Source organism: Lycium barbarum, chromosome 1 (genome assembly GCF_019175385.1).
Source record: "Lycium barbarum isolate Lr01 chromosome 1, ASM1917538v2, whole genome shotgun sequence".
Lineage (NCBI taxonomy): Eukaryota > Viridiplantae > Streptophyta > Magnoliopsida > Solanales > Solanaceae > Lycium > Lycium barbarum.
Window position 1 is genome coordinate 8,914,319 of NC_083337.1, and position 63,140 is coordinate 8,977,458.

At 35.8% G+C, this 63,140-nt stretch overlaps 3 protein-coding genes and 1 non-coding gene across 5 annotated transcripts; 3 read left to right on the top strand and 1 right to left on the bottom strand.

Moving 5' to 3' along the window:
• Window positions 1–6,547: 6,547 nt before the first annotated feature.
• Window positions 6,548–6,653, top strand: LOC132619185 (small nucleolar RNA R71). The gene has a single exon (XR_009574603.1). It is a non-coding gene; the product is annotated as a small nucleolar RNA R71 (small nucleolar RNA).
• Window positions 6,654–18,952: 12,299 nt separating this feature from the next.
• On the top strand, window positions 18,953–20,053 carry LOC132626916 (glutaredoxin-C9). Its single transcript, XM_060341983.1, has 2 exons — window positions 18,953–19,138; window positions 19,571–20,053. The coding sequence occupies exons 1-2, from the start codon at window positions 19,018–19,020 to the stop codon at window positions 19,960–19,962; spliced, it is 513 nt and encodes a 170-aa protein (XP_060197966.1). The 5' UTR covers window positions 18,953–19,017; the 3' UTR covers window positions 19,963–20,053.
• Window positions 20,054–35,793: 15,740 nt separating this feature from the next.
• On the top strand, window positions 35,794–49,400 carry LOC132631229 (uncharacterized). The gene is made up of 14 exons (XM_060346832.1): window positions 35,794–36,140; window positions 39,416–39,577; window positions 39,849–39,914; window positions 40,062–40,205; window positions 40,295–40,408; window positions 40,636–40,737; window positions 41,422–41,607; window positions 42,849–42,938; window positions 43,004–43,138; window positions 45,981–46,103; window positions 46,180–46,265; window positions 46,341–46,953; window positions 47,118–47,195; window positions 47,930–49,400. The coding sequence occupies exons 1-14, from the start codon at window positions 35,874–35,876 to the stop codon at window positions 48,971–48,973; spliced, it is 3,210 nt and encodes a 1,069-aa protein (XP_060202815.1). The 5' UTR covers window positions 35,794–35,873; the 3' UTR covers window positions 48,974–49,400.
• A 3,142-nt stretch (window positions 49,401–52,542) lies between these two features.
• Window positions 52,543–58,117, bottom strand: LOC132631235 (NAC domain-containing protein 73-like). 2 transcript variants are annotated; one of them, XM_060346845.1, is made up of 4 exons: window positions 57,962–58,117; window positions 57,529–57,763; window positions 56,477–56,666; window positions 52,543–53,427 (listed from the first exon to the last, which is right to left on the bottom strand). In XM_060346845.1, exons 2-4 carry the CDS (start codon window positions 57,685–57,687, stop codon window positions 52,889–52,891), a joined length of 888 nt encoding a protein of 295 aa, XP_060202828.1. In that variant the 5' UTR covers window positions 57,688–57,763; window positions 57,962–58,117; the 3' UTR covers window positions 52,543–52,888. The 2 variants fall into 2 exon arrangements, with proteins under 2 accessions (XP_060202828.1, XP_060202822.1); XM_060346839.1 differs by having other exon boundaries at window positions 57,529–57,773.
• Between the last annotated feature and the right edge of the window lie 5,023 nt (window positions 58,118–63,140).

Sequence of the window (63,140 nt, forward strand, 5' to 3'; positions counted from 1 at the left end):
TGGGACCACCACCCCGCTTGACTGGGTTCTTTGGAGGCATACCTGAGAAAAGAACACACTTTATTGTTAAGACAACCATACAAACATAACAGAATCAGACAAAAGTACAAGACATGTGATAATGTTAAAGTTGCCAGTGGTCCGTCGATGTGCTATAAGAGTTGTCGAACAGATCGACGGAGCGTCGAAGTTCCCGTCGAATTGATCGACGAGCCGTCGATCTCTTGTTAGCCACTGGAAATTTCAACTAAAAGACGGTGGGAAAGACGCCCCGTCGATCTCATTATCGATCTCTTGTTAGCCACTGGAAATTTCAACTGAAAGACGGTGGAAAAGACGCCCCGTCGATCGATTCGACGGGCCGTCGAATCCACCGTTGATGTTGTTTTGGTTAAGAACTTTAAGAAGGCTCATTCGACGTTGAGTAGGACGGTCTGTCGATTGAATCGACGGGCGGTCGAACTGAGCGTCGAATGTTTTCGCATGCTAAAACTACAGATCGCATACACTTCTTTGGCTGAGGTGCCAATCGTCACGTATTTTGGGGTTACTAAGACTTCACCCCATGTTAGCTTGGGTTAGACTAGGGAAAACACTTGGCTGGAAAAACAACTTGAAGGTCGTAATGCCCTCCAAGCCATCGTGACACACAATGCCATACTTTGTCATTTCAGCGAACAGTTGGTGGGCTAAACAACAACAACCTCATGAATGAGGTGTGTTTGTCGTAATGCCCTCCGACTCGGCTAAAGATCAATGACCCAATCAACCACAAACAAACCAACAAACCACCCCCAGCAAAAAATATGAGCATCCCAGGCGAAATAATAAAATAATGCAAAAATAATCAAAACAAGCAAAAATAATCAAAACAATCCATGGAATGCAAAAACAATCAACACAAGGGAGCACACAATCCACTAATTCACATACCTTAAAATGGAAAGAATATGATTTCAGCCCTTAAGGAAGAAAAAACACCCGAAGAATCACACACACAGAGGGACAGAGTAGTAGGGCAGGAAGGAAGTGACGGGTGTGGGGTGGTGAAGGAAGGGGGAAGTGGGTGGGGTAACGGTTATGAAAAAAGAGAAGAGGTGGAGAGAGAGAGAGATGTTATATAAAAAAAATGAGAATCGGTGCAAAGACGTGGGTTATATAAACCCACGTTTTTGAACCGTCGCGGTAAAAGGATGGAGCGTCGATTGATTCGACGCTCCGTCGAGTTCCCCTTTTTTTTTTATAAATGAAAAAGAGAGAAGAATACCCGTCGATCTGACCGTCGATCAGTTCGACGGAGCGTCAAACCTGTCGTCAATTTGCCATTATTTCCAGTGACCAATCTTTCATGCGATCCACTCGACGGTGCATTCGACGTCTCGTCGATCAGATCGACGTTTCGTCGAATGTGTCGTGTAACTGCTTTCTTGGAAATTTCTGGGTTCAACACTTAGGTTCCTCAACACATCAACAAACATTAAAAAAACACAATAACAAAATTCAACGGAATAAAAATATATTTCGAAAATGCACATGGGTTGCCTCCCAAGAAGTGTACAATTTAACATCGCGACACAACGTAATACCACTTTTGATGCTAAGATCCGGTGCCATGTTTTAACCGGTGAGCTTCAACAATCTTGTCTCCATCAACCATCCAATGGTAGTGCTTTACCCGATGGCCATTCTCCCTGAAAGTACGCGTCCCATCGTCGGATTTTAAATCCATTGACCCATTGGGTGACACACTCACCAAAGTAAAAGGGTCGGACCACTTGGATTTCAACTTGCCCGGAAAGAGCTTTAACCTTGAATTGAACAGCAACACCGAATCAACCGGTTGAAAATCTCGCTTCAGAAGTTTGACATCATGATAGTGCTTCATCCTTTCTTTGTACAAACTCGCACTCTCATAGGCATGATATAGAAACTCATCCATTTCATTCATTTGAAACAACCGCAGCTTGGTTGCTTCGTCCCAATTTATGTTCAATCTTTTTAATGCCCACAAAGCTTTGTGTTCAAGTTCAACAGGTAGATGACAAGTTTTACCGAACAACAATCGATAAGGAAAAGTACCAATGGGTGTCTTGAACGCTGTTCTATAAGCCCAAAGAGCATCATCAAGCTTAGATGACCAATCAGTTCTGTTTGCATTAACCGTCTTGGATAAAATGCTCTTTATCTCCCGATTGGAGACTTCAACTTGCCCACTAATTTGGGGGTGGTAAGGAGTTGCCACCCTGTGCTGCACTCCATATTTCTCCAAGAGATTAGCGAATTGCTTGTTGCAAAAGTGAGTGATACCATTACTAATGATTGCCCTTGGAGTGCCAAACCTTGTGAATATGTTTCTTTTGAGAAATTTGGTGACACTCTTGCCATCATTGTTGGGAAATGCTACAGCTTCAACCTACATGGACGCATAGTCAACCGCAACAAGGATGTATCGCATACCACGAGAACTCACAAATGGCCCCATAAAGTCAATGCCCCACACATCCAATAACTCAACCTCCATGACAAAATTCATTAGCATTTCGTGCTTCCTCTCAATTGACCCTTGGCGTTGACATTGGTCACAAGATTTCACCATCAAATTTGCATCATGATAAAGGGTGGCCCAATAATAGCCACATTCAAGCACTTTAGCTGTTGTACGGTTCCCACTGTGATGACCCCCCACGGGAGAGTCATGGCAAGCTTTCAAGATTTCCATGGCCTCGGATTCAGCCACACATCGCCGAATGATGTTGTCGGCACAAGTTCAGAATAAATAGGGCTCATCCCAATAGTATTGACGACTATATCTCAAGAATTTCTTCTTTTGATAAGCTTTGATGTCGTCGAGGATAATACCCGTCACTAAGAAGTTGGCGATGTCTGTATACCAAGGGGCAACCTCACAAGATACAGCCAAGAGTATCTCATCGGGGAAAACATCATTTAACTCAAGATTTCCAGTCGGTCTCCCAGCTTCCTCAAGTCTAGATAGATGATCCGCAACTTGGTTTTCACAACCGTTTCGATCTTTGACCTCAATGTCAAACTCTTGCAACAACAATACCCAACGAATCAACCGCGGCTTTGCATCTTTCTTTGTTATCAAATATCTCAAGGTCGCATGATCCGTATGAACAACCACTTTGGATCCAAGTAGATAGGCTCGAAACTTCTCAAATGCGTAGACAATGGCCAGAAGCTCTTGCTCGATGACGGTATAATTCATTTGAGCTCTATTGAGGGTCTTGCTAGCATAATAAATTGGGTGCATGATTTTGTTGTGCCTTTGCCCAAGCACCGCACCAATAGCGAATCCGCTTGCATCACACATGAGCTCAAATGGCATTGACCAATCGGGAGATACAATAATTGGAGTAGAGGTGAGAATTTCCTTCAACTCATTAAATGACTTAAGGAACTTCTCATCAAATGCAAACTTAGCTTCTTTTTCAAGAAGCTTGCACATCGGGTTGGCGATCTTGGAGAAATCTTTGATGAACCGCTGATAGAACCCGGCATGTCCCAAGAAGCTACGAACCCCTTTGACAGAGATTGGTGGAGGGATCTTGGCTATAACATCAACTTTTTCTCGGTCTACCTCAATACCCTTCTCGAAAATCCTATGGCCAAGGACAATCCCTTCTTTCACCATGAAATGACATTTCTCCCAATTAAGTACAAGGTTGGTTTCTTCACACTGCTTCAATACCTTACCGAGATTGGCAATACATTCGTCAAAAGAGTCACCAACAACAGAAAAATCATCCATGAAAACTTCCAAGAAATCTTTCACTATATCCTAGAAAATAGACATCATACACCGTTGGAAAGTAGCCAGGGCATTGCACAAGCCAAAAGGCATGCGGCTGAAAGCAAAGTGCCATAAGGACAAGTGAAGGTGGTTTTCTCCTGGTTCTCTAATGCAATGTTAATTTGGTTATACCCCGAGTACCTATCCAAAAAGCAATAATAAGCTCTTCCGGCTAGCCGATCAAGCATTTGATCAATAAAAAGCATAGGGAAGTGGTCTTTACAAGTCGCGGTGTTTAGCTTTTGATAGTCCATACACACTCTCCATCTGGTGACTGTCCTTGTAGGAATCAACTCATTCTTGGAATTAGGGATTACAGTGATCCCCCTTCCTTTGGCACACATTGCACCGGACAAACCCATGGACTATTTGAAATTGGGTATACAACACCCGCATCCAACCATTTGATTACCTCTTTCTTGACCACTTCTTGCATAGGAGGGTTTAGCCTCCTTTGATGCTCTACACTTGATGAACTATCCTCCTCAAATTCGATTCTATGTTCACAAATACCAGAGGGAATTCCCCTAATATCCGCAATAGTCCACCCAATAGATCTTCGATAAGCCCGCAACACTTCAAGCACCTTTTGAGTTTGTTCCTCATTTAACAAATATGAGAGAATAACCGGTAAAGTATTATCTGGGCCAAGAAAAGCATACTTCAAATGAGAGGGAAGTAGCTTGAGCTTAAGTTTTGGAGGTTCAATAATCGAAGGCTTAGCCGGAGGAGTGGTTCTTTTATCAAGATCAAGAGATAATTTCTTCGGTTCATAAGAGTACGAACCCCGGCCAATGAGAGAATTAACTGTTTCAATATACCCCTTCATGTCATCTGCCTCGAAGTTCACCAAAATAGCCGAAAGTGTTTCGTCAAAGTTCTCCTCCTCTAACTTATGATTCACCGCTTCGTTTACCACATCGAAAGAATCAATGACCCAAATGCTCTCATAAGCACTAGGAAATTTTAACCCGTTGCTAGCTTGGAAAGTTACCTCTTCATCATTGACCCAAAATTTTATTTCATTCTTTTCTGAGTCCATTAGAGCTTTCCCGATGGCAAGAAATGGCCTTCCCAATATAATTGAGACTTCTTTGCCAAACGCATAATCAAGGATGACAAAATCTGCCGGTAATAAGAATTTTTCCACTTTAACAAGGATGTCATCAACAACCCCTGCCGGTCTTTTGATGGTTCTATCGGCCATTTGGAGACTCATGCTCGTTGGTCTAGGTGTTCCCAAACCGGCTTGCTTATATATGGCTAGTGGCATCAAATTAATACTAGCTCCATTGTCACATAAAGCACGAGCAAAATCATGATGACCGATCGTGCAAGGAATAGTGAAAGCCCCGGGATCTCCTTTCTTCTCAACATTTGATGACGAAATAATAGCGCTCACACGGTGGGGGACTCCTACCGTATCATGCTTGATTGGTATTTTCTTCGTCAACAAATCTTTCAAGTATTTAGCAAATCTCGGCATTTCTTGGAATGCATCAAGAAATGGGATATTCATTGACAACCCTTTCAATTGGTCGTAGAAGCGTTGGCACTTGGCATCCTCCGTTCTTTTCATTAATCTTTGTGGGAACGGGGGACGAGATTTATATGTTTGAGTCAAGGGTTTAATTGCCCCCGTGACCTTGCTCTTTTGGGTGCTACCATCGGTAGTTTTTTTAACACTTGGCTCCTCGTCACCCTTTACACCATTAGGGTGTGCTTCCTTCTCTTTCTCAACAATAGTAGGCACTTCAATTGGTTCCTCTATTTCTTCTTCAACTTCTTCTTCAATAACCTCATCAACAATCGGCTTAACAATGATAGGTTCAACCACTCTCTGATTTACCGCATCAAGGATATTTTCACTTCTAGTAGAAATAGCTTTACATGAGGCAATGTGATCACCTCCACTACCCCTTGGGTTCGAAATTGTGTCGCTAGGAAGGCCCCATCTTTGTGGTGGATGTTGCTCACGAGAAAGATCTCGCATTTGTGACTCAAGTTTATGAATCGAAACGGTGTGAGAGCCTACGACTTCGGTCAAATTTTCGATCTTCTTGTCACTCTTATGCTGGTTGTCCAATATCTTTTCAAGCATAGATTCCATTCGAGAGGTCCCTTGATCATTGGAAGGACCTTCTCGCCAATTTTGAGAGTTAGAAGTACGACCCTTTGGTGGAACATAGGCATTGGAGTTTCGATTACCATAATTATTGTTGTTGTAATCCCTCATGTCCGACCCACCATATTCATTTCAGCCATATTGATTGTTTTGTTATTGGGGTCTCCATTGCTTTTGATAACCCCCTGAGAGTGATCGATATAATTAGCATCTTCACGTTGTGGCTGCCCCTCTACATAAGCTTCTTCTGAGACTTGGTACATTCCGGGAGCATGAGATGACATTTCTTCGACAACATTCACACTTTTAGCTTCTCTTTCTCCGAAAGCCTCTTTGACAAAAAATCCATGGTGGTTTGCAATTGAGCAAAAGCATGATCTCGCTTATGATTTTCTTTGGCCACCGCTGCAGCAGAGGGACTACCATATGACAGGATTTCACTATCGCTTGAGTGCCAAGCTTGATTGTGGGTGGTGAACTTATCGAGCAACCTGGTGATGCTGACAAATGATTTGTCCATGAAGCATCCTCCAGCTGCAGTGTTGACATCAATTTCATTCATTGTATCTAACCCCTTGTAGAACTTCTCGGTGAGAATAGCATCCGGAAACCCATGAGTTGGATATTCAGCTAGATAGTATTTGAAACGCTCCCATGCCGAATATAATTGTTCCCCCGGAAGTTGTTTGAACTCAAAGATCTTATCTCGAAGCTCAGCATTTTTGCTTGGTGGGAACCACTTCTTCAAAAATGTATTGGCTAACTCGCTGTAGGTATGAATAGAATTGCTGGGGAGCTTTTCATACCATTCCCTTGCTTGGCCAGTCAAGGAATATTTAAAGACCCGTAACCGAAGTGCATCAGCAGAAACAACACCTTGGGATTGTTGAGCACACACATGCAAGAAGTTCTTCAAATGCCGGAGTGGACAATCCTCCGAAGAATTTCGGAAATAACCTTGAAGTTTCAGTAGCTGATAGATAGAACTATCAATTTTGAAAATAGCATTTCCAGTTCTAGGAGGAATCACAGCAGAAGCATAATCAGCTTCAGTGATGAATTCCGCAAATAGATTCTCTTCCTCATCCTCTTCTGGTGCAGGTGGGTTCACTTGGAGTCCACCTTGATTTCCTTGATTCCGATTCTGTCTTCCTGCCATGCTCACCTGGTTCACCACAACAGCAAACAAGGTGTGATAGAATAGAAAAAGTTTTATAGAAAAGTATACAACAATCAGTAATTTCTAAACCGTATTCCCTGGCAACGACGCTAAAATTTGATACGCTCAAATTACACCTATTAATGGCGTAAAGCAGACGTTGTCAAATATAGTAACGCAAACAAGGTTGGGGTCGAATCCCACAGGGAATATGGAGAGAAAATGGTATTAATTGTATGCGATACTAGTCTTTAAAGGCTTTAATCCTATTCCGAATATTTTGAAAAGAGATTTGGTTTGTATTTGCTATTTTGAAGTGTTTGGAATTTGTTTGGATTGGGAGAACCAAAGTTGTGTCCCCGCTATGATTAGATGCTATGCTATGGGTGTCAATATGATATATTTCTAATGGGTCGAGATTATGTATGCACTTAATCTCTAATACACTTTCTAATATTTTCCAATAGTTAGAAAGTATTGCTTTTCATGATTTTCCCAAATACAGAAAAGTTGTAAATAAGGTTGATTAAATATGTCAAGTAGAACTCATCTTATCCCTAAGCGAGTTTATTAAACGAGGGTTAGTGCCCCGAGTCCTTGTTATATTATTTCAAATCACACCCTAGTTCATCTTTCCATGGGCAAGTGTTTGCAACCACTTAAAGAACAATGAATACGAGAAATAATAAAACATATCACGACCCATTATATATATATATATATACAATGTTAGATACCCATTACATAGCACCCATCATTTGGGTCCACAACTTTGATTAAAGAAACTACTCACACATTAAGGTCTCAAAAGTAGTAAGCAATAAATGAGACATAAAACTTACAAAGTGTAATAAAGATGATGGAAAATGGAATCTTGTTGTCTTCACTAAGCTCCAAAAGGGGAGTATTCAATGCTCACCCACCAATGGAACTTTTCACGTGATTACAATAAAATCTGGCTGCTAAAAAAACCTAAAATGTTCTTTAAATTGGCTCCAAAAACGCACAGCAGCAACTGACAAAATTGCCCCCGATAGCAAGATCGACGGACCGTCGATCGTTCGGCGATCCGTCGATTTCTCCGTCCTATTTACCTTCAGCAATGTGTTCCATTCGACGGTACCGTCGACCAGTTTGACGCTCCGTCGAGTATTCCGTCTTTCTCTCCTCTAGTTGAGAAACCCTGCTTGACAACACAAACGACGAATCGTCGATCAGTTCGACGCTTCGTTGATGCCTCCGTCCTTTGTCGTATTCAACTTTGTCATCACAGAAAAATCGAACCTATCGACGCTTCAAAGGACGGTTCGTCGGCTGATTGACGGAACGTCGATTCTTCATTTCTGGCCAATTTTTCTTTTGTTCTTTGCTTTTTGCTTTTGGGCCATTATTTTCCTAAAACACAACAAAACATATTAACGAGAACGAGACTTACTTGAAAACAACCAAAATTCAAAGTAAAAAGGCGCCGAATGTGCCACAAATCTGCGACACATCAGGGGAGATTTCTTTGTCGGTCAATATTGACGGCACCATTCAGCAGACGGTGTTCTATGTCATCGAAGGAGATATGAAGTATAATGCTTTGCTTGGTAGATCATGAATACATAGCATGAGGGCCGTGCCATCGACATTACATCAGCTGCTGAAATTCTTGACATCGGAGGGGATAAAAACCGTCTGAGGTGAACAGCCCGCTGCAAGAGAGATGTTCACGATCGAGGAGGCGCCACTCTTTCCTAAAAAATCGGATCTAAACGATGATGAATCAGTCAGTGGCAAGGACACTCAATAACAACTAAAGGGCACGGGTTCGACAGCGGAGCCGAAGGGGTCGGACCCGGGGGATAAAAAGGATGATTTCGGTACACCCAGATCGTTCGTCTTACCAGATGACTCGGATGCAACCAAATCTACCGTAGAGGAGCTGGAGCAAGTTATCTTATTCGAGTATCTACCGGATAGAAAGGTATACCTGGACACGGGGTAACCTCGGAGCTCAAGAACAAGTTATTAAATTTCTTCAAGCTAATACCGACTGTTTCACATGGTCCAATATAGATATAATAGGTGTTCCACCGGAAGTAAAGACTCACAAGCTCAGCCTTGACGGGAGATTTCCCCGGGTGAAGCAGAAGAGGAGGCCCGTGGCAGAGCCAAAACATACCTTCATAAAGGATGAGGTAACAAAGCTTTCAAAAATAGGCTCTATCCGGGAGGTAAAATACCCGGACTGGCTAGCTCAGGTAGTGGTGGTACCGAAAAAAGGTAATAAATTTAGAATGTGCGTTGATTATAAGGACTTAAATAAAGCATGCCCGAAGGATTCATTTCCGATGCCTCACATTAATAGAATGATCGATGTGACGGCCTGGCATACGATGTTGAGTTTTCTCGATGCTTACTCCGGGTACAACCAAATCTGGATGCACCCAGAGGATAAATAGAAAACATCATTTATTACCCGGTATGGGACTTACTGTTACAATGTCACGCCTTTCGGGTTAAAAAATGCCGGTGCAACTTGCCAACACCTAGTTAATGGGATGTTCGAAGAACAGATAGGGAAAACAATGGAAGTTTATATTGATGACATGGTAGTCAAGTCCCTGCAAACAGAGGACCATTTAAAACTTTTGCAGGAAACCTTCCATGTGCTCCGTAAATACAACATGAAGCTTAACCCAGAGAAATGTGCCCTCGGTGTCCGATCTGGTAAGTTTTTGGGTTTCATGATGTCGAACCGGGGGATTGAAATTAATCCGAACAAGATCAAAGCCATCGAGGATATTGAGGTAGTGAATAATGTCAAAGGAGTGCAGAGGCTCACAGGAAGGATAGCAGCGCTGAACTGTGTCAATTCGAGGTCTTCAGATAAAAGTCACCGTTTCTTCTCCTTATTAAGGAAGAAGAATGACTTCATTTGGACACTGAAATTCCAAAGAGCCTTGCAGGAATTGAAAAGGTACTTGTCCAGCCCGCCTCTACTGCACACACCGAAGGCGGATGAGCAGTTATTTCTCTACCTTGCCGTATCTGAGGTAGCGGTAAGTGGTGTTTTGGTCCGAAAAGAATCAGGTACGCAATTTCCTATATATTACGTGAGTAGGACTTTAGGGGATACGGAAACCCGTTATCCCCACCTTGAAAAGTTGGCTTTGGCATTGGTAAGTGTTTCAAGGAAGCTCACATCTTACTTTCAATGTCATCCGATATGTGTAGTGACTACTTATCCTTTAAAGAACATCATGCATAAACCGGAATTGTCGGGTAGACTGACCGAATGGGCCGTAGAGATTAGCAGATATGATATCAAATATAAACCCCGGACGACCATTAAGTCTCAAATTTTGGCTGATTTTGTGGCAGATTTTACCCCGGCTATAATCCCCGAGGTTGAGAAAGAGCTTCTGCTAACCTCAGGAAAGGCTTCGGGTATTTGGTCTTTACACACGGACGGGGCCTCGAACCTCAAAGGTTCCGGGCTAGGAGTCATCCTTAAACCCCCCGCCGGGGATGCCATTAGACAGTCGATTAGAACTATTAAATTGACTAACAATGAAACCGAGTATGAGGCTATGATTGCAGGTTTGGAATTAGCACGGAGTATGGGGACCGAAATAATCGAAGCAAAATGCGACTCTCTCTTGGTCGTTGACCAAGTAAATGGCGTCTTCGAGGTTAAGGATGAACGAATGCAAAGGTATCTGGAGAAAACCCAAGTGATACTACACCGGTTTAAAGAATGGACCTTTCAGCATGTACCCAGGGAGCACAACAACGAAGTTGACGCGTTGGCCAATTTGGGATCTTCGGTCGAAGAGGAGGAAATCAACCCCGGAACCATAGTGCAATTGATGAATTCGGCGATAGAAAACAGGCATGCTGAAATAAACACGATGGGTCTAACTTGGGACTGGCGCAACAAATACATCGACTACTTGCAAGATGGAAAGCTCCCGAGTGACCCAAAAGAGTCACGGTCACTAAGGATAAAAGCAGCACGGTTCTGTTTAATAGACGGTCAATTGTATCGACGGTCTTTCTTCGGACCCCTGACTAAGTGTTTGGGTCCCGGAGAAACCGATTATGTGATGAGAAAGGTCCACGAGGGTGATAAGTTGGCATTTTACCAATTTATCTCTTCTTTAATCTTATATTTTTGCTATGTTTGCGTGAGAAAATAGTGCATTTAATATCATTTACATCTATTTTACAGGTTTATGTGATTTAGAAGTGATCGGAAAAAACCAAGTGAAAATAAAGTCAAAAAGAGGTCAAATTGGACAAAACTGCACAGTTTTGCAAACCTGTCAAAAGTGGACAGTTTTGCAAAAACGGGACAGATTTGCAAAAAACGGGCAGAACTGCAAAAACGAAAATCTGGGGCATATTTTGTCATTTTTTGGACTTGGAAAAGTTGGGAAACATAAAAGGAAGACTAGGGGGCAAAATATTTTCATCTTTTGGCAGTTTTCACAAGTTTGGAGGCTAGGGTTTCATCACCAACACCTTGGAAGAGAAGATTTGGAGACACCAATGAGAAATTCTTTACCCATTTCTTCTACTCTTGCTATGTATTGAATATTTATGTGTGTAGTATTTCATTTCAATACTTGAATCTCGTTTATGGAAATATTCTTGATTAAAGTTTGGATTGAATCTCTTGTTTTGCTTATGTGTTGAATGATTTTATTCCTAACGAAGTGAGTTATTGTTTCTTTAATTAATCTCATTTTGAATGATTCTTAAGGGAGTAGCTAACCCTAAGACTTGCCCATTTATTTCGGTTTAAACTTGGAAGAGGCAAAGTCGGGATTGGGAAAGATTAATTAACAAGAATTTGGGGCGTTAACCCTCATCTAATGGAAATCGACCTAGGGATAGGCGACACCACTTGTAGCCATATTCGGGTGTTCTTAATGCTCCTAATTGCTTTAGGGATATTCAATTAGATAGTCTAGTTAGTCTTCGGAAGAAGCTAATTTAGAGTCATTATCCGAGGCTAAGTAATATAAACTCACCATTATTTGTAAATCATGAAGTACATTGGATCGTTACTTGAGCGTAGTTTCCTTTGTATCCATGCTTGTGGCCATTGATCATTTTACTTGCTTTCTAGGTTAGTTTACATTTTTGCATTAGTTATAATTCTCTCAAAAACCCAAAATATTATCCATCGTTTGGCTTTAGCTATTATTGGTGAAAATTCCTACTTTTCCTAATCGCCTACATATTGTTCTCTGTGGGATTCGACCCCGACTTATAGTTGGGTAAATTATATTTGCATACGACCGTGCCCATTCTAATTAATAGGGTGGATTTGGACGTTATCAGAGGGTACCTGCGATAATCACTGCGGTGCAGACGCCTTAGTTCGAAAAATTATCAGAGCCGATTATTACTGGAACCGGATGGAGGAGAACTCGAAGAATTTTGTTTGAAAATGTGATGGGTGTCAAAGGCATGCCCTGATGATCCATCAACCCAGGGAGTCGCTGCACTCGGTGATATCACATTGGCCTTTCATGAAGTGGGGAATGGATATTGTTGGTCCTCTGCCATGGGCACCAGGTAAGGCCCGTTTTATTTTGTTTATGACTGACTATTTCTCCAAATGGATTGAAGCGTAGGCCTTCAAAAAGATTAGAGAAAAAAAGGTTATTGACTTCATATGGGATCACATTATTTGTCGTTTTGGCATCCCGGCCGAGACAACTTGTGATAGCGGTCCTCAGTTCATTGGCAGCAAGGTCAATAGTTTCCTCGAAGTGTTGAAGATCAAGAAAATTGTATCAACTCCGTATCAGCCAAGTGCAAACGGACAGGCAAAATCCACAAATAAAACAATTATTCAAAATCTAAGGAAAAGACTTGAAACATCGAAGCATCACTGGAGGGAAGTTCTACCGGAAGTATTGTGGGCTTACAGAACCACATCAAAATCAAGCACAGGAGAAACGCCTTTCTCGTTGGTCTACGAGGCCGAAGCCCTCATCCCCGTAGAAGTTGGTGAACCGAGCCTCCAATTCAGATACACCACTGGTGGGTCAAACGAGGAGGTCATGACCATAAAACTCGACCTCACGGATGAACTTCGCGAAAACGCGTTGGTCCGCATTGCAGCCCAGAAATAGAGAATGGAAAGGTACTACAACCTGAGGGCCAATTTTCGACATTTCCGAGTTAGGGACTATGTGCTTCGGAAAGTTACTTTGAACACCAAGAATCCTAACGACGAAAAGTTGGGCCCGAACTGGGAAGGGCCGTACAAGATAACAGGAATAACGGGTAAAGGGTCGTACCAGCTGGAGTCCACGGACGGACAACGGTTGCACAATAATTAGAATGTGGCTCATTTGAAGAGATACTACTGCTAAGGTATGGACACCTACCCTTGTGATTATTTTTTGTTAATCTTGCTTTTTCGCAGGAAGTCGAGTACCGGATGAAATTAGGTCTGAAAACACGTGTTGCACTCTTTTACTTAGTACGGTTTTGTCCCGAAGTGGGTTTTCCGACAAGGTTTTTAATGAGGCAACAAGTACAACGTGTTACTTGATAAAAACAAGGATAAGTGTCCGGGAACTCGGGGGTATATCCTACGAGTGGGGACTTGATAGTGCTTAGCCGATCATGCAGCTCGAATAAACACTAGGGGACTACACTATACCCACATCGAGGCTTACCCCGGTTAATAGAAAACGAAGCAGCTCAACAAACAAAGTGAACGCTGTTAGGTGCTATCACGGAGAATTCCTCGAAAATTTTGTATTTCTCACCTTCGTCCAAAATCGGACCTTCTGTATTATGTTTCGATGTAAGGACCAAACGATCAGAACGAATCGTGTCCACTTAGTATTTGCTACGACAAAAATAGAAGGAAACGGATGAAGTCTTCATATCATGTACGTGCAAATACTTGCAATATAAAGATTATTGAAAATTTAGATTATTGAAAATTCATTTCGGATATGTCTTCTTGTTAAACACCCTACACCGGTGATTACCGCCGAGATTCAGCATCATTTTATCTAAATACACTACACCAGGGATATAGTCGAAATACGACAAAGGCAACAAGGTCGCATTGAACCAAGCCAAAATCTTTTAACACCCTCAAATGGGGACTACTATATCAAAATTTGATAAGGCAGAGAGTCAGGTGTCCGAGCCTAATCTATGATAAGTAGGCGATTGAAAAACATCGGCCCTAAAATGCCTAACGTGATTTGGAGACGTCTGAATTCACAAAGCATAAATAAGTCCCACGGGCAAACCACTCTATCAAATCCCCGAATAAAAGGTACCGGATGAAGAATAAAGCCAATATTTAGGCACAGTCCGGAAAAAATAACTCCGAGTCTTTGATTGTCCTTTAACGGGATTAGCGACTAGGGCAAAAGTCAGAACAAGCATTCCGATAAAAGAATAAAGAGAATCAAAAGAAAAAAATGCACATTCCATATATGAAGGGTATTTACATCCGAAACTTCTACAAAGTTAAAAGAAACAAAAACAAGCCAAGTAGGCAAAAGCAAAATAAAGGCTAGTGCAGGCCCTGGTCTACCCGGTGCAACTGGAGCCGGAGTGCTCGGATACCGTTCTCTCATAATCCTAAGACTCGGTGTCGAGGGATTTCTTAGCTTCCTCCTCGATTTTTCTGGCTTCGAGTATCAGAGCTGGGAGGTCCCCAAATCCTTGTTGAGCTTGTTCAAGGGTAGCCCTCCGGGACTTTCACCATTCATATACAACAACAATCGTGGTATGAGCCCCCGCAGCCTCTACATTCTTAAGAAACTCCTCCAAGTCGGCCTCAGCTTTGGCCAATTTGGCCACTAATTCCAGCCTCTCTTCATCGAGAATTCTTTGAACTTAAGTTGCCAAATCAAGCTCGGCCTTCAGAATGTCATTGGCCTCGGCTGTCTCCTCAAATTTAGTTTTGATCTCATCGCATATCCGGGCCCTATCCTCGACTTTCTGTTCAAAAACCCTCAACTTCTCCTTGTACTCGGCATTCTCGAATTCGAGCAGCCTATGCCTCTCGACCAACTTCACGGTATCAGTCTTGATCGAATCAAGCTCACTTCGGAGTTGGGAGATAGTAGCCTAGAGTTCACCGAGCCTCGAAGAAAGACGGGCATTTTCTTGGCTGAGGCCGACCTTATCCGCTTTCAGGAGCCGGTTATTTTCAACTATTCCGGCCAACTCAACCTTCAAACTATGATTTTCGGCCTTCGCCGCTTCGAGCTCGGGCTGAAGGTTAGAGAGGGCAGCTGCTCGGGTCAATTGATCCTCTTTTACTTGCAAAAAGTGCCGGAACTTCTCCGTTTCCCGACCCTGGGCATCCAGCTGGCCCTTAAGGTCGTCAACCTCTTGCTGAGCACGGATAAAGGCCTCATTGACGAGCACCACACTCTGTAAAGAAACGAAGAGTTAAACTTGGATAAAACTAGAGCTATGGGTCACATTGAATTATGGAATGATCGGATGATAAGCTTACCCGGTTACCCGCGTGCATGCCCTCGTTAATGAGGCTCTACCAGGGGACTCCGACCATCTTTCTCTTATCTGAGTTCGAAATGAGGGGCCTCAGATAGCTTGCTATCCCCCACAGGACGGGACAAGAAGCTGCAATCCTCAGGGTCGGTAAACGTCGCCGACCTGGTCCTCCTCGGTTTCACGCTTGGGGCCGGGAAGACCGGCACTAGGCTATCCCTTGAATCAGTTTCGATGGCCCGCCTAGCTGCCCTCGTGACCCGAGGGATGGGGAGATGTCCGAAAACGGCTGCTTCCCCAGTTGCAGGTGGTGTGCCAGAGAACATGCCATCGAGGTTATCTGACCTCGACGCCAGAGAGGTTGGAGCAACCCCCGCGGTCTCGGTAGAAGCAGGTGTCTCGGATGTAGATGCTAGATCACCATCGGGCAGTGAGCTGGTATCCATTGGAGCCTCGGTATCAGGGACCGACTCTGCTCTTGGTTCGGCTTCAACAGTTGAAGTTAGCCCGGATCTTTTAGTCCTTTGCAGGGGGTCTCTTCAGATGAAGCGTCACCTGAAATGTCAACATATTCAATTGACCTTAGAGGAGTCGGATAAAGAATTTCTTCCCCACCTATATGCAGTGCCGGAGCGAAAGGTCCTTCCTTGGTTGTAGGAAAGGGAGGAATGGTGGTATCCTCCTCTGGAACAGAGGCAACAGGTGGGGCCACACCGACCCTTCGAATAATAAAATCGGGCTCTGATTCATCCTTCAGAGTCCGAACCACGCTCCTTGCCCTTTTCTTTAGTTTCTGCCCTTTGTCCGAGGGCTTTCTCCGCTTCTTATTAGCAGCAGCAATAAGCCGAGATGTTCCTGCTGAATAAAATTCAAGAACCGGTGCAGTAGTCTCGGCTATTGGTTCCGGTCTCGGATCCACCGAGCTCCTGGATAAACCTGAATACCGAAGGGGTTATAAAAAGGAAGAAGAATAAAATACAATATATACCAAATCAAGAAGAGTATTACCATGGTTTTGGGCGACCCATCGGCCACGCGACAGGTCCCCCATGTCCGTTTTTCATGAGTGTGTTGACCGATGATGGCTCCAGCCCATTCATTCATGTTCCGGACGGCCAGAGAAATCCATGTCACAGCTGATAGAAAGAGAGAAGGGGATAAGTGTAAACATACAGGAAGCCTTCTCCATGATCAGTGATAGATTCATCGGGCCCGGGGGCGAACACTTGCACCGGACGATTATCCCATCCGCAATCGACCCGGAATTGATCAAGATTATCCTCGGTAATAGACGAAGGATATCGTCTTACATCAAAACCTCTATCCACAATCGGAGAGGGCTTCTCGACCTCAAATTCTTTGTTGTAGTTAGGTTTGGACGGCACCATGTCCAAAGCGGTAGGCTCAACGAGGGTTTTTCCCTTGGGTTGTAAGGTTGGCTTGGATCTTTGAGAAAAAACCGAGGGAACATCCTGGGAGGTAGTTTCGGTGTTGGCAGACATTTGAAAGATTGAAAAAGAAGATTGGTGACTTCGAAGTAAGAGACAAAACAGATGGAGGAAACAATAAAAAATTAAAATTAAAAAGGCAGTTGGAAATTTCAAAACGATGAAGTGAAAGAAGAAGCAAAGGAGCACTTTCAATCAAAGAATGCCAAATGAATAAGTTGGCAAAGATGGTTTTCTTACGATCGATACAATCAAGGAGTTAAGGGATGAAAACGATCAATATAAGTAAGAAAATATGAGATGAAAAAGATCAGAGAAATGAAGAAGTGAAAATGGTGAAATGAAGGGGTGAAGGGCCTTATATAGGCGTGATAACTGTAGCGGTTACAGAGGTTGGCCAACCGAGAGGTGCCATGTGTCCCACCATTAATGAGACATGATATGAGGCGATGTGGGTTACGGCGGTTCCCAAGATCGTCCATTCGGGGCTAGACACGTGGCCGATGTCAGAGGGACGTGACATAACTGTTCCAGCCAAAATTAAAAGATAAGAACGAGCTTATGCAACCACCGATTTTGTGACTTATCCACTTCCCGTTACTCCGGTAAGACTACGGTCCGGAAAGTGTGGGGACTATTTGTATACGATAAAAACCGGATATATGCAAGACCGGTGACACCGGGGCCGAGGGTAAAGATCAAATGAGCACGAGTATGATCAGTCTTTTCTTCAGATCGGGGGATTGCACCAGATGTGGCTGATCCGAGAAAAAAGAAGTAAATCTGTTGGTCCGGTGTCTCTGGACCAAACTCTGCGTTGCCGTTAGCTCGGTTTCGCCAAGTCAAGTTCTCGTGGCCGTTAGTCAGGTTTCTCCGTGTCCGAATTGAAGGTGGCCGTTAATCCGGTTTACCAGCTGCGAAACCACCACGTGTCAAGACCGTTCTGTCATTTTGTATTGACAACCGTACGGGTGTCAGACCGTACGGTCGTATCTTATCCTTTTAGGGTTTCTTTATTCCAAAAGGGTTTTGTGTAATATGAAAGGCCCATGAGGCAAAACTATTAATAGAGGACATTTCCCTACTTTTAGAGGTGAGCTTTTTGAGATCTAGAACATTGTAATAGAAAATATATATATTGAAGCTCTCTCTCACTCTCTCTCTTTTGGTCCGGATCAGTGGCGTTTTATTTGTGCTTATTCATACAACATAGTTTGCTTAATCATAAATATCTACATCTTTATTCAAGTCATTAACGCATATATTCACATACACATGCTATTGCACACAGATACATACGTAACCCACATCAAACCCAAAATAGATTAAAATTCATCCACATATCCTATACCTCACTTATAAATTCAATTGACTACCTAAATTCGGGGTAAACAAATATACTACCTCTCTTCAAAATGTTTGTTTGGTTTTGATTTGACACGAAGTTTAAGAAAATAAAGACGACTTTTGAATCTTATGATCTTAAATTAAAAATATGTAAAATGTATCAAAATGCCCTTTAATCTTATGATCTCAAACATGACATGTGAAAAATGGAAATTAAAAAGTTACTAAAGAGGAAAGTGACTTTTTTTAAAAAAATGTAAAAACAAAAATAAGACAAACATTTTGAAACGGAGAGAGTAATAGTAAGATTCTTTAAGATCTTGTGGAAACTTCCTTTTAGTTTTTTCCACATACTTGAACGGAAGCAAAATGAAGAGGCCACCACAAACCACTTGGCTTGGAATTTGACCAATAAACTACTCTACAGTCTCTACTTTAACGTATTAAAACGTACCAAACAGTGAACCTGACGTTTATTCTCACGTCACATCCGTTGACGTTAGGGTACTACACCACTTTCATCATCACCTTCAATTATATATGCACCAATTTCCTCTCCATTTTACTTCCCTTTCTTCCCCTCACCCCACACCCCCGCCCCCATCTCTCACACATTCAACCCACTATGCAACGAACTTTACCATATAGAAATTGGCTTTCATCCACCACCACTACCACCGCCATGACCGGAGGTAGTTCCTCGGCCACCTCTAGCGGTGGTTCAACCACCTTCGAGTCACGTTCAGGTTAGTAGAAGCAGATTCAAAATTTAAATTTAATGAGTTTAACTGAATTGGGAATTCTTTTATTTTTCAGTATGATCTGTATCATCTTCTTTAAGCGCTGCAAAATATGCACCTATATATTAACTCTCTCTTTATAGCTTGCTTATGTTAGAACTACTGCAACACTTTTGAAAATTTTGATTTAAAATTTAATATCTATTAAATTTTAGTTAACATATGCCTCTGCGTTCCACCTCTAGCGGTGGTTCTACTATCTTTGAGTCATATTCAGGTGATTGCTGAAAATGGATTCAGAATTTAAATTTGATGAGTTTAATTTTTAGATTGTAAATTACTGAAGTTATTGTACTTTCAAAATTATAAGTTCAGAATTTAATATTTAATAAAATTTGAATAGTTTTTCATATATATTTCTACATTCCGTCTCTGCAGGTGAGAGCAATGAAACCAACTCCGTTGGTAACACGGGATCACAAAACAAGAACTCCGTCATCACTATGAGGGTAGCGAAATCAGTCTCGGAGAACGCGATAATCGTCATAGCAACACGTGGATGCTGCATGTGCCATGTCGTGAAGAATTTGCTATTAGGGTTAGGTGTTAACCCTACAATTTTCGAAGTAAACAAGGAAGATGAAGATGATGTGATAACAGAGTTGTCGAAAATTATTGGCGGCGATGGTGGTGGTGGTGGCAGAAGAACGGAGTTGCCGGTGGTTTTTGTAGGTGGAAATTTGTTCGGAGGACTAGAAAGAGTGATGTCCACGCATATTTCTGGTGAATTAGTGCCAATACTTAAACAAGCTGGAGCTTTATGGCTTTAATTAATTTTTTACCTAGTCAATTATTGTGTGCGTCTTTTAGTACATCTTAGGTAAAAATCTGATATTTGATAGAAAATCTGGAATTTTCTTACATTATTCGTCTTCGTATTCCTCAAATTCTATTATACTTAACCAAGTTAAAAGTATAGCGCTGTACTTTTAACTTGGTTAAGAATAAAATAGGACATTTTAAAATTGAAAAGAATCTATCTAACAGATTATGATAGCAAGCTCTTCCTCTCTAAGAGCTTAGTACAAACTAAGAAATTAGAATGATTGTTTGTCATTGATTTTTGAGATTTGTATCGACCAATAGATCTCCGAATTGACAAGATTGTTTGTCATTAATTTTCGGGAATCATATCGATCAATAGATGTTCGAATTAGTCAATTCGCTAAGTTGATCTACTCAATTTATTGAGGTAAACCGTAAACCCCACCCTTGCTACCACTTTCATTAGAAAAAAGGAATAAAAAGGAGAAATTGATTCTATTTTCTTCTCGTTTAAAATTGAAAATGAAAATTGAACACACTTATTGTCTCTGGACAAACGAGTCTATATAGAGAACCTTTAATGGTTTCACTATTTTGTTCATATGAAATTTATTTTATTTAGTTTCTTTGATTTGATGCAAAATCCATGAGATTATTAAAGGAAACATATAATAAAAGAAATCAGGAAAATGAATAAAACAATTCATGATGATGAAATAAGGCATCATTTATCAGTTAATTAAAGACAATTATCTGGAAAAAGTTTGTTGTATTTGATGAGAATAAGATTGCTAATTTTTAGTCGTCGGGAGGGAAGGTATACAACATCATAGCATTCATTTTTCCAAAGTTAGGCATTTGGATAAAATCATCTAAGACCTCCATTTACCATATGTTGACTTTATTGTCTATTATAGTCAACATTGATGTAATCTTGATCATGACATAACTTCGTCTTCTTTTTGTATGTCTAGAAATTCTTGACTTCGACGGATGGTTGCTTGAAGTTAATTACAATAGGAGTCTTTCCCTATGGTTTGTGTTTATAGTTTGACAAGTAGTCTGAAATAAATTTAAATGAGAAATACGATTTGTCGTGAATATGGGACTGGATCAGTATTGACAAGGCAGCCTAACACCTGATTAAGTGATTACATTTGAGATTCAGATTGATAATAGCAATTGTGAAAGTAAAATAGGCTTATACGATTATTATTGAAGATTGTCTCCATCACTTTTCTCTGTGTTCTTTTCACTCCTTTTTGAGTCTATTCCTTCTATCATCTACTACCAATTCCCTTATTATCTTTTCTAGTAGTTTGTTTGAGTTTTCAATCAAAGGAATTAGTTCCATGTTTTAGTATACTAAGCGTTCACAACACTATCAGTGAGGATTTATATAATCAATGTTACCTTGTTGTGGGGTGAAATTGCGAATAGGCAAATTAGATTCTTATCACCGAAAAAAAAAAAATTGGTCCATTATCCGCTAAGATTCAGAAAACTTATCTTTTTCAGCGTAAAAAACATTACATTTTTTTATAATTATTTTCAATTTTCAGTTGCAATTTATAACTACTTACATACTTTGAAAATCTTACCAATGTCATCAAACACATTACTTACCATGAAAGTAAAATTTTAATGGTGTAAATTAATAGTATTGAACATCTCACGAACCATGGAAGTCAAATTCTAATGGTAATCTATACATAATATAACGCTAGACATAGACAAGGTGATGTGACACCTCTTTATGGCCTAGAATTGCATTTATCGGTTTTGTGATTTTTTATTTTTTTTTGCCCTTTTCTCCTAATTTTCTGTTCAACAATTTTTCTTAAAAATATATAAATGGCTAAATACATATTTAATTAATGAAGAAGACGTTTTAAAGGTGACAAATGAAAGAATTTAGTCCTCTAGGTTTCTTCCCATAAATTGTAACAATATATTTCATGAAATAATTTGCAATAATGATCTCATCAATTACTTAAGTAACTGAAGTGACATTTAGAAAATGCAAGATGATAAGATTTTAGTCCTCTGATCTCCATTCTCTTCCCCGAAATTGTAATGGCAGAAAGCTATTATTTATATCATGATATACTTTTCAAAACATATCTCATCATATCCAATGACTTGATGAAGCAATTGCTTTAGGGGGATAAGGCGTTATCAACCCAAGATCATGCTTATGGCAGTGGAAAAAGACAAGGTGGGATCTAAGGAATTTCATTCTACTTGCTATGCATTTGGGCTATCACTATCATTTCCATGTGCTTGCCAATTGCCACTCATATCTATAGATTCTTTTAGCTATCTGATTTTGTTGTTTAAGCTTCACTATTTGCATTGTTATTCTAGACTCTATTGAAAAGATTGTCTACAATTTAATTCACCAACGGGTAGCTCTCTATTGTAGACAAAAGAGTACGTATTTCGTGAAGGTTGTATATAGACAATTGAGGGGACGGAAGTATTAGGGCTATGTTAATAGCATGCAAATATTTAATAGTTTTTGATGCCGCTCAACCAAATACGTGTTATGAACTGACGAAAATCTATCTATAATATAAAGTTAGGCATTAAGGAAGTGATGTGACACTTATCTTTGGCTAAGGATCCTATTTATTTTTATCTTTTTTCATTGTTTTGGCTTTTTGCTTTTTTGGTTTATTATTCTCTAAATATTTTTGTTAAAACTTTCTCCTTTCCCAATAATAGAGGTGATTTATGTGTATTAAATTTTATTAGTAATAGCGAATAAGTTTTCCTCACGTCTAAGATCAGTAGGTCACCAACTCTTCTTTTATCCTTCTCTTTTAATGTGATTAATTTATATTAAATTTATTAGTAAAAGCAAATAACACTCCCTCTCTCTCACGTCTTTATCAACAAAAGCAAAGATCACTAATGATTCTTTTCATTAATTAAAAAAAAATGAAACCTCAAAATTCATTATTAAAGGGAAACAATTTGCATACTGAAATGCTACAACTATTACTGAAATTCATAACGAAACGATAAATCATAATGATTTAATAACGTGGGTTTTCAGTTACTAAACTCTTTAAAAAGAATCAAACTTACTTTGTGCATTCTCACATCCATATAAAGGTTTTCACACTATCATCAACTGATTAACAAGACACGGTTTGAATTTTTTTTGCCAGAAAAATGATTGATAATGGAATAAAAAGAAAGTTTTGCAAGGCTCGACGAAAAAAACATGAAATAAAGAAGGTTACAAAGGCGTTAGGCGATGGTGGAGAGGAGTTTGGATGACTGAGGTGACGAAGAGCCGTTAGTTTGATTCTATTGAGGTTTTCATAATCGAAGAAAAAACTACTCAAGGAAGAATGGAAAATGCAAAATGTAAATTGAGAATCGAAATCAGATGAGTAACAAATAATGAAAAAGTGAAACCTGAATCATGATCGAAGTGGAGGATCTGAAGAAATTTTCGAAAATGAATAGTATGTATTGAGGGCCGGACAAAGTTTTTCCTCCCTTATCAAAGTTTGTTACTTTTTTTACAAAGAAGTGATTCACTTTTTTATAATATTCAAAATCATAACAATAATTTTAAAATTTATAAGCCGGCTGATATTTCATGCTAACTTGGGTGTGCTTAATCTGCTCATACAAATATTATATGTACAAAATTACTTAATTCCCAAAAAAAACGTTTTGTGTAGCTTATAACTTTTACTTTCAAATAACTATAAAAAGACAAAAAAAAAAAAGTAACTAAAGAAAACCAAAAAAACAAGGAAAAGGCGTACCACGTCGCTAAAACACATGATTAAAGAGGGAAAAATAGAAAGGAAAAAAATGAAAAATATTTTGAAGAAAAGAGGAACGCATGGCCAGATAAATCTGTTTCGTGGTTTCTTTTCTTTGTATATCACATTTCTTCTTTGTTATTTTTTTCAAAATATAGTAAACATCATAAAATACTTAAAAAAGTAAAATGCAAATATGCATATATAATTTTTATAGATACATATAAAAAGATGTAGTTTATCTTTTCTATTTACAAACTCTTTTCTATATCAAGATTTTTCTTATAACCGCACGAAGCGCGGACAAGTTTACGAGTTAATAAATCCATTCAGGATTCCTCTTTCATATATCACCAAAGGTTAAAGTGGTAAATACCACATGTTTAAACAAATATCCCGAGTTCGAGTTTTGGAATAGAGTCGCCTTTAGTAAGAAATGTTTACCTCCAACTTATACTTCTTGATGCAAATCCGAATTAGTTGGAGTCAAAACGAATATCGAACGCCACATGAAAACCTCAAAAAGAAAAAAAGAACAAATCCTCTTTTGTAAAAATATCGCCATTCCCTCCGTTTGATATAAGACAGGTTACTAAAATCTTGCCTTAGTCGACTATATATGAAAAACTAAAAAAATTGGATGCACTTTTTTGTGATTATCTAGAGCCACTACCTTTATATCTTGTTTGATTTTTGAATTTCAATATTTAAGGATAAAGTTTAGGTGATTAACCAAAACCGTCTTCTTTGGATTCTAATAATCTTTACTTTCACAAAAAATAGAAGTTAACATTTTGCTTCAGCCACTTTTCAAGTTTCATAATTTCTCCAAACTAATATAAATAAATTCTCAAGACAATTCCCGGACAAGAATCTACTACTCATGAATTTAGAATGCCTCATTATTTAAAAGTACTCCCTCAGTTCCAATTTAAGTATCTTAGTTTAACAACACAGAGTTTCAGAAATAAAAGAAACTTTTGAATTTTGTGATCTTAAATTAAAAATATGTGTAGTAGTTTAAATCTTGTAGTCTTAAACTTGTCATGTAGAATGTTGGAATTGAAAAATTTATTAAATATAGAAAGAGACAATTGAAAAACTTACTAAATATAGAAAAAAAACACTTTTTTTTAGATAGAAAAAATAAAATAAAAAAATAAGATACTTATATTGAAACGGACAGAGTGCTTTAAGTGGTTGAGTGTCAAAGTTAAACTATATATGAAGTGCCAAAAATACTTGTCATTACACTATTATTTGAACGGACACTATAATATCCAAATCAACGATAGTACAAAACCTTGTGATAATAACAAGGTGTACAATTCGCCGCATCACCGGCTTATATAGCGCCTATTGAGACAACCTCGTACAAAGAGGGTTATTTTACACCGTTATCAATGACAAACTTAATCAATATTAGTATATGTATAAATAAATATATATATATTTATGACAATTAGTTTTGTTGTTTGTTATAGGTTGATATGGTTAGATATATGATACTCTTTCTAATTTTAATTAATAGATAGATGATTTTTACTCCATCATTATGCTAATACAACCCAAAGAACAAGAAAAGAGAGAGAAGAAAAACCTATGCTAGCTATTAACAAAGCACATATATAATACCCTTGGTATTTTTCGATTACATAGTCAAATATTATGTTCCACATCATCTTTTCGGTGTTTCACATTTACTGGTCCGACTAATTCGAATTCATGCTAAGTAGATTCACTAAAGATGAATGGGAAGTAAAGCACTTCCTACCAAGAAATTCTTCGTCCCCAGAGCTCCAATCCCTGAGCTCTTATTACAGGTTAAGTGTTTAGGAATCACAATCATCACACCACACCCCTTTGTAATTTCGTAATATCCATTTGATCCTGATCTCCTAGAGCATTTCGACATATAATGATCTTCTCTCCTTTTTTTATTTTTATTTGTGAGGATTTAGCCATTTAAATGCGGAATTAGAATTTTTAGTTTATGGGTTCTGAATTTTAAAATCAGTTTATTATGTTCTGAATAAATTCTTTATACATAATAAATGAATCTTTTAACACAAATACAAGGTTGAGCTGAGCCAGAGTTACTGGTTCTGCTAAACCGTAAGAAAGAGCTGTCATTGTGGTCTTAAAATTTGACTAAGAAAGCGTGTTTAGGGATAATGTGAATTAATTCATGCTTAGTGGTCATAATTTAGTACGCGTGTCAACAAATATTTGAATAAACTTAGATAACCCACTAATTAAAATCATCATCACCACCTAGAGTAGGCTAATGGCTACTAAAATCCAGCTACTTGGTATGAGTAGGGGGTGGGGTTTTAGTGCTTTTGAAAAGAAAGTCAATGAAATTAATTTGAGAAAAAATAATCAATGTTTAATGTCATTGTTAGTATTTAAATTGATTCGTTCAATTTTGACAAGGAAGCAGGCTTTAATTTTTATTTTATGAGCTCACTGTGAAGGAACAGTGGTCATGCTCTCAAGTCAACTATAACTGTACGTCTTTACCAAATTTATAAAATTACAACTATGATTGTGATGATTAAGATGATAATATAGTTATGTTAATTTATTAATGGAAAGATCTAACTAAGAGTAATTAAGTCCTTATTAAGAAGATTCTTTAAGTCGTTATTGACCATTATGAATTGAGAATACTCGTTAATGGACAAATCACAAATGTATCTACCAACCGACCCCACAGCTTCACATAACATTTTATTACTTTTTTAAGTTTCCTAAATGAATGGACCGTGATATAATTCAACAGTTCCAGAAGAAAATAATTCGTATGACGGAATTAGGTTTCATGGAAAATATCTTCCTCTTGTAGTAAGAATTTTCCTAGAAAATGATACTATGTATTTCATCCGTGATTGAAAATTATTTATGTAAAACTATATACTATTAAAAATTAATAATAATATTAACAAATTGAATAATATTTTGATGAATTGTTCGAGTATTAGAGATTAATAATAATATATAAATATTATTTGGAGTAAATGATACGAAGTTAACAAGTTAGTTTCAAGCGAAATAGTTTTGACCCGTATTGATTTTTTCATTTGAAAGATATTTTTTGATAACCGAACACCGCATAGAAATCTCACACACACACATCTCATATACGTGTTTTATTTCTAAACATCTCTATTTCTTTCAGAATTTTTACACTGTATAGCCGGTCACCAAAATAATAGCCGACAATATATATTTTGTATACTAATGATAATATACATATAATATACGTTATTAGTGTTATTTTGTATATTGGCTAGCGTATGTAATTATCTTTTATCGAGTGACCCAATATGTTAAAAGTCATTTTTTTGCTCTTGAGAAATGTTTTCTTAAAAAAGGCTTCCATCATATCAAAGGCACCTCGAAAATATATTTTAATTTTATTTATTTTTTTGGCTGAAAGCAGTTGTTCCAGAAACATTGTCAAAATCTTAATTTTTGCTGAATAACCGTTTCTAAGAAGTTATATTTCGTCTTCAATATAATGTCTTGACCTCATACAAATGTTGGACCTTTTCTCCTTGTGTCAAAAAGTTTCAACAACACACACATCTCCATATACATATTTTATTTTAAAAATATAATTTACCTATATAAACAGTGTACTTTTTTCTGATTAATAAGCATGGCCCCCAACAAGAACAGGAAATCATCGTCTATGTCTACTTAAAATTCAAATAGGAAAAACCCTGTAAGATCTCTAGTGTTTAATTTACAAATCTCTCGTATTTTTATTAATATCTTTCTAAAAAGCCATATAACCAAAATAGTGTATTCATACTGAATTACAAAATCGAACTCTTCTCGCCTCCAGCTCCCAAAGATATTTTTGGTGCAAATGGGCTGATAGCTAAAGAAAAGCGGACGGACCAACTTTGAAATGTTGGGCTTTGTTTCCTTATTCTTTGGTTGTTGGGTGTTAGCAAGAGATTAAATTTTATTCAATTTTTTGCGCGGAGTGCCCTTCTTTTGGGCTGGTCTTTATATTTTGCCTCTCATTTATGCTTTCTTTAATTTTTGCCCCTGCCGCCTGTTTAATGAAAGTTTTTTGATGAAATTACCCTTACCCCATTAAAACTCTTTATTTCGTCATTTGCCCTTTTCTTTTCTTTTTTTGCTTCTTCTTTCCTCCTCTGTTTTGTGTCTGTCTCATTTGTTCTAAAACTTAGGTACGAATTTGGATCTTTTGCTCGTTTCAATATTTGTTTTTATGTTAAATTGTTGTTTGTTGAATTAATATCTTTGTCTTCGTCGTTTTTTATATTTAATTGATCCTTTTTTATTTAAAATTATAGTGTTTTGTTATAGTGTCTGTATGATTTTTTGAACTTTAGTTTCGTTCCCCATATATATATTTTGGTTTTTTGAATGTCGTAATATGTTTTAGTTGATTTTGATATGCGTTTTGGTTTTCTCTTTGTTGAATCTTTGAAGTTTTGCCTGTGAACAGCTGTTTTATGTTGTTGTTGTTGTTTTTGTTTAATAATCTGATTTTTGTGAAGAATGTGTTTGTCTGAGGAAACATATGTCGGGTCCGGCAGAGTTCTTGGTTTTTCAAAACTGAAGTTATGCCGGTTCCAGCATAAAGTTATGCTTGTTCCGGCATAACTTCATGAATTAAGTTAATTTATGTGTGTCTTGGTTTTTTGGTGTTGTCTTGTTAATAATTTTGGTTTTTATGCAATCTTATGTGTTTTTGGTGTTGTTTTGTTAATAATGTTTTGTTTTGGTTATGAAAAATGAAAGTTTGCCTCTCACGGCATACTTTGTAATTTTGTAAACTGAAGTTTTTCCCCTTCCGACAGACTTTTCTAGTTCTTAACACTTGCATAAATTTTTGTTTTGCTCATGAAAATGAAAGTTTGCCTCTAACAGCATACTTTGTTCTTTTTTAAAGTGAACTTCTGTCTCCTCCGGCAGACTTGTCTAATTCTTAACACTTGTGTACTTTTTTATTTTGCTTATGAAAATGAAAGTTGCCTATAACAGCATACTTTGTTCTTTTGTAAAGTGAACTTCTGCCCCCTCCGGCACACTTGTCTAATTCTTAGCACTTGTGTACTTTTTTTATTTTGCTTATGAAAATGAAAGTTGCCTCTAACAGCATACTTTGTTCTTTTGTAAAGTAAACTTCTGCCTCCTCCAGCATACTTTTCTAGTTCTTAACACTTGTATACTTGATGTTTTGCTTATGAAAATAAAAGTTTGTCTCTAACGGCATACTTTGTTCTTTTGTAAAGTGAACTTCTGCCTCCTCCGGCAGACTTGTCTAATTCTTAACACTTGTGTACTTTTTTATTTTGCTTATGAAAATGAAAGTTGCTTCTAACAGCATACTTTGTTCTTTTGTAAAGTGAACTTCTGCCTCCTCCGGCATACTTTTCTAGTTCTTAACACTTGCGTAAATTTTTGTTTTGCTCATGAAAATGAAAGTTTGCCTCTAACAGCATACTTTGTTCTTTTGTAAAGTGAACTTCTGCCTCCTCCGGCAGACTTGTCTAATTCTTAACACTTGTGTACTTTTTTATTTTGCTTATGAAAATGAAAGTTGCCTCTAACATCATAATTTGTTCTTTTGTAAAGTAAACTTCTGCCTCCTCTAGCATACTTTTCTAGTTCTTAACACTTGTATACTTGATGTTTTGCTTATGAAAATGAAAGTTTGACTCTAACGGCATACTTTGTTCTTTTGCAAGGTGAACTTCTGCCTCCTCCGGCATACTTGTTTAGAACTTTGCCTGATTATTTTTTGTCAACTGAAGTTACTATAATTGCAAGTCTAAGTCATTGAGCATTGTATACTAATCAAATGGAACGTATAAACTAATAAAATCAGAACAAAGCAATAAATTTGATCAATTCTATGTTGTTGAGTAAAATTATGATTCGCAATGTTGAATCTCAACTGAATATCAGTTGTTTAGTTCATAGAAGATGATTTGTTGTTATTTTCAAATATTAACAAATCTAAACTTAATAAAGCATCAAATTGAGTTGAATTACGTTCAATTGAAACGCTATATATTATGTATTTACCTTTTCCGATGTTGTAGCAGCAAAATCAATGGAGATTTCTCCGGTGAAATGTTGGAACGATGGAATGATTGAAAGGTTTGTTGTTGGAATGATGGATAGGTTTAATTGGATGTTTGGAGTTAGTTACAGACTTTCAGGTTTTTATATGTTATGGGTAGGCATAGTAACGTCTTTTTCTTATTATCTTTTAGCTTAGAAGGGCAAATATTAAAGACCACGCATTACAGGGGCAAAAATTAAAGACCAGCGCATTTGAAGGGCATTCGCGCCAATTGCCCAATTTTATTTGGGATGGGCAATTTGCACAATCGTCCTTATTCGGGGGCGGTCTTTAATTTTTGTCCCTCAAATTGTTGGTCTTTTATTTTTTTTCCCTTAGCCTAAAAAGCTATGAGTTTTGGGTTTGAGCCTCATGCTCAGTCAAAAATTTAAAAATAAAAAATAAAAAATCGCAAGACAGAGTTTAGATTTCGCAAAGTAGAATTTGCCTGCAAAACTTTACTTTAAGGCACGCAAAACTCTACCTAAGACAGAGTTTGCTACCTTATAACGCAGAGTTTGCCTTTAGGTAGCAAACTCTACATCAAGGCAGAGTCTGCCTTCGGGTAGCAAACTCTACCTCAAGGCAGAGTCTGCACTCTGCATACCTTATAAAGCAGAGTTTTCCTTCAAGCATAAGACAAAAAATTAAAAACTCTACCTTGCGAATTTTCTTTTAAATTTTGACTGAGCGAAGATTCGAACCCAGAAGCCATGTGATTTTAGGCGAAGGACAAAATTAAAGCCCAACAATTTGAGGGGGAAATTTTAAAAACTTGTGCCTTTGAAGGCAATCCGCGCAAAATGATTCGGGATGTACGATGCCAGCGTCATTCTTCCAAGTGAAATGAAGGCCTAGCCCATTTAATGGAGTTTCTTAGGGCGTTTCATTAAAGAGAAAATTACATTCTAGGTCAAGTTTTAAAAGTTAGGCACACAAATAGCACAACTTTTAAAGTTCTTAAAAAATAACAGATTTTTTTTATGACATATTTAAAAAAAATATTATTTGAAAAGGAATCCCCATAAATTAGGGATTCAATTATATTTTCTTATTCTTTATTATCATTTATCTCCCTTCGACGGATAAATCACTCTATTACACACCCCTCATCTTCTCATCCATTTGTTTTTTGTTGCTGCGGGTTTCCGAAGATTTGTGCAAGGTTCATTAGGTTAGAAAAAAATCGATTACATTATGCTAAAGAAAAGACTCATTATTTAAAAAAAAAAACAACATTTATTAAAAAATACATTTCAAAACAATATATTCTGATATGAGGTGTAACTGCATAGATAAGTATTACAAGCACAAAATTATACTAGCTATATAAAATTACTATTATATATAAGAGCAAATGTGGGGACTTTTGTAGTCCTCACAATAATTTCCAAATATTTTTAAAACTTTTTAATTAATTACTTTTAGGTCCTAATCTTATTTATTTAAGTCAATTTTTTTTGTTTTTTGTTTTTAAGGTCTACTTTTCAAAAGCTATCGAACCTCGGGGACTTTTGTAATCCTCACAATAATTTCCAAATTTTTTTAAAACTTTTTTTATTAATTACTTTTAGGTCCTAATCTTATTTATTTAAGTCAATTTTTTATTTTTTGTTTTTAAGGTCTACTTTTCAAAAGCTATCGAACCTCCTACCTCATTTTTCATATTCTTTGGTTTTCTGGTTGGTGCTCGATATTTGCATTTGAGCCCAATTAATCCAGATAATTCGCACTGTATCGCGCCTATTCCGGGGGAGCGCTTCCTTCAAAGATTTTTTCCATATCCATGTTCGAACCCCTAATCGCTAATTAAGAGAGGAGCAGCTCCATCTGCTACACAAGTTAAATTATGTATTTATCTTAAAAGTTCATTAACTATGTATAGATTATTTATTTAGAACTAAATAACTTCAGAAAATTAGGATACATAAGTTATCAATGTCAAATTCTGGCTCCACATTTGATTTGAAGTAAATAATTTCATCAAAATGGAAGTTAAAATATTAAAAGAGTGAAATGAAAATTTTGCTTTCATATAACTACCCACTTGTGGGACTACAATGGGTATATGGTTGTTGTTGTTGTTGTTGTTGTACGCTTGTACTAACACAAATTATATTTCTTTAGTTAAAATATCTACTTTTATATCTTGAGTTTGGGCCCGGGCTTAGCACGGGCCTCACATAACTAGTTTATTATACAAGGTATAATAACACTATACGAGGTATATGAAATGTATACAAGGTTTATTAAAATGTATACAAAGTATAACAAAATTATACGAGGTATATAAAATATTTTATACAAAGTATAATAAAATGTATTATATAAATTTATTTATGATATAAAAGCAGTTAGAGAAGAATTTGCACATTCATGATATATATTTGTTATAAATTTATTTCTTATATAAATTTAGCTTCAAAATAGTACTTATGTGATTTATAAATTGGTAACGTTGACAGGTATGGAATCATCTACCTATAAAATACCTGATTTAGGCGACTTATCTTTAATTAACTTCCAAAATTTTAGGCATATCCTTAAATATAGGCAAAATTTTTGGGAAGGACAGGGAGGATTACTACATATTCCAATCCGTTTGGTGGATATTCTCCTATAAAAAGTTTTATTATAATAAGTACTTTAGATGACATAATTGTAAATCACTTAATGCTGCTATGTACATGTAATAATTCTTTAATAACTGCTTAGTTATGTTCTTTTCCCTTGATTAAAAGACAAGTTATACAATTTTTACAATAAAGCTATGCACAGTTTGGATATATCCGAGAATCCAAATCGATCTACGCTATTCGGATGGTCGAATTTTGAATTTCGGATGTTTGGTTTGAATATGTGTTATGTTTTTTAAAATTCGGATAAACGAATCGGATGTGGGTTGGTACAATTTTAAACTAATCCGATTCGAAATTCGAAATATATGGACGCATATAAAAGGTTACACTTTCATTTTAGGTTATTAGACATTTGTTTGGGATTTCAATTTATTTTATTGATGATTTTGTTTAATAAACTTTATTATACATTTAATAAAAATGAATCAATTAGAATCTTAATTATATAATATTTAGTTAAATATATTTAATTTTCAATTATTAATGAATGGAAATATTTTTTATCGTAAGGATTTAGTAGTTCAGTTGGATGACTACCTGAACTTTCACCTTATTGGTGAGGGTTAGAATCCCAACGTTGTATTCCCTCCCCCATTTCCCCTTACCCTACTCCCATGTAATGTAATAGAAACAATTGAAAGAAAATATATTATCTTCTTCTTGTGTATCTTCAGATTTATCAGATTATTGATCGTAGAACCATGACTTGTGTGCTGTCTTAAATTTGTTTATTACTTCATATTTGAGGCAAAATACTCAAATAAGCTAAGTATAATATATTTACAATGTAACCCTTTATAACTTAATTCAATTAATTAAAAATGAAATATTTTTAGTAAAATATCATAAGAATTTAAATCACAATTTAATTTAATATATATAAAGTATAAACTGATGGAAAAAAGTACAACTTTCCTTTAAATTTAAATTTTAAACAAAATTTTCTTTACAATTTCAACTCAAATCAAATTTGCCCAAACCGGAAAAGACGTCTCTTGACGCCTTATAACGGAGCATATAGGTTGCCTTATGGTGCTTCATGATTGAAGTGCTCTTAGATCTAGTGTTTTTGCAAGATCTATCAGAATTGCTTTGCAAATGATTTTTTTTATTTTTTATTTTTAATTTAGAAAAAAGAGCGACTCAATATAAACTAATGGAATTTGTATGTGTCTTTCCTGGTTTTAGGAAAGACATTTATCTTTTCCTAATTTTTTGTCTTATTCCTATTTAATTTATTTATCTTATTTTAAAGTCTAAACTAAAATTGTCTGCAGTACTCGATTTCAAAAGACAAAAATATATAAAACTATATACATTAAAAAATTTAAAAACTTGTGTTGAACTTTCTTAGTACTGAAACTTGTGTAGAATTCTTTTATATACCTTGAACGTGTGAGTTTAGGAGGTGTTAAGCAAGTCATAATGCTCTCTCTCATTTTTATTTCTTCTTGAATTAATTTGTGTATATATACATGAAAATTTGTCTCTTCTATATCGAAAATATATTATAAAAAATTTATTTAAGGGCCTGTTTGGAAAGTCACTCAGCTAATTGTAATTGGGTGTAATTACACAGTTTGATCCATTTGTTTGACCAAGTAATTACACAGTTAGATGAGAATTGGGTGTAATTACATTCTCTAGGGGGGGGGGGGGGGTTGAGAATTGAGTGTAATTACACCCTGTGATTGCATGGTTCCTTTTTAATTTGTTTCTTTTTTGTTTATTTTAATTTATTTTATTTTTAATTTTTTTTAAATGTATTTTTTTATATTATATATTTTTCTTTTCCTTTCTTCTCATTCCCAACCTTTACTTCTTGTGGTTCCATGTAATTGCTCGTATTTTTATTTTATTTATTTAGCATAACCGTGTTATTATTCTAATTTTTAAAACTACACCTCTTAATATTGAAAAGAATGAGTCATTAACAAACTTGATATATAACGAGTGACGTTATTAAAGTAGAATTTCGTTGTGAATGAGGTTATAGACTTATATTTTTCTTTTCTTTTGAATTAGTTACTTAAGTTACGTTGAAACTTACTTATGCAATGTTGGAATTTGACATAAGAGTATTATGTTAAACTTTTTCTTTTGGATTTTGAATTTAGGTTATATTTTGAATTTTAAGTTATTTGCTTTAGTAATATTGACTTGTCATTTCACATTGCATGCTGTTTATTTTTCACTTACAGTTGATAGATTTTTTGTTCAAACATTTGAATAATGTTATGGCATTGTATTTATAAATATTATTTTTCTGTCAAACATCTAATTCATGACGTTCTCATAGAAAAAGTCTTCTTTTAAGTTTTATAATTAATTAAAATTAAACATTATTAATTTGAAAAATATATATCAATTATTCTTTACAATATTAGTTACAAATATATGATTATTAATTAATATATTTTCAAGAAACAATGTGTTGTTAAATAGCTAATTTAATATCATTTATAAAGGTAAATATTTTTTAAATATTAATTTTAATTTTTTTTATAATTAAATTTTATTTTAAAATTAAACTAACCGTGTAATTACACTTGTGCAACCAAACATCACGCTTGTAATTACGTTATGACAAATAAACAGGTCGCTGTAATTAAATTAATGTGTAATTACTACCCTAGTAATTACACCGATTCCAATTACCAGGTGGCTTTCCAAACAAGCCCTAAACAATCAATGTGTTCTGCTACCACGGGAAGTGTGGTACATTATTTTACTAGTCCCTCGGGCACATAATAAGTGTCACCTTAGTCATATTTTTTTTTCCATAATAAGTGTCACCTTAGGATACCAACGTATATATTGACTTATTTTTTCCATCTTTGCCCTTAGATAAAAAATGACAAGTTTCTTTATTCAAGGCCAAAAGTTGGATTCACAATGTCAAATTTTGGATTCACGTGAAAATGAAAGTTTTGGCCTAGATAAGATTAATAAGAGGCAAAAGAAGTAGTAGTACTCTAAATGATCAATTTGGATTCCCAATATCAAAAAATGAACTACTTCTGCATGCTCTAATCATCAAGAGGATTTTTTTTTTTTACATAAGGGTAATCTAGTAAACTTTATACTTCATCATTAATTTCTTAATATGCGTATTTTTAGTTAAAGTGATACTTATTGTGGGACGGAGAGAGTATAAACTGATTGATCAAAAGTGCATTTATTCCTTGATTTTTCCTTTAAATTCTTTATTTTGTCCAAACTGAAAAAGACGTCTCTTGACTGTCCTCACTCCTCACGCTCAAACACCCTATATAAAGTGAAGAAATCATTACTCTTACAGATTCTTTTCCCTCTTTTTCAAATCAAAACACTCTCTCTCTCTCTCTCTTTCTCCTCTCCTAAAAAGTCACACTATGAGGAGGCTGTTCGGCAGAGGTTCCGTCGGAGACTCACCGCAACAACCATCTCCGTCACCATCGCCGCCACAGTCTTCTCTTCCTTCCTCCGTCAACATTGCCGCCGGTCCGGCAAGACCGATCCGTTTCGTGTATTGTGATGAGAAAGGAAAGTTCCAGATCGATCCTGAAGCACTTGCCATACTTCAACTCGTTAAAGAGCCTGTTGGAATTGTCTCCGTTTGTGGCCGTGCTCGTCAGGGAAAGAGTTATATACTCAACCAGGTACTAAATTTCAGTAAAGTTAGAGATAAATTGAAGCGTTTTTTCAGTTAATTATGTTAGTTAGGGTTTGTAGTTTAGTGTTATTGTTCAATTCTGTATGAGAGTGAGTGTATTGCTAGAACTATAGACTTAACCAGGTAAATTTCAGTAAAGTTAAAAGAGACTTTTTAAGTTCTTAGTTTAATTACGTTACTTAGGGTTTGTAATTTTAGTGTTATTGTCCGTCTGTTTGAGAGTAACGAATCATTTGGTAGGGTGTATAAGAATAATACTGAGTAAGGATCCGTTATGCTGGCATTATTTTTTATTAGACTGTTTGGTTTATTGTGATAAATTTCAGTGAAGTGAAGTTAGAGATAAATTAAAGTTTTTTTTTTTTTTTTTTTGTCTTTTTTTGGTTAATTACACTACTTGGGGTTTGTAGTTCAGTGTTATTGTTTGATTTTGTATGAGAGTGAGCGTAGTGACTGTATTGCTAGGGTTAACAAACACGAAATTAAGCAATTAATTGAATTCAAACGAAAAATGATTAAGTATTGTCTCCATTTGTGGTTGCGCGGGAGACAATACTTCTCCTTCACCGTCACCGCTCCGTCGTCCGTCAACATTGCTGCCGGTCCGGCAAGACCGATCCGTTTCGTGTATTGCGGTGAGAAAGGAAAGTTCCAGATTGATCCTGAAGCACTTGCGATACTTCAACTCGTTAAAGAGCCTGTTGGTGTTGGTATTGTCTCCGTTTGTGGTCGTAGTTGCTTAACCAGGTACATTTCAGTAAACTTAGAGATAAAGTAAGGCTTTTTTGTATTTTTTTTAAGTTAATAATGTTACTTAGGGTTTGTAGTTTAGTGGTGTTGTTCGATTCTGTATGAAAATGAGTGTATTGCTAGGGTTTTGCTTGTCAGTGCTGTAGTTTTGGTTAGAATTGGTATTTTGGAAGCTAATGGTTAACTATTTAATTGTTTGAATACTAGAATTATCAAGCACATTGCTCTGGAACTGGAAATACAGAATCACTCAAATCAAAAAATCATCTGTGGCTTAATCCAAAAGATAAGTAGGCCTCTTAGAGGCCTACTTAAAATTAAAGGTAGTTCTTTAGTTAAAGCAAGGAGAGCAGAAACTGAGGGAAAACACTATGTTCTTACGCGGATGGGAATAAAGGCTACTGAGATTGGAACACACGACCTAAATATTAATTAATTCCGTTACTTAGTGTTTGTAGTTTAGTGTTATTTTCTGATATTGTATGAGGGTCTTAATAGGGTTTTGCTTGTCATTGCTGTAGTTTTGGTTGGAATTGGAATTTTAGAAACTATTGGTCAATTATTTAATTGTTTGATGACTTGAATTATCAAGCACATTGCTCTCAAACTTGAATATGGAGATACAACATCATTAAATCAATCAATCAATTAAGGATTAATCCAAAAGATCCATTTTATTTCTCCTGGTGTGCCCACACATCCATTTAAGATCCTCATCTCCTCTACACTCATCTTCTGATTCTATGAATTCTTGAGTGGCCAACACTTTGCTTCATATAACATAGTTGGTCTAACCTCTATAGAACTTTCCTTTATGTCTCGGTGACACATTCTTATTACATAAGACACCGATGTGAGCCTCCCTTTCATCCACTCCGCTCCAATATGATGTGTGATATCATTGTCGATCTCCCCATTTTTTTTTGAATTGTTGACCCACGATTTTTTTTTTTTTTTTTGAAATTGTTTTTTATTACTTAGGGGGCAGGGGAAGGGGAAATGGGGGAAGGGGATTACAATGTGGGGATTCGAACCCTCACCAACAAGGTGAGAGTTCAGGTAGCCAACCAACTGAGCTACTAGATCCCTACTAAAAATTGTGGCAATAGTTTTTTTTTTTTTTAACCCCTCCCCCCAGGAGCTCCCTCCTTGCTCCCTTGGTGACTTGAACTCGCAACCTTCGAGTTGAAAGTGGAGGGCGCTTACCATCTGAGCAACTTCCTCTCTTGGGGATTACCTGTGTATCAATTCTCACTTCTACGTTTGCCTCATGTGATGCAGCACTGAACCTGCACTTCATGTACTCTATCTTAGTCCTGCTCAACTTGAAACCCTTAGGCTATAGGTTCTGTCTCCAAACCTCTAAACTATCGGTAACTCCGCCGCGTGTCTCGTCAATCAATACTATGTCGCTGCAAAAACATACACCTTGGCACCTCCCTTTGAATATGCCGTGTCAATTCATCAATCACCATGGCAAATAAAAATGGGCTAAGAGCTGATCTCTGGTGCAACAAAATGAGGATGCCAATATTATACAGAAAATACCGCTATCTAAAGTAACCCTGGATGGGGGCTGCGTATAGCATTCTACATCATAACGAATGAAAAGAAAGAGGTAGAGCAGAAATGTGTTTAGAAGAATTCACTCAGCACACTGGATTAGATTGTTGGGAAATATACTTATGAAGGATGTAAGGTGTACAACCTTGACTAATGTATGTTTAGCTGAACATGTTTGTTTATCAAGATGAGTTAGATATTTCTGCACGAGACAAAAGATATTTGCTTCAGTTCATCTACATTGTTTGTTAAGGTTCCAGGAAAGGATTATGACCAAGGAGTCCGGGGATCAGATTCACTGTAATATTCTGCTTAATGTAGATCTGCCCAATGTCAAAGAAAGATACCTTTGTTCTGAGGATGGATGAATAAGAACCTATATTTTTGAGGGTTTCAACTTTCAACTGGAGTTCACTATATGTGGATGCATATAGTTTTATAGATTAGGGGTTTATGCCTTGGATGACAGGTGGCTACTCTGATTTGTTGTTTTGAGAAGCAGAATTCTGAAGCTTTTTTTGAATCAACTCCTGATTTATCTAGTTTTATGTGTTGGGAAGTTGAAGGAATAGTCTGTTAGAAGGGAGACCATTCTGATTAACCATATGGCATTTTTCTGTTCCCATTGTGTTTCTTCTGAAACTCCTGTTTGCTTTCACCTTATGCAGTAAACTTGATAAACATAGATTGCAGTCAACTCATGAGTCAAAGCTGTAGAACAGTGACTGTTGTTCTCTTGAAAACTCAATTCATTTATGTTAGTAACAAGTCTATTACAATGGGATCACAGTTATCGTTACTATTTACTTATATCTGTATACTTCCGCATGTAACAATCGAATAAATATATACCTGTATACTTTTGCATGTAAATTACCATATGTAACTTAGTGCTACTTCCTACTTTGCCGAAAACATGTAACTGAGAACCTGCTGTATGCCCAATAGCTTCTTGGCAGGAGTAGTGGTTTTCAAGTGGCTGCAACTCATCGGCCTTGTACAAAAGGTATTTGGTTGTGGAGTGCACCTTTAAGGAGAACAGCTCTTGATGGAACAGAGTACAACCTGTTACTGTTGGACACAGAAGGAATTGATGCTTATGATCAAACGGTTAGTTTCCACCTTTAACATATCTATTATTGGTTTTCTGAAGAAGGATCACATGCATGCTGATAACAGTGTAAAGATTTTGCTACTTATTAACCTGGCACATGCTAAATGGCTTGTATATTACATTCTTATACATTTTGTATTGCTAAACTTTTCACAAACTAAATGAACTAGTTCTATAACCCCAGAACATGTCTTGTTTTTTCCTGTGTCCTTCCTGTCGCTGACTCTTGCCTTTTGTAAATTTCTGTTTTGTTTTGCTGTTTTACAGGGAACATATAGCACACAGATATTCTCCTTGGCGGTCCTTCTTTCAAGTATGTTTGTATATAACCAGGTTAGGAGCACACAAACATGGATCTTGTTTGCATTTTTGAATATGCCATCCTTACCCCTTTACCCTCATGATTCAGTGAATTTCCTTGTTGCTACACTCAGTTTGTTTTTTAGATGTCCTGATAATCTCTTTAATCCTTCAATTTAGATGGGTGGTATTGATGAAGCTGCACTTGACCACCTCTCTCTTGTCACTGAAATGACTAGACATATTCGCGTTAGAGCCTCTGGAGGAAGGGCCAGTGCTTCCGAGCTTGGACAATTCTCCCCAATCTTTGTTTGGTTGCTTAGGGTAATCAGAGTTTATTTATTATCACTGTAGATTTTCTTCAGTGCTTGCTTGTGAAACTATTAACATACAGATTTTTCTTTTGCAAAAAGGATTTTTATTTGGATTTGGTCGAGGACAACCGCAAAATAACTCCACGGGACTACCTTGAACTTGCTTTGAGGCCAGTTCAAGGAAGTGGGAAAGATGTTGCTTCTAAAAACGAGGTATTCACTTTATATGAATGTTTCTTTTGCTTACCTGTGCTGTAATTATTCAATTTCTTTAATAACCATCCCTGTTCTGAAAACTGGTTCTTTGAACTTGCGCATGTTTTACTTAAAAATAAAAAGAACTTGTACATGTTTTATGTAATTTCGAACCATCCCTTTTTTCCTTCTAATTTGCTAGCCCAATGGTAGATTAGGTAACCATTTGGAACTTCTGACTGCAGATTAGGGACTCCATTCGTGCTCTTTTCCCTGACAGAGAATGCTTCCCCCTTGTGCGGCCTCTGAGCAATGAAACTGAGCTTCAACGGCTAGATCAAATACCAGTCAGTACTTAATATTCTTGCATATGTTCCATTCTCTACTATCTTATGGTCTATCTGATTGTGAAAACCCTTTAAATATTTTAAGTAGGCGTTTGGCCAACCCATGGTTTCAAACCAGCGTTTGGACATACGTTTGGAACCATGGTTTGAAACCATGTTTCAAACCCCAAATCATCCAAAAAGGCATGATTTGGGGTTTGAAACCATGGTTTCAACTTTTTAAAATATAAAATTTAACCCAGAAGTTTATATTTTGTAAAAAAAGACCCATAAGTTGGTAGATATTTTTAACAATTACCCCCATCAATCATTTACCAATCTCATTAACTTCCACCAACCTTTATTTATGTCTATCAACCTTTAATTTATGTGGGAAGATTATATTAAAGAGTAGTTACATTATTATTCATGTTAAATTTTTGTTTTTATTGAACTAAAGTTTGATTAATTGATGTTGCATTTTTTAGAAAGGCCTTCTAGTAGTGTACTAATTTTGTTATAAACTATGATTTGCTCATTTGGTAAGATTATATAAGAATTGAGAATGTTTTGATAGTTTTCACAATTTGTGGGGTTTTTATGTCTATAAGAAAAAATACAACTTAAAATGTTCAAATTGTATGTCCAACCATGGTTTCAAACCATGTCCAAACGGGGCCTAATTGTGGTAATTTTCATATGCAGTTGGAAAACCTGAGGCCTGAGTTTAAAGCAGGTCTTGATGCTTTGACAAGATTTGTTTTTGAGAGGACAAGACCCAAGCAGGTTGGAGCAACTATTATGACAGGACCGCTCTTTGCTCGTATAACTCAGTCCTTCCTGGATGCCCTTAACAATGGTGCAGTGCCCACCATCACCTCTTCATGGCAGGTCAGCAATGTTCTTAATGGCAGATATAGTGCTTTTTCCTTTATTTTTCCCACTTCATTGATGTTCTTCTCTCTATCTGCGCAATTGGTGTGTCCAATAGCAATGTTATTCTTTTCAACATCTTTGACCCAAAAGAGTGACAAATAAGAAACCACTGATTATGGTTTCATGATTATTTCTCAATCATTAGTTAGATTGACATTTGGCACCAAGAAAGTGGCCCTGAACAGAAAGAACAAGGACAAATAGAGATACTAAATCTGGGGCTTATACTAGAGATAAGCTATTGGAGAAGGTCAGGTAGATCTTTTACAACGCACCTAAACTAGCCATAAATAGAATTCTCAGAAACCAAGTTTTAGAAGAAGAGTTGCAGGTCCTCTCCTGTAAAGGTTGGTTATTTCATAACGAGGACACAACACCATCGAGATACTATTTATTTATTCGAATATGATCTTATAGACGTCTTAAATATAGTGTTAGAATATGTTGATCACTATGAAGAATATAATTTTTTTTTACCAAATTAAGTCAAGATCACCCTAAAATTGATCCACAGTTCCAGGTTAACTATAAAAAAGTATTCATCGAACTTAACATCACACCTCAATAAAATGTCTCAATATATGTGTTTGCTTAGGGAGGCTACTCGTTCTTCTCCTCTTTTTCGAGTTACTATAATGTGTTATTAGCATTCTTGTGAATTTGGAATTTAATTTTGTAATTTCTTGTTATTGCATAAGATTCACTTTCTCTTTGTTTCATCATTATTATGGCTCAGATTATTATGTAGGGGAACAACTGGCACATTTGGTTCTGTTTGGTCTCCATTTTCAAGGACATGAAGTCTAAAAATCAAAAAGAAAGTTTATACTCTGGACACCAATTGATGTCTGATGAACGACATGCAAGTGTTTGATATCTGACATGTCACGGATATGTAACCATAGCTGGTGCCCGTGCTAGTTCTTGCATGTTTTTTGTTTTACCACACGAGTGAATTAGTCCTCTTCAGAATTCCTATGATATTCACTCTTCATTTTTCAATTTAAGAATAAAATAGAATGGAACAGAAATCGAGGAAAGTGAAACAACATGACAAACCTACAAGTGAATGATTTTAGTGGAATCTTATGGATGTTATTTAACTAGCCCAGTGCTACCGTGTTAGTTCACTCCGTATAACCAGCTTAGGCACTATAGTGTATGCCAATGCATGTTTTGCTTTTTGATTTTTGCAGAGTGTTGAGGAAGCTGAGTGTCAAAGGGCATACGATTTGGCTGCTGACAGATACATGGCTTCATTTGATCGTTCTAAGCCTCCGGAGGAAGTAAGTGTTGCTTTAGTTTCATTGCTAACATTATCTGGTTGCCTCTAATATTTCAATCATTGCAGGGTGCACTAAGAGAAGCACATGAAGATGCAGCTCAAAAGTCCATGACAGAATTTAATTCTACTGCTGTGGGGGCTGGATCCATCAGGATGAAATATGAGAAGCGTCTCCAGAATTTCATAAAGAAGGCATTTCAGGTAAGCTTTTCCTCCACCCTTTACTTCAAATATTGAGGATAAAGTGCATATGAGTGATATAAGCATACGTGACCGTGTCATAATACATTCCGTAGTGGAGGATAAGCTGATAATAATTTTTTTCCTTCCGCACCATATTTATCCCCCAAAAATACCAATTTTATTTTGGTAGAATGGCTGGTTCTAGGAAAAATTTCCCAAATAACTGCTTTTATGATTGCTGTTTGAAAATAAGTCACAGTTCCCAAACTAATTGAAATGTGGGCACTTTTTTATGCGGAAATAATATTTGGACAAAATACCTTCAACTTAAAAAGCGGCTGCAACCGGCTACTTCATCTTATCTGCTTTTTTAAAATTCCATGATGCAGTCCTGCAGTTTCACTAATAGAAGTTTGAAACTTGTCCTGATGTTCTGCAAACCAGTGGATTTCTTTTGCAACTAATTTATTTCCATTATCATGATCCAAAGTTGCTGTAACTGACTTCAATGCTATTAATGTCATTGTTGTTTCTCATGTTTATATGCTCCAAATTGGCCTAGGCGCTGAGCCGAGCTCAATCGAGCTGCTTATAACACCAAGCCGAGCTTAATCGAGCTTTCAAAAGTATAACCAACCTCGAGCCATGATGAGCCCGAGTCGGTTTTTACTCTTTAGTTTCGTGTAGTAGTGCTACACTATTAGAAAACATTAAATCATAATAAGTTTGTTGATTAAGAAAAATATCAACATTACTAGTTAAAATTGGTATTGCATTCAAATGTAATTAAATTATATACTTTATTACTTTAAATTAACTCAATTCAAATGACGTTAACTTAATATTGAACATAGAATAGAACTTTCAGGCCAAAAAGAAAAATTAAAAATATAAAGCAACAAATTCAAAAAAAAATTACAATATTAAATTTCTTTAATTTCTGAATTCTTAAATTTAAAATGTTAATTACATTTCGTACCACCCATAAAGTAGTCTTAAGTAACAATGTGTGTATAATTTTGATACATCGAATTAATTAAAGAAGTACAAAATTACAAATTTATTTTACGAAATAATAATTATTGAATTGACATATAGCTAACTTAATTACACTTAATGGATGAATTTAGTTTCAAAATAATCATTAGCCAACCAAGCTGAGCAGAATCAGCTCAACTGAGCCCGAGCTTCACAACGCCGAGCTTTAATCGAGCCGAGCCAAATTTTGACTGAAACGGAGTCAAGTTGATTACCTAAAATACAGGTGAGCAAAGTCGAGACCCGAGCCGACTCGGCTCGTTGCCTAGGCCTAGCTTCAAGGCTACCAACCTTGAACTCCGACCTAGTGGAAAGGAGAGGACTCCCTCAACCACCATGACAAAGAATGGTCGGTCTCGTTGTTCCTCATGGTGGTGTCGTTGACCTGCTTCAGCCAATGGGGAAATAAAGGTTTGGAAAAGAGAAAAAAAACATTAGTTGCTACATTGAAGAAACATAATAACACGGTGAATGTATTGGCTATATAGAGATGGATCAGTTTTATTTTCAGGAGGATGTGATGAAAATTTTACTATGAGAAAGGGAGGAATGTCCTGATTTTATATTGGTTGGTGGTCATTGAGAAGGCATAAGGGTGCCATTTTGTACTTATCCACTCTATATTTACTGGTTCTAGTGATACTTGCCAGTAGGTTAGCCAACATACAACACTGGCTAAGTTCTAGGAAAAGTGTCGTACGGAAAAAAAAAAAAAGGGGGGGGGGGGGGGGGGGGGTTATGCTGACAATTATTAAGTTAGATTAGGATTTGAACGATGGAACTGGGGACATGGTTTTTCTTATTATTGCTTCATTGGGGGGTTTTTAAGATGTTGAACTTAGCAGCATTTATTTATTATGTTTTGGCTTTGAGCCATGGATTGGATGTGGATGCAATTCCTCCTGCCTTTCAGGGATGGTTCAAGTAATGCTTTCAGATGGAACTATTATCATTTCTTTTTGAGTATCTTTACATGGAGGGTGTTTTCTATTTTTCATAGAATGGCAGAACCTATTTTGCACAGAAGTCAAGCTATAGAGGTTTTGGTAATGTTAAGATATTTTTATTGGAAAAACCAGCATATAGGACATTCGTCTCCATTTTGAAGTTGTGAAAGAAGAGAAGACGAGATAAATGTTTAATGAATTAGTGAAAGATACACCCAATACTGCTCTAGGATAACGAAATAAGGAAAAGTTCCTACATAGCAGGACGCTGAATTAATCTGTACAATTGGTCTGCTTTTTGTGTAAGTGTACAATTATTTCGCTTAGGCTGGGTATTCTCATCATAACCCTTAAATTTTGGAATGGTGAAACATTCTAGTAAATCTCAATATTGAGTTTAAGTCAATTGCCTGGTTATGAAGTTATTGTTGCTTCTTTCTTCGTATAAGTGACCTGTGGAATAAGGATCTTAATTGTCTCCATTTACAACCCTTTCTCTGCTAACCAGGTGATAATTGAGTCAAAGTTTAGAAATATGTGTTAATGCCTTGTGTTTGATCTGTCTGTTTCTTCCTGGATGTGTGCTTGTGCAGTATCGTTTTTGTTCTTATCAGTTTAATAGCTGTACACGGGCCATCTGCCCTCATGATATTGACTATATGTTATATGGACTGAACCCGTTGACATTCTGGCTGGGATCCAGTTAAAGTTCCGTGGTCCATCAAATGGAATGACTTTTCGACCTCTAGATAGTTTTATCAGGATGTTCCTTCTCAATAAGTTTTGTCAGGATGTTTATGAGTGTGAGTATCTACTCTATGCTACTGAATAGCTCTTTCTAATTGGTGATTCGTTTTTTTTTTTGTTGATGGCAGGATCTTAAAAAGGATGCCTTTAGGGAGGCTTATCTACAATGTTCAAATGCCATACAGGACATGGAAAAGGAATTGAGGATGGCTTGCCATGCTCCTGATGCAAATATAGATAATGTGCTTAAGGTAAGCCCCTAGGTGGCTAAGCTGGAATTCAGGCTTATTGAGTTACCAATATCCTAAATGCATATGCTATATGTAGGTTCTTGATCGTTTAGTGTCCAAGTATGAAGCAACTTGTCAGGGTCCTGAGAAGTGGAGGAAATTGATTGCCTTCTTACAACAAAGGTTTGTGTATTAACAATTCTTTATTGAAGCACTTGCAATTGGAAATGTATATGTCATATCACTTTTATTTTCCAGCTTGGAAGGTCCACTTTTTGATCTCATCAAGAAGCAAACAGACCAACTTGGATCAGAGAAAACCACTCTTGCATTGAAGTGCCGTTCCATTGAGGATAAGATGAACTTACTTAACAAACAACTGGAGGCTAGTGAGAAGTATAAATCCGAATATTTGAAGCGTTATGAAGACACAATCAACGACAAGAAGCAGCTTGCAGATGATTACACTAGTCGTATTACAAATTTGCAGAGTAAATATAGTTCATTGGAAGAGAGATATTCAAGCTTATCAAAAACTTTCACTTCAGCTAAACATGAGTCCGCAGACTGGAAAAGAAAATATGAACAACTTCTGTTGAAACAGAAGGCTGATGAAGACCAATCAAGTGCAGAAGTATCTGTTCTAAAGTCCAGAACTGCTGCTGCTGAAGCAAGACTTGCTGCTGCCAAAGAACAAGCTGAATCGGCTCAAGAGGAGGCGGAAGAGTGGAAACGTAAATATGACATTGCCATCAAGGAAGTTAAGAATGCTCTTGAGAAAGCAGCATCTGTTCAAGAGCGTGCAAACAAGGAAACCCAATTGAGAGAAGATGCTTTAAGGGATGAATTTTCAAGCTCTCTGGCTGATAAGGTGAAAATATTGCTATGCATATTCTTGATAAAAAAGAAAGTATTGCTATGCATGTTGGTTTAATCTTAATGTGCTGCTTTGTTTCATTTTTCTCCTCTTCCCTATTGTGCTCGCTTAGTTTTCCAATATGATATTTAAAGTTCTCTTTGTTGATGAAACTGCAGGAAGAAGAAATAAAAGACAAGGCATCTAAGCTTGAGCATGCTGAACATCGTTTAGCAACACTGAATTTGGAGTTGAGGGTGAGTTTCTGCTTTTTGTAAACCAACTTAACTTTTATTTGCACCAATCTTGTGTATGATAAAAAGGTGAGGGTGGGGTGGAGCAAAGTATGAGTCAAAAGAAAAGCGGGGGGGGGGGGGGGGGGGGGGGGTTGCACTCTCTGTTATTTTAAAATGGGCTCGCTGGAAAGAGGATCTCAATGCGCGCATTGAGAATAAGACCAAAAGAAACTTCATTGAGGACCATTTGAGCTCTGCAGATTGTAATGCTCCTAGTATTTTGGTTTTCATGAGCTTGTGATGTGTCTTATGTTGGCCCTCTGAACTAGCTCTAGCATTTGGAATGCAGACTTTTATTTGGCGGTTTAATAACCTTCAGTTGTGTGCAACCTTGTGAATTGAAAGGTTAGATTGCCGAATGGATATCTCAATTTAGGTCTATTTTTTGGTAAAGTCAATTTAGGTCTATTTTTGGGAGGTGATACCAACTTGTCTCTAGCAATACAACTGAGTTTCCAGACTATGTAAATATATGGATATTTACACTCATTATGTGTGTTAAAATTAAGAGTTTGCATGGATATTTGTCCTAATGACTGCCCGAATAGATACAGAGGACTTATATAACCGAACACAACTAGTTTGGAATTAATGCATTGTTTATTGATTATAGTAGTATTAATGACTATTCTATTCTTACCATTCTCAAAAATAAAGAGTACTAATGGCTATTCTGTGATAATTACTTTTTACAGGCTGCTGAATCAAAGGTAAGGAACTATGATCTAGAAGTGTCAGAGTTAAAGGTTGAGATCAAGGCATTGGGTGAAAGGCTAGAGAATGTAAATGCTACTGCACAATCATTTGAAAGAGAAGCTAGGATTATGGAACAGGAGAAGGTTCATCTGGAGCAGAAGTACCGGTCGGAGTTCACTAGATTTGAGGATGTTCAGGATAGATATAAATCAGCTGAAAGAGAGGCTAAAAGGGCAACTGAGCTGGCTGATAAAGCAAGAGCTGAAGCAGCTTCGGCCCTGAAAGAAAAGAATGAAATTCAGCGGTTAGCTATGGAAAGATTAGCTCAGATTGAGAAGGCTGATAGAGCTATTGAAAAGTTAGAGAGGGAAAGAGAAGACTTGGCTGATGAAGTAGGGAGGTATCATCGTGCTGAGAAGGATGCAAGGTCAAAAGTTGCAATTCTGGAGGCTCGAGTAGAAGAAAGGGAAAAAGAGATTGAGATGCTACTGAAATCAAATAACGAACAGAGGGCCAGTACTGTGCAAGTCCTTGAGAGTCTGTTGGAGACTGAGCGTGCAGCACGTGCTGAAGCAACCAATAGGGCGGAAGCACTCTCTGTTCAGTTGCAAGCTACACAAGGAAAGCTAGATCTTCTTCAACAACAGTTAACTGCAGTTCGGCTGAATGAAACTGCACTGGGTAGCAAACTTAGAACTGCTTCCCATGGAAAACGTGCCAGGATAGATGAATACGAAGCTGGAGTTGAATCTGTCCATGACATGGATACAAATGATAGACCAACCAGGGGAAATAAGAGATCCAAGAGTACAACCAGTCCCCTAAAGTTTAGTTCCCCAGAAGATGGAGGTTCTGTATTCGGGGGAGATGATGATGCTCATAGTCAACAAACAAATGGTGAGGATTATACCAAGTTTACGGTGCAGAAACTAAAGCAGGAGCTTACAAAGCATAATTTTGGCGCTGAACTGCTCGAACTGAAGAATCCAAACAAGAAGGATATCCTAGCTTTATATGAGAAATGTGTCGTCCAGAAATCATAAATTTCAGCTTGCTGAGTTATGTAGAAAGGTTGTAAGTATCTCAGTTGTAGGCAAAGGCATACAACTTATTGATCAGAAGTTTGGGTGCTGACATCTTCAAAATATCTTTTTAAGTTCTTAAGTTAGGGCTTATATACCCATCAGGTGGCTACACAAGTTTGCTATATGCTGCTGCTGCCATCGGAGCTTTGGTGTGACATAATTTTTTTCATTCTGGTGTGCAATCTAACTTAGGGATTTTCTTTGAGCCTTCCTATTGTGGCGGTTTTAGGGAGAGATGGTTTAAAAAGATATTGGAAGTCAGATGTTAAATTACCGGCCCTTATTCTCTTTCTGTCTCCGTTTGTGCAGTTTTTGATGGTTAGTGAGGTTGGTGTTTAGTACTTATCATTGTGATTAGTAATATTATGGTTTCTTTACTCTTCCAGGATTTATGCCTCGTTTCCTCGCTTGTCCTTTTACACTGGATCTTAATCAATTACTTTCTTCGTTGCAATTTGTTTGTCTGATTTTGACTTGGCACAGAGTTTAGAAAGTAAAGAAGACTTTTGAATCTTGTGGTCTTAAATTAAAGATATGTAGAATGTATCAAAATATCCTTTAATCTTGTGATCTTAAACATGTCATGTGGAAAGTTGAGAGTAAAAAGTTGTCAAAAAAAGAAAAAAGGTGCTCTTTTAAACAGACTAAAAAAGGAAAGTAGGACAACAAATTGAAATGGAGGGAGTATATCTTGATCCCAAACTTATTTGGTAGTAAAGTTGCTCATACGTCCTTATCATTGGTAACTTCTCTTGAAAAATGTTAGAACCACATGATACGCTTGTCTGTTAAGCATGTTGTCTTTTATTAGCTCTAGTTTCTTGTTTGTGCTTCCTATTTGGTGTTTAGTACCTGCTTTGCGCTCAACTAATCTGAATTTGCTCCGCGAAGGCCTGTGTCATAAAGCGCGCTCTCGTAATTTGCTGCTTCTCTTCATTGAGCTCTCCTTTCTGGTCTTTTCCAATGTCATGATAGAGCTTGTCTTTGGTGAGACTGTTCTCATTAGCGAAGATGTTCTTCTGTGTCTAGTTACCTTAACCTCTGCAGTGCACGTTTTTGACCACAAAGGACAAAATGGCCTTTTTGGCTTATGGATGGAAGTTGTAAATAATTGAAGCACTATTTAAATTCTGAGACTTCCTTAGAAACATCCCAAAATGTTATTTTTCATTTTTATATGCGCGGCTTGTCCTTTATGTGGACTGGTTTTTAATTTTTGTCCCTCAAATCACTGGTTCTTAATTTTTGTCCTTGCTTCTTATTTAATAAAAAATTATGAGCTAAAGTATCCTTATTTGTTGGTCTACGAAACCAGAGATTCTAGGTTCGATCCCAAGCAGAGTAGTAAAAAAAAAAAAAAAAAAAAACCGCAAGGCAAGATTTCATAGAAACTATGCCTATTCAGACAAAGTTACATAGAAGCTATGCCTTGTCCGGCATAGTTCTGTAGAATGTAAATTATGCATAAGTTGTGTAGTAACTAATTCACTCGACATAAATTTATAGAAACTATGCCTATTCAGGCAAAGTTATATAGAAACTATAACTTGTCCAGCTTAAATTTTGTAGAAATGAAGTTATGCCGTATAACTTAATTTCTACAGAACTATGCTGGACAAGTCATAGTTTCTATGTAACTTTGCCCGAATAGGCATAGTTTTTATGAAACTTTGCCTTGCGAAATTAGATTATAGATCCAATTATTTTTTTTCCGATGCCAGAGATATATTCGACCACTTTTTGATTACTTAAAGTGCCAAGGGACAAAATTTAAAGATCACCCCAAGACAGGGGCATTCGTGTGAATTGCCCCTTATTTTTTGAAGGCGTACCCAAGGTAGAAGAAATAAGCTAAGCAGAGTTTATATTATCATTTGAGGAAATTAGAAAACATTCTAGAAAAAGAAAGAGGGAAGATGAGCATGCCGTCAAGAAACAGACCTATGAGTCAACATCAATATTAGAGGTCATTTTGTCAACATTAATATTGCTTCTGTAAATCATGAAATGCTAGTATCCAAGATAGGCTAGCTAGGGATGCCTTAGTCCTTCAAACTATTAGATATTTTAATAGCATAGCGAATGAATGGGAAGGTCGACTTTATGAATCAATACAAATATTATTTTAGTTACATGACCATTTTCCTTCTTCGGATTCCGCGCATAGTTGAGAGTTTATTGTACTTGACTGTCCTTTTACATGATAATCGGTAAATAAAGTATATAAATTGTTTTGTAGAGTCATTTCTTTTATATTGAAATTATAACTGGTTATATAGGAGATCATTTCTCCAAATAAACTTAGAAATTTTCTAAAACCTTTTATTGTTGGCAGCCAAGAATAAGAGTCTGTTTGGATTATCTAATTAAAAATAGCCTATAAGCATCAAGTAATGAAATTATTTTTATAAATAAATAGTTCGGGGTTGGATAAAAGTGTTGAATTTGATAATAAATAGTTAGAATGTTTGGTTACTGCAGCTGGTTTAGTACTTTTACTGTTGTTTGAATACGTGCACAAGAATAAACTTGTGGACTTTAATGGTTAAAAATACTCGGATGATGTATGCACCACAATGAATCTCCAGATTTAGAACCATGAATTTTAGTGATGGATCATGTGGAACTTATTATTTAAGTTAAGGCAAAAATTGTTAGAAGTGCGAATAAAGTCCCGCATTGTAAGTTGATAAGAATATTATCAGGGATTACATAATAAGGTACTCCATATGAATACTATTAATAACGTAAGTACATTTGAAGAGAACTGTATCAGTTTGACACAGCAACAAGATTATATCATGTTAAGAGTGTCATTGGATTGACTTAATCCCAGTATCCCACAAATAACTGTCACATACTTTCATGACCTATGCAATGTTCAATCTACCTGAGAATTTTACTTAATCCTAACCCGAGAAGGATAAGAATACCCCTTCTCTTGCTAATCAATATAGAAGGTGGAAAGCCTGTTCTACTGGTGTATTTAATGCAAAAATTTCACTCTTGATCTGAAATGTTGATCATCTAACTACGTGATAGTAGAGGCGGATTTAATTTTTAAACTTTACATATTTGTGTTTGGAGAGTTGCTAAAATGCCACACCAATTTGATCCAAATTTGGCCACACTTATATAAAAACCACCCTAACCTCTATTGTACAATTTTAAATTAAGATAAACTTTGAGGAGAAAAGATAGAAATGACATTAAGTAAGCATAAATTATTAATTTGACCTACATAGTCATATGAATTTACCTCATTTAGGCTATTGTGGCCAAAATAGTTTGGCAAAAATTGATGTGGCAATTTAGCAACTCTCATTGTTGTGTTTGGGAATCTACCATAGTTCATTTGATTTATTGGTGGATTCAAAATTTATTATTCACACAAAATTTGAGACAGAGCTTTTGAATTCAAATAAACTCATAACTCATAAGTCATAACTTAGCTCTACATCCATCCCAGCATGACAGAAGATATATAGCAAGTTTTAAAACAAGTGTCAATTTACAGCTAGCTAGGAGTTCCAAATTAGCAAATTAAATCCAAATCATGAACAGGAACATGCTGAAATTTTCAAAAGTAATAAAATAAGTCATTAATGTTCACATTACATTTTAAGTACATAACTCATCAATAACAAGTATAAACAATGAACACTATTCACTACCTTAGAAACAGGAAAAGCAAAAAAACAAAAAAAAAGGTCCTAAGCTAATATCATTGCTCACATCTCTCTAATTTTTCATAAGTAAAAGGAAACTACACATCTATTTGGTTACAGGTAACAACTCTTATTCCTCCACCCAAATTATTGTTCTTTTCAATGTTTAAATTACTAATATTAATATCTCTTCCTTATAACTTCCTCATTGTTCCCTTGAATTTGAAGGTACATTAAAAATAGATGAGCTATCACAGTTTTGGCTCCCAACATGGTATGAAATAAAAGGAGGATGATTATAATAATCAATAAAATCTGGGGTTTTTATAATAGGACTATGATCTTGCCTGTTTAATGATATTCTTGGTGACTTGTTGAGTGATTCTTTAATACTTGATCCACATTGTCTAGGCTGTGTTTGGTAAAAAACTTTTGAAACCACCAATTCACCATCTTTTTCTTCTTCATTATCACCTAAGTGATATTGGTGCATTACCCAATTTGTTTTTTCAGGTTTCCTTTGCCTCCCATAATTTGTGTAGAGTACCAAAATCTTCTTGTAACCTTTTAAATCTCCACTTGTGAAAATTGGCCTTGTTTTTCCTGTTTTGTGCCATCTTGTTTCACCACTATCATCATCATGAGTACTGTCTATATGAATTTTTCTCCTTTTTCTATTTCCTGTTGTGTATGCCTTTGAAGGCCTGTGAAAAAAGTGACGCACTTGACCATCCTTGTTCACTCCTATAAGGGAAGAAAAAAGGGAAGTTATGACGACTATTTACGTTAATTTGCCAAAAAAATATAGGAAAGAAGATTAATGTTTCTTGGAAATGAAATTTTTAATAAAATGACCATGGTAAAATTTATGACCATGGTCCTTCAAACATACTCCTTCCATTTACTTTTACTTATCCACTATATTAAAAATAAATTTTCACTTTTACTTGTCCATTTTAGCATAATCAAGGAAAAATAAACTTTTTTTTTCTTGTTTTACCAACATTAATTACTCATTTCCAAATTATTTTTCAAGTTCAATGAGACTATACACCAATTAATATGAGTATTATAGTAAAACACATACTTCATTTAGGGGCATGCTAAGTCAAAAGTGGACAAGTTAAAAGTGAACGGAGAGAGTTTCTTTTTTTGGAGGATTAGACACGAATATAGCAAAATTTTTGGAGTCCGAGCAACATAGGTTAAAATTCACTTTTCCAGGCTAGAAATGTATAGCATATTGCAAATTTTCTTGTACATCAGTTGGTGACATTAATTCCCGTCCCTACTCCTGTTTCTCTCACCCTGGTGGAGCTCTGACTTAATGTGATTAAACTGTGAATTGATTAGTCAGGAAAAAGATGTTCAGTTTTAGGCTTTAAAGAAGAGAAGAAAGACCTGTCAAGGAAAATGCTTTAGGAAAGAAAAATACCAAGCTTATGTATTATCTCGAGCCGCTATTATTTGTCTTTTAAAGTCATTACACGTCTCTTAAGAAAGACATTTACTAATTTTAATTATAAGTGTTTGACTACGTTGCCCTTCATATCACCTTAAAGAAATCACAAAATTAATTAATAATCCATTAGTCAAAACAGTAAGGGCAAATTTAGAAAAAGCTACATAAACAACTTCTTGTTAAAATAAATAAATAAATAAAAAATAAAAAGAAAAAAAAACAGCTTCCTGTTTTTCTAAATGTCAAATATTCAAACTCAGTTTGTCAAATGACTAATATTTGGAGAGTAGGGATTACGTAATACATGTACATGATACATCATTATAGTTTAACTAGTAGCATGTTTAATATATATTATAATTTTTACCACGTTACAGGTTAATGCTTATCAATGAAATTCTCTATAATTACCTCATAAGTGATCCTCTGATTTTTCGCACCTTATATTACTCCTCCAATTTGAAACATACAATCGCGTATAGCAGCAAGACACTACAATTTAATTAGGGACTTATAACACACTAGATGGACATTTCCTCATACTTGGTTATTTTTTTTCTCACCAAACAGGTCACTCCATTCCCTTAACCAAGTATTTCCACTTTTGGAACTTTGAAGAAAGAATGAAATTAGATACAACCAATATGGGTTTTCTGTTAAACCAAATGACTAAAGTGCACAAAATTAGTTGAATAAAAGCCAGAAAATGTGGGAAAAGAATAGATCTATTAACAGATTTTCATGGCTAAAAGAATGAAACAAGTTAGTATGGCCAAAAAGGAAGTTATTTAGTGAAATATCTATGACGAATCAATATATCTGTCACAAGTCTCTGACAAAATTGTAACATATTTTCCTTTTTGTCATAAATTTTAGATAGAATTGTGACAAATCATCATGTTCATCATAAATTTATAACTGAATTGTGACAAATAGTCATGTGTCCTTCACATAATTTAGTTCGCATTAATGAGTTTCGTTCTATAATTGTTATACAAATCCGTCATGAAATCATGATAGACTTGTCCGTTGTAAATATTCCATCACAAATTTGTGTTATGAAGAAAAAGAAGGCACTAGTTAGCAAGCAAAAACATATTCTTACACAGGGGCGGAACCAAGTGGAGCCCAGGGTGTTCACCCGAACCCACTTCGGCGAAAAATTACCATGTATACACAAGATTAAAATTATTTTTTATATATAAATAGTAGATGTTGAACCCCCCTGTCTTCCTCGTTTCTTACTCTTTTATATTTTTGAACCCCCTAACTGAAAATTCTAGCTCCGCCACTGTTCTTACGTAGGAAATTTCTAAACCATTAGCGGTAGGATATAAGATAACACTAGTAATATTTCCACAAGAATTCCCACTAAACGTTGAAGAATTCACAAAACAAAGACTAAGAAGAAAAGGAAAGATTAACCATACGTAAAGAGAATATATGGGCTAGCTAAATTAGGCAAACTTTTAACCTCAAACTAGGAAGTGAGACCCCCACCCAATTATCACCATTTTTTAGGCTATATTAACATTGATTTAAGTTATATATTGACAGATTAAATATTACTTTATACTATTTGTGTGATCCAGCATGTTAGTTGCTAGCTCCATGCGTCTCATGTAATGATATTTGATCAAACATAAAATTTAAAAAAGAAAGAAACTATTTTCAATTTTTTTTTCCAACCCCTCCCCCAGGAGCTCCCCTTTTGCTCCATTGGTGACTCAAAGTCACAACCTTTGGGTACCATATTTATTAGAAATCAATTATTAATGTTTATTATAGAGATTTACATGTGATTACCTTATAAATGACAAGATTATGTGTTAATATGTTTTGTATTATTCATGCATAGAACTTAAATTTTATTGAAAGTTACACTATTAGAAACAAAAGTTTATCCCACCGAGCAGTGGGAAATTTGTGCTATAAAACATGATTTTCCCACCTCATTCCCACCGAACCAGCTCGCTGGGAAAATTCATGGTGGGAGATAGGTTCCCATTGAAACGGTGGGGAACTTTCTAATTTTTTCGTGTGAAAAAACTACTATTAAGCTTTTCCCACCGACATGTCGTGCGAAATAGCCACTGAACATTTTTCAATGGGAAATTCAGCGGGGAAATAGAGATTTTTTTTGTAGTGATACACAAGCACATTGGATTAGATACGTTTTTGACTTAAATGACAATAATCTGAATATAAACCCAGAAAAAAAAAAGGAATAAAATTAGGACAAGAAAACATGATGAATCTTGATCTCTTTTTGGTTTATTCCTTTCATTGAGGGGTCATAAAACTTCAATATTAATAAATTATAGAAATTACCTGGTAGCTTCTCTGGATGAGTGTAGCAAATTCCATTTTCTCCATCAATGGTTGGAATGAATTCATCAATAAGAGGATGAATATTATGGGTATCTGAAAAGACTTTTGCTTTCAAATGCTCAAGAATTTCTTGGTCAGAAGGATCAAACTTCACTCCAGCTGGTAGACCAGGCAAATCATGTATTCCCCTCTATTTTATGTTCATAGCAATTTAAAAAACAAATGAAAACGAGTTTAATTTCTATATACCGACAACATTATAGAATAAATAAAAGTCACCTACAACATTATAGAATAAATGAAAGTCACTACTATATGAGTAAAACTTTTATTACAGATAATGTAACAGAATTATATATATAAAGATAACATATGTTCATGATATTGAATTAATAATTTGGAAAATAAGGAAATTACCTCAAAGATGAAAGCTATGTAGCGTACAAAATTTACCCTTTCGCAATACCTTAGGGTTATTATGTCTTTTGCCATTAGAAAATCGTTCCGTATTTGCTTGTCTTTTACAGAACTCAACGGATTACACATGTGAAATATTTCGAGTAAATGTTCGAATTTATCTCACTACTTTTGACTATTAAAATTACCATCTGTTATACTTCAAGATACTTCAAGATTGAAGCTCTGTTAAAGTCAAAGATAAATACGAAATGATTTACTAACAACAAGGATATGAATGACTTTAAAATATAATATTATCGATAGGGGCGGATCTACATGTTGTCGAGGGTGTTCACTCGAACACCTTCGGCAAAATACAGTGTATATATAAGGTAAATTTTCTGTGTGTATGTGCATATATTAACTTTTGAACACCCTGAATAAATTATATTTAGTTTTTTTTTTTCCGAACACCCTGAATAAAAATTCTGGATTCGCCACTGAATTTATCGAGGATGAATTAAGACATTTCAAATGATAGAGGGGTATTTCTAACCGTTTTTCCATCAAGAAAAGGTCCCAAATTGCTAGTAAAAACCTAGCAACTAAGAACTTTAGTTTCCATAGTAAAGACATGTACAAATCATGAATACCTGATCTTGAAGCTCTATGTTATGGCCACATGAAGGACAGATTATTTTTCTAACTTGATGGTCAACTAATGTTGAGGTGACTATAACACTTTTTCCCTCTAATGGAACTTTGATAATTTGGAGTGATTCTTGATCATTTGATTCATTGCACCATGGCATGATGATCTCTCTTGTAATAATATTGCTCTTATGCTCATTCCAATTATGGTCAACTTCCTTCTCCAGCTTCCTTCTCCTAAGGTAAACTACACATAATTATAATAAAGGGAAAAAAGAGGAAGTAGAAGGGAAATTAAATAGAGGGAATATTTATCAAAACTTAATCACTCTTTTGGAGTTAACCAAATCTTTTAAAGAATTTTTTTAACAAAATCTTGTTTCATTTCTTATTTTGTTGTTGTTGCAAGGAAGTAACTAAAATATTTTCTCTTACCTTTTTTTCTTCTTCTTTTTCTTCTCTTCTTTGTGATTGAAGTGATCTTTCGTCTAGTAGCTAAGTGAAAAAACCTAAAGAGAGAGAGGGAGAGAGAACATAGATGGTGAGTGCAGGGGGTGGGGGTCAAATTATCTTGCTTGTGTTATGTGAAAGGAACAAATGGAAAGAATATTTTCTACCTAAAAAGAGAGGGAAAAAATATATTAGAGGAAAATAGGTTGCTTAGACGTCAAGTTTGGTTTTGTTTGTGTGTATACACATGTACCAGAATATATGCAGTTTAAGGTGAAATTACTATTCTATGATTCTTATCTGTATATATTTCTTTGATATGTATTGATGGTGCTCATACATTAATAGTGTACATACGAAAAAAAAATCTGCATTCTAACTTGTTGTAAGTCTGATAATAACTAATTTTGTTTTTTATGACAGTGATAAATCGGCCACTTGTACGAACATCCGACTATTTTACCGGCCGGACTGTTGTCTCCCCAAATCCACAAAATTTAAGTAGATGGAAAGAAATTAGCTAATGTTTATTTAATTAATTTCACTCTTTATGAACAGTTAACTTACTGTAGTTATCTTTTATGCAATCTAATAGTGTAAAATATACGGAGTATTATTATACTATCAATATATTTTATCTGTATTTATAGATCGTTGTTTTACAAAAGAAGCAAACAAATGGCTAGTAAATCTAGTAGTTAACTAGGAAGAGAAGGGAGTAGAGTAGAGAAGTGGCAAAGACCCGATTAATTTAGGACGTTTCACCTTTTTTTTTTACCCCACTATAGAAGAGTGCTATTAAAGCTAATATTGTATAATATAAGATGGGTAATTGAGATGGAGGAAGAAGTTTGGTGTGTATATATACGTACCAACAAATGTGAAAGTAACAAATGGTAATATACAAATTTGTATAAATTTAAGTAAAAGTACGTATTCCTTCTTTTTCATTTTATGTAACACGTTTTTTTAATTGGTCCATAAAAGAGATTACATAATTTTTGCCTGTTTCCCTTTTTGAGACAAATGTTTAGTAAATAACTCTTTTTTTTTATTTCTCTTTTAATTATGAACCTTTTAGATCATGGTCTAAATATCTATTTTGAGAAAACTGAAAATCTTAGCATGATCTAAAATTTTATAAGTTATTGCAAGCGTCAAACGACAGTATAATGTTTTGTTTATAAGACTGAGAAATATATGAGCAAACATTAGACTATATATTCCCAAATGATATATTTTCACAACTTTTAAAGATAGGGACAAAATCTCAATGGTGGCCTAAAAGGGAATTTGCATAAAGCAGCGAAATAAGAATAACATATTTTTATATTTAGAAGTAATTTAACTTTAAACTTCCTATTTTACTCTTAACAACGATATGATTTTAATCTACAGCCACATAAATGTCATGGCATGTTTAAAATTACAAGTACTAAAAGTCTTTATTTTCTTAAACTCTATTTCCATCTAAACACCTCCACATAAAATGAAACGAAAAAAATATTAGTTAATCATGGTTAAGTTATAAGCTTTATGCATATGATATGTATGTCATGTGATTACTCCATCCGTCCTATATTAGTTGTCTACATTACTAAATATATCCCTCCTAAAATACTTGTCCATTTACAAAATCAAGACATAATTAATTTAAATTTCCTATTTTGACCTTAGCATTAATTGTTTTTTAAAGTAACCAATATTGATTAAAGTGCAATTTATGGAAAGAGATAGGGGCAACGTAGTAAAAATACACTCTTATTTATGATTTCTTAAAGGACATGTAAAAGATAAAGTGAACAAGTAATATGAGACAGAAGGATTATTATTTTAGTGCATACACCACCCCTCTTTATTCGCACTAAAAGTTATTTTAGTAAGGTATTACGCACTTGAGATTTGTGTTGTTTTAGCCATTCATGCCAAACAAAGTCGACTTCCTGAGACAAAGTACTCAAGAAAAGAAGGAGATTGACAATAGATTTTTTTTTAGCCGTTTTTAGGTTTATCAATCATGGGACATCCGAAACTTATTAAAATGGCGTGCACCAAGCGCCTATCCCGTACATTAAGTTAATATACGTGACCTTATATATTGCAAGAGGATATTTTTTACGGCATAAGTTGGTGGTGATTCTTGATTATACGATGACAACTCTTATCATATCGTTTCATTAGCCCAACTAATTATTATAATTCAAGCTAAATAGCCAGATGAAGAAGTGAATACCCTCTCCTCTTGGTCACACGTACATTACAATTTAATTCATGACACTAAAATATTCAAATCTACTGGTCTAACTAATTGAAATTTGCACTGAATAATTCTATTAAAAAGGTAAAATGCTTTCTACTAATTAAGACTAACAGATTATAGAAACTTGTACTAGCCGACATTTGAAAGTTGTGTATACAAATTGGCCTTGTTATGTAATAATGGAAAAAAACTTATCAAGGAAGCAACGCAATATAACTATAGAAGAGCTTATAGAGGAAGCTAGCTCTGGTTTTCGGGTTTTACTTGACGTATGGGAGTGGGGTATTAGTTGAGTTTAAGTTTCATGTATTGATGATTATTAAAATATTAAAATAATTAGGTCATTTTTTAAGTAATTACAGGCAAAAAATAACTGGGTTTTAAATATATGTGTATATATTTAATGAATTTTTGACTTAAACACACTGCTTAAACAAAACTTTTGAGTTTGATAAACCGGTATCCAAACTTCTACCTTCACCCCTGGTTACAAGTAATCTTTTAATAAACATTAATTAATAATTTGGTAAAAGTAAAAGTAAAAGTAAAAGTTCATCAATGATAAAATAAAATCTTTATACTGTCAGAGGTTATTTGAATGGAGGATAAAGGATATGAAATTATTTTCTCCCACCTTTAATTATGGGTATTAATTAGCCTCGAGAACTATTTTATACTAAATTGGATGAACTAGCTGTCCCTAGATAACTAATCTCATAAGATATCCCAATCCATGAAATATTCTAGGTAATCCCCTCTTGGTAACTAAACGACCCAATATAACTTAAATTTTTTTGTTGTTTAACAGGACAATGTCAAAGTTTTCTATATGGCAAAGAAGGCTATGTTTTTGATAAGGGAAATTTCACATCTTCTACACAATTTCCTCTCTTTAGGAATTTTCTGTGCTTCAACTCAGAATTGACATATATGGTGGACTTTCTTTCTTCATTCTTAGGCTAAGATAGTAAATTCCTTAGGCTGAGATAAAATGATGATTACAAATTACAAGGCAACCAAGTTTGTCCCACACGCTTTGAACATATAAAAACAAATTGGCCTATTTTCAGTAATTTACAAGGAAAAGAAAAAACATTTTCGCACAACAACCTCGGAAATAAATCTCTGAAGACCAAATCCAAACGTTAAAATAGGAAGAAAAAAAAAAAAAAAAAGAGGAAAACCATTTAATATTCCCAATAAATGACCAAATTTGGTTGATGAATTAAGGCTACACACGAAATTGTTTACAAACATCATTGGTATGTCATTGTTATACTCTTAACGGTCTATATGTTGCTCGAATCCTTCGAGAATGAATAACTTTTGTAATCCTACACATAGCTGTCAATATGTTTAAAGGATTCGAACAACATATATCCCACAATTCTTCGGGCAATTGGCGCGAATGCCCCTCTTTTGGGCTGGTCTTTAGATTTTGCCCCTCAAAATGGTGGTCTTTAATTATTGCCCTTTCGAGCAAAAACAACATAGTAAAAAGACATTACTACCCCTAACCGTTACATATAAAACACAAATATCGTTATTCTCAAATCCTTCCCTTCTTTCATATCGTTAACCCAGCCCAACTTCGTTCCCAAATTTTCACATTATTCAAATAGTTGTTTCAAGCCAGATTTCTCAATTGATTTTGCTGCTACAACATCAGTAAAAGGTACAAATCTTAATTCAACTCAATTTAACAATTTTATTGAGTTTAGATTGTTAATTTTTGAAAAAGATCATCTTCTACTACCTGATTATTAAGAAACAAATGACATACAACTCAGATTGAACATTGCGCATGATAAAATTAATCAGCAAAATAGAATTGATTGGATTTAATGTTTTGTTATGATTTTAATTACTTTATACCTTAATTAAATTAGTGTACAATGTTTATTTACTTGAAATTGTAATTATAGTAAATTCAATTTAAATTAGGAAATGCTTATCGATTTAAACTTGAATTAAGGCAAACTGTGTACAAATTTAGAACAAGTATGCCGGAGGAGGCAAAAGTTCAATTTACAAAAGAGTAGAGTATGCTGTTACCGGCAATGTTCTGAACCAATTTCATAACAAGTATGCCGAAGAAGGCAAAAGTTCTGGTTTATATAGAAGTATAAATTAGTCCAGTTGCGTCAATCCTCTAATTGGAATAACTGTCGCAGGCATTTGATTTAAATTGGATGAAGGTAGAGGAGGTTTTCATTTTTTTTTTATTTTTTTAACCAAAAACAGTTACTGCATTATCATCAGCAAAACAAAAAGTGCTTATGCTGGAGGAGGCAAAAGTTCAATTTACAAAAGAGTAGAGTATGCCGTTACCGACAATGTTCTGAACCAATTTCATAACAAGTATGCTGGAGAAGGCAAAAGTTCTGGTTTATATAAAATTATAAATTAGTCCAGTTGCGTCAATCCTCTAATTGGAATAACTGTTGCAGGCATTTAATTTAAATTGGATGAAGGTAGAGGAGGTTTTCATTTTTTTTAACCAAAAACAGTTACTGCATTATCATCAGCAAAACAAAAAGTGCTTATGCCGGATGAGGCAAAAGTTCAATTTACAAAAGAGTAGAGTATGCCGTTACCGGCAATGTTCTGAACCAATTTCATAACAAGTATGTCGGAGAAGGCAAAAGTTCTGGTTTATATAGAAGTATAAATTAGTCCAGTTGCGTCAATCCTCTAATTGGAATAACTGTTGCAAGCATTTGATTTAAATTGGATGAAGGTAGAGAAGGTTTTCATTTTTTTTAACCAAAAACAGTTACTGCATTAAGTTAAGCAAAACAAAAAGTACTTATGCCGGAGGAGGCAAAAGTACAATTTACAAAGTAGTAGAGTATGCCGTTACAGGCAAAGTTCTGAACAAATTTATGAACAAGTATGCCGTAG

Bases quoted from the DNA above. Each gene is read 5' to 3' on its own strand.
- LOC132631235 (XM_060346845.1), bottom strand. From the start codon at position 57,687: ATGCCATGGTGCAATGAATCAAATGATCAAGAATCACTCCAAATTATC. The intron at 56,667-57,528 runs GTATTCATGATT...AACATAAAATAG, and splicing joins ACATAGAGCTTCAAGATCAG to AGGGGAATACATGATTTGCC. The intron at 53,428-56,476 runs GTAATTTCTATA...CTTCCCTTATAG, and splicing joins TCATCCAGAGAAGCTACCAG to GAGTGAACAAGGATGGTCAA.
- LOC132626916 (XM_060341983.1), top strand. From the start codon at position 19,018: ATGCAACGAACTTTACCATATAGAAATTGGCTTTCATCCACCACCACT. The intron at 19,139-19,570 runs GTTAGTAGAAGC...CCGTCTCTGCAG, and splicing joins CACCTTCGAGTCACGTTCAG to GTGAGAGCAATGAAACCAAC.
- LOC132631229 (XM_060346832.1), top strand. From the start codon at position 35,874: ATGAGGAGGCTGTTCGGCAGAGGTTCCGTCGGAGACTCACCGCAACAA. The intron at 40,409-40,635 runs GTATTCACTTTA...TTCTGACTGCAG, and splicing joins ATGTTGCTTCTAAAAACGAG to ATTAGGGACTCCATTCGTGC. The intron at 47,196-47,929 runs GTGAGTTTCTGC...TACTTTTTACAG, and splicing joins CACTGAATTTGGAGTTGAGG to GCTGCTGAATCAAAGGTAAG.